At 35.4% G+C, this 54,686-nt stretch overlaps 2 protein-coding genes, 1 long non-coding RNA gene and 1 pseudogene across 3 annotated transcripts; all 4 read right to left on the reverse strand.

The window, feature by feature from the left end:
* Positions 1-20,995: 20,995 nt before the first annotated feature.
* On the reverse strand, positions 20,996-22,348 carry LOC145114191 (uncharacterized; annotated as a pseudogene).
* Positions 22,349-22,718: 370 nt separating this feature from the next.
* LOC145113534 (uncharacterized) lies at positions 22,719-26,815 on the reverse strand. The gene is made up of 3 exons (XR_013710797.1): positions 26,728-26,815; positions 25,841-25,926; positions 22,719-23,209 (listed from the first exon to the last, which is right to left on the reverse strand). It is a non-coding gene; the product is annotated as an uncharacterized LOC145113534 (long non-coding RNA).
* A 1,452-nt stretch (positions 26,816-28,267) lies between these two features.
* LOC145113533 (uncharacterized) lies at positions 28,268-33,820 on the reverse strand. Its single transcript, XM_079049604.1, has 18 exons — positions 33,487-33,820; positions 33,083-33,243; positions 31,923-32,373; positions 31,525-31,837; positions 31,258-31,404; positions 31,092-31,180; positions 30,920-31,012; positions 30,647-30,776; positions 30,412-30,476; positions 30,119-30,293; positions 29,817-30,005; positions 29,681-29,728; positions 29,401-29,553; positions 29,173-29,255; positions 28,977-29,092; positions 28,601-28,720; positions 28,480-28,522; positions 28,268-28,380 (listed from the first exon to the last, which is right to left on the reverse strand). Exons 3-16 carry the CDS (start codon positions 32,354-32,356, stop codon positions 28,659-28,661), a joined length of 2,097 nt encoding a protein of 698 aa, XP_078905730.1. The 5' UTR covers positions 32,357-32,373; positions 33,083-33,243; positions 33,487-33,820; the 3' UTR covers positions 28,268-28,380; positions 28,480-28,522; positions 28,601-28,658.
* Positions 33,821-39,244: 5,424 nt separating this feature from the next.
* On the reverse strand, positions 39,245-40,858 carry LOC145114192 (uncharacterized). The gene is made up of 3 exons (XM_079050184.1): positions 40,823-40,858; positions 39,955-40,262; positions 39,245-39,865 (listed from the first exon to the last, which is right to left on the reverse strand). The coding sequence occupies exons 2-3, from the start codon at positions 40,258-40,260 to the stop codon at positions 39,245-39,247; spliced, it is 927 nt and encodes a 308-aa protein (XP_078906310.1). The 5' UTR covers positions 40,261-40,262; positions 40,823-40,858.
* Positions 40,859-54,686: the final 13,828 nt, after the last annotated feature.

The raw sequence follows: 54,686 nt of genomic DNA on the forward strand, positions 1-54,686 counted from the left end.
ACGTCATCACGTACGCCTTGAGGCAGTTGAAGCCTCACGAGGCGAATTACCTGACGCACGACCTGGAGTTGGGGGCGGTTGTTTTCGCCCTCAAGATTTGGCGACACTACCTCTATGGGGTCCGTTTTACCATTTACACTGATCATAAGAGCTTGAGGTACTTGATGGACCAGCCAAATTTAAACATGAGGAAGCGGCGGTGGTTAGACGTGGTGAAGGATTACGATTGCGAGATCCTCTACCACCCGGGGAAGGCCAATGTTGTGGCCGATGCACTTAGCCGCAAGGCATTCGCGGCCCCGATCAGAGACATCTGTCTGAGGATGACAGTGGTGACCCCGCTTTTGGAGCAAATTCGGGAGGCTCAGCAGGAGGCTATGAAGGAGGAACATCGGAAGAGTGAGCGTATTGTGGGTTAGATTTCCTCCTTCGACTATCACAACTGCGGGCTATCGAGACTCCATCGTAGAGTGTGGGTTCCATATCTTGGGGGTGTGCACCAGGTTCTGATGGAGGAGGTGCACAAATCCAGATTTTCTATCCATCCCGGGGCGACGAAGATGTATACGGATTGTAACATCCCAAAAATACAGGCCAAAAATTTCATTTTGATTAAGTTATAATATAAAACCATCAGTAATAAAACAATCATATTCATGTCTCATGTCAAACCAAAGTGTCAATAATCAAAACATGTTATCATAAAACCATATCAGAGTGTAATCCCAAAGATCTCATGTGCGAAAAACATAGTGTGATGCGCTGCGATCATGCCGGATCCTTTCCTTTGAAAACGAGTACCTGAAACCAAAACTGTAAATCGTAAGCACGAAGCTTAGTGAGTTCCCCCATAATACCACATACCACATAATATCATCGGTATCTTTCAACCGGTAACTGCCATCGGTATCTTTCAACCAGTATCTGCCATCGGTATCTTTCAACCGGTAACCGGGGACTATTTCACCCCTACCACCATCACATAATAATATATATCATAAACATACTGATCACATACTAACATCATAACATACTGATCACATACTAAGATCATAACATAATGATCACATACCAACATATCATAAACAAACAGATAAGCATTGCATGGGTTCTGTATACCCCTTCGGTATCTTTCAACCGGTAACTGCTATCGGTATCTTTCAACCGGTACCCGACATCGGTATCTTTCAACCGGTAACTGTCATCGGTATCTTTCAACCGGTATCCACCATCGGTATCTTTCAACCGGTAATCGGGGACTATTTCACCCCTATCAACAAGTCATAAACATATTGGTTCCATGATAACATAACATAAACATACCGAATCACATAATGGCATATCATAACCATACTAGTCACATAATATCATATCATAAACATACTGCTACGCATGCATGGGTTCTGCCCACCCCTTCGGTATCTTTCAACCGGTAACCATCTTCGGTATCTTTCAACCGGTAACTGGGTACTATTGCACCCCTACTACTACTACTAGCACATATCTCATAGCATCCCAGCACAATAAGCATATCAAATAATGGCAACCAGATAATTATCACAAAGACAATCATCTCGAACATAATCACCTACTGGTGGGTCGGCATTGGTGCCTTAGACCCACCCCTACTGGAAGGTAACTCACCTCATACTGCTGAAGTCCCGAAGACTCAACCCCACATTGCTGAAGTCCCGCAGACTCAGCCCCAGCTGCTGGATGACAGATTCCCGAATTGTCAACACCAAAATAACACCCAATTAATAATTGGGTCCCACTACATAACCATAATTACATTCTTTAGGTAATTACCACATTACCCCTAGCTTGGCTTATTCAAGCCCAAGGCCTAATCCATAGGCCCAAAGTCAATTAGGAATCAAAGCCCAACACATGGCCCAATTTTCCAAATTGGGCCTAGGCCTATACATGGTCTCATTCTAAGGCCCAACATCATATAATCATTAAGGCCCAAACTATGGCCCATCTATGGCCCAATTTTCCAAATTAGGCCCAACTCCTCATATGGGCCTTACCACAAAGTCCATTAATTATTCTAGTCCATTTGCTCGATCTTGGATGGCCCATTAATAGTTCAATCATCAAGGCCCAATAAAGGCCCAACAATAAACCCAAGTGAAATTAGGGTTTTCACATAAAATGACGATTAGGGTTAAGTGTTTCTCACTTAACCCATTAAGGGCTTAATCCATTAAGGACTTAATCCATTAAGTCCATAATTCTTCTAAATAAGTCATATGGTGTGATTGGGCTTAATGACACAATTCCATTCCAATGGCCCAAAAGTGGGTCCCAATAAGTCCAAGCCCATAAATCCAATATTAGGGTTTTCTAAACCCTAATTAGGGTTTCCAATCCCATCTTAGCCCAATAGGCCCAAAACCAAGTCCTTAAGCCCATTAGGGTTCATTAAGCCCATTAAGCCTCATTGGGCCCATTAGGGTTTCTTAGTCCCTTGTCCAAACATCCAAACGAGTCAAACACAACAAGCACACCGCCACCCGAAACGGCGGCCGGTGGCGGCAGCCACCACCCTAAGGTGGTGGTTTCCAAGTTCTTTCATTATTCTGACACTATTACAGATTACAATACAAATCCCGAAACACGCACACACTCACTAACATACACATACACACGCACAACCACCCAATGGTGGCCGGCGGTGGTGCAAGGCGGCAGCCTTGCGATTTCCGGCTAGCCAAATAACCCACAGTACATATGAACGCCAAATAATTGACTGAAGTTAAGTCACACATGAAATACGCGCACCATGCATCACCTAACAGTGGTGGTTGGCGGCAGCAAGGTCGGCGGCCACAACAACGACGACTTGTAGTGGCGGCAGTGACGACAGTCTGAACAAACCCCGAGGGGGAGCAATTGGAACCGGTACATCTCGTCGGAATACCCTCGCAGCAGCAGCATAGAACCGAGGTCGCTCGCCGGCAGCTTAATCTTCAACGGCTGCAGTGAAGCGGCGGCAGCAACCCCGTCGATCACCTCCCACGCATCAACGTTTCCCACTCCGCCTATAGCCACCAGTGGGTTCCCGGACATCACGATGGCGAAGCACAACGCGTTCGGCGGTCTGGGTTCTCAACTACGGTGGTCGCACCTCCACCAGAACGACCACAGCGACCATAACTCCCGGTATACCCAACAGTCTTCGACATCTCCGGACATGGCAGGCTTCATTGGCGGTCTCCGGCGATTGGCGAACTCATCGGAGGTTGTGCGGCGCCGGAAGTCCAAAGGGTGGATGGAGGCGGCTGATGATACTTTCTAGGGTTAGGGTTACGGGTGATCCATATATACCCCGTCCTCATGGAAGCCTCCTCCCATGTTGACACTATTAGCCCCTCAAATTCAGATTTTCTTCAACATTAGTCCAAAACTTACCAAATAGACCCTGCCCTCAGAAATCTTTTCATAATAAGTCCATATTTTACCAAATATACCCTGATTCCTGAAATCCTTTTCAAATTCAACCCATAAATTACTAAACAGCCCTCAACATTAAAATTCATTGCAATTTAGGTACAATATTTTCCAATTACACCTCTGCCTTCATAAACATTTACAAAGTCAACCTGTAACTTACACTTTTAACCCCCAACTTCTAAAATTATAACATTTAGCTCCCAAAATCAACATCTCACTGAATAATATGGATTTTAGGGCTACTACTCTTTCATAAATTTTATCTGCTTATTTATTAAATAAACAGGGTGTTACAACTCTCCCCCACTTATATTAGATTTCGTCCTCGAAATCATTCCTTACCATTCCTTACACACCCAATCATTCTAGTAACATGGTCACCATCCTGGGCACACCCTAGCCTTCCCAGGGTAGCCATGACCAATCCTCGTAAAGCCCAAAAATCCGCAGATGAACGAATTCCTTGCAACAGGATCACATGTACTTCGTATGAATCTACTATCTCGAGATGGTCTGATTCCCTGACAGACCACTCATACTGAATCCTCATCGACGAGTCCAGTCTGTTTATCCCACAACTGACTACTCAACTTGTAATAGCTCGAGGTTCTCACTATAAAACAGGATCACAAGCCTATTTATTCCTGCAGATGACTTATACTGGGTCAAGGCCAAGCTGATCCCGCTGTGGGCGACTTGTCACTCCCCAATAAACCTGTTATTCCGTGCGCATAGGCAACATAAGACACACATACTAACACCGCCCAAATGCTGAAACTGCTCGAACACTGATCTGCCTGAAGCGGTATGCTGCTACATGACTGCTTTCCAAAATCTACCGAGACCTTCGTGGTCTCAATTCATTTGTCAGTCATATGAATTTACCGGGTTCTAGCCCGGCTGCGGAGCCAAAGGGTTCCCACTTAGTCGTCTCACACGACTTCCGAACGACATCCTTCTCTGGAACTAGTTGCCACTAGTTATCATGCCACTGCATCTCTACTACTTTCTGATCTAACCGATCGGGTCCATGCGTCGTATCCTGTCATCATCCAATCCGAGACTGAAAGTGATTGCTACCTAACCAATGGTAGCCTTAAATCACAAACGCCCTTAAGATGTCCATTACTTCCCTGATCCCATAACTGTAGTGGCGTTCCTACAGTCTTATCACTGGCTCAACCAGAGCTAATCCATCTGGGTAATACCGAAATCCAATATGTGGATTTCCATATCCTCACTGCTGCACCTGAACTGGTAGGTACTACTGTTCCTTCCGCGTTCTAACAACACGCCCATGTCATCTACCAACCTGGTGAATGCTACGGCTATACCCGCAGACTTACAACACCCTATCACTATCTAGCTGCTAGTTAATGCTACGGCTACACCCGCAGACTTACAACACTCTAACACTATCTGCCAACCCGGTGAATGCCACGGCTACACCCGCAGACTTATAACACCCCTCACACTATCTGCTGCTAGTGAATGCTACGGCTACACCCGCAGACTTACAACACTCTAACACTATCTGATCGCTAGTGAATGCTACGGCTACACCCATAGTCTTACAACACTTCCCATGCTAACTGACTGCTAGTGAATGCTACGACTACCCCCGTAGTCTTACAACACTTTCCATACTTACCGACGACTAGTGAATGCTACGGCTACCCCCGTAGTCTTACAACACTTTCCATACTATCTGACCACTAGTGAATGCTACGGCTACCCCCGTAGTCTTACAACACTTCCCAAACCGGGTCGAACACGCACTCGACCTAACCCTCAACTGAAATCGAGTCCTAACCGGAACTCTAACCTGTTTATTAAACAAACAGGGTGTTACACGGATCTTCGTCCTGACTACTGGTGAACCTGCATGAAGCGCGATGTAGCCTGGTACGTTGAGAGATGCTTGACTTGCAGGAAAGTCAAGGCAGAGCACCAGAGACCGCACGGTAGAATGCAGCCATTGGATATCCATGTGTGGAAGTGGGAGGAGATCACTATGGACTTCATTACGAAGTTACCTCAGATGGCACGCGAAGTGTATGCGATATGGGTCATCGTGGATCGATTAACCAAGAGTGCCCACTTCATACCGATTCAGGAGAGTATTTCGGCCGAGAAGTTGGCAGACATCTACATCAGGGAGGTGGTGGCTCGGCATGGGGTGCCGGTTTCTGTGATTTCTGACAGAGATGTGCGATTCACTTCCAGATTCTGGAAGAAATTTCATGGCGAGTTGGGGACTCGTCTGCACTTCAGCACGACTTTCCACCCGCAGACAGATCGTCAGAGCGAGCGGACCGTCCAAACCTTGGTGGATATGCTGCGAGCGTGCGTTTTAGACTTTGGTGGTAGCTGGGATACCTACCTTCCCTTGACAGAGTTTTCCTATAATAATAGCTACCACACCAGTATCGACCGTCCTCCATTCGAGATTCTTTACGGGAGGAAGTGCAGGACCCCAATATGTTGGGGTGAGGTGGGCAGAGAGTCATGAGGAGTACCTAGGTGGTACTCAAGACGATGGAGAAAATCCAGCAGGTCCGGAGTAGACTCCAGATGGCCCAGAGTCGGCGGAAGAACTACGCCGACAGACGCCGATCAGACTTGGAATATGGTCCTTCTGAAGGTGTCACCTTGGAAAGGTGTCATCCGTTTCAGAAAACGGGGCAAGCTGGGCCCCATGTATATCAGACCTGTCAGGGTGGTAGCCCGGGTGGGCAAGGTAGCATATCGGTTGGACCTTCTGGAGGAGCGTAGACAGATCCACAACACTTTCCATGTCTCGCAGCTGCGGAAGTGCATAGCCAATGATTCCGCAGTGGTTCCTTTGGAGGACATTCAGGTGGACGACAGCCTGAACTACATCGAGAGTCTAGTAGCCATTCTCGACAGGAAGACAAAGGATCTGAGGAACAAGAGGGTAGAGGTGGTGAATGTGCAGTGGTAGCACCGCAAGGGCTTAGAATGGACGTGGGAGCCAGAGGACGAGATGAGGGAACATTACCCCCCGATTTATTCCCAGCAGCGGCAGCAGACTTCGAGGACGAAGTCTTATTCAAGTGGGGGAGATTTGTAACGCCCGAGGATTTATCAGGTATTGTATTGCTTTTATTCAAGTTTAATTATTAAGTATTGGGATTTTTGGAGCAAAGCGTACGCTAGGCGTACAGGGCGTACGCACGGCGTACGCATATGAGGCGCGAATCGGGGGACTCCCATGTATACGTTGGGCGTACCCAAGCGTACGCTGGGCGTAGGGTGGCTAGATGCAAACCCTAAATTTTATGGTTTGCACCCTATTTAAACAACTTATAATATTCAAAGTCCTTATCCTCTCAGCCTCCATTTCCCTCTCAATGCCCAACTCGAACCTTAATCCTCTTGTTTGTAACTTTGGTGATTTTGAAGAAGAAGGAGTTTGAAGAAGGAGCAAGAGCTTGGAAAGGGCTTGTAGATCCAAAAGTTTGGCATCATTTCTGACCTATTGGAGGTATAAAGCTTTTTACTTGGCTAATGCATGCTTAGATTTGGTTTTGGGGTGTTTTATGTCACTTTTGGACTCCACTGTTGAGGTTTCTTGAGTCTTGGTAGTTCTAGACCATAAAAGCTGTCCTTTTGAGCTCTTGGAAGCATTTAGAGTCATAAAAATTGGACCTTGATGGTTAAGCCACAACCATGCAAGTGTTTGATGGTCACAAAGTTTGTTTGAGGACTTAAATCTAGTTTTAACCCCCATCTATGCATGCAAAGACGTAAAGTTTGTAACTTTATCGATTAGGACGTCTTAAAGGACCTGGATCTATGTTTTGGACATAAGGACTTAATGGATTAAGTCACAAAAGGATTCTTTAGGAAGCTGGCCAGTACGTTGGGCGTACACCCTGGTACGCTGCGCGTATTGAGTCAACTTCCAGCTTCTGGTCAAGGCCAGCGTACGCTGGGCGTACGTGCCAGGTACGCCGCGCGTACGCATACAGAGTGATGAACAAGAGTTTTTGGGGCCTTAGAAGTTTGGGCCTGGATTGTTGGACCTCATAGCCCATTATAGAATCAGGTCTCTGGGCCTAGAACTATGATTTATGGTATTGGGCCTTTGGGCCATAATGGGCCCTCAGAAAAATTTATTTTGGGCCGAGAGTATGTTGGGCTTAAGATAAGGCCCATTTGAGGGGTTGGGCCCAATTTAAAAAATTAGGGCATTGGTGGGCCACTAGCGGGCTTGGGAAGACTATTTGGATTTGGGCCTTCATGTTATGGTATTGGGCCTTAGGCATTAGCCAAATTAGACCAGGGGTAAAATGGTCATTTTACCCTAAGAAGGATTATTAGTTTTTGACCAAGTGTTATTGTGGTAATGATAGCTCGGGGAGTCGTCGGAGCAGCTGTTAGAGATTTCTTGTCGTGAGATTTTGCATTCAGCCTTGCGAGGTGAGTTACCTTCCTAGTAGCAGTGGGTCGAAGGCACCAAGGCCTACCCACTAGTAGGAGTTTGTAGTTAGATGATTGTCTCTGTGATAATTATCTTGTATGCCACTATCTTTAATGATTTATGTGCTGGTATGCTATGGTATTATGTGATAGTAGTAGGAGGGTGAAATAGACTCCATATCCGGTCAATAAGACCGAAGGGGTAGGTCGGGAACCCATATATGCTTGGTAGTATGATCATGTATGCTATTATGTGGTAGTGGTAGGGGTGAAATAGTCCCCGTAACCGGTTGAAATAAACCGGAGGGTAGGTCGGGCACCCAGGTATGCCTGACAGGGGTAGGTTGGACACCCCGGTATGTCTGACATGGATTGGTTGAGCACCCAGGTATGCTCAGCAGGGTAAGTCGGGCACCCAGATATGCCTACAGTATGTTTATTGTATGGTGTGTGGTATGATGGGGGAACTCACTAAGCTTCGTGCTTACGGTTTTCAGTATTTGTTTCAGGTACTTCTAGCTCGAATGGGAAAGGGTCGGCTTGATCGTATCGCATCACACCATGGATTTTCCGCACTAGTGATTTTGGGATTATGAATCTGATGATGATCTTATATGTATCATGGATTGCACAACTAAACTATTTTATGTTTTCATGGTTTTGGGAAAAAATGAAATGGTTTGTTTTATGATTGTTAAACTTAAAAATAAAATTTTTGGGTTGTAATTTAAGGGTGTTACATTTACCCTTCTAGAGGCTATCTTAGTTAAGATCTAAGTTATGAAGCTTTTAGTTTCGTTAAGGACGGCTTAATGGATTAAATTGTTGAATTTCTGGTGAACTCGACGAGTTTATGGAGGAACTCGATGAGTTGGATCGATTTTTCCCGACTTTACAAACTGATGGATGAACTCGGCGAGTTCCTGGATGAACTCGGCGAATTGAGTCAACTCGAATTGTTGATTTTGACTTTGACTTTAGTCTTTGACCAAGTGTGACCTTTATGGGGCTTTTGGGCATTTTGTGCTGAACTTAAGGAAACTTTTATGTTTAGGGGTCGAGTTGAGTCGATATTCGGAGTCGGGATCCGTTCAGCTACCTTTTTGTATACGAGGTGAGTTTCCTTATCGGGTTTAACTGGTCGAAGTCACCAATGCCGACCTATGTTTATGTTATGATGATAGAATGCTAGCTGTCTTTGTTACTCTTGCATGTACCTATGTTTATATGCGTTTGGACTAAGGTCCGATGCCAGGCGGAGCCCGATGACTATTTGTATGTTGTATATATTGCATGTGTATGTGTTTCTATACTTTCCGAGCTCAGCTCGATGATCGGGCTGGGCCCGATGACTGGGTGGGACCCACTATATGTTTTTGTATGTATAGTATGTGGTATTTTGGGGGAACTCACTAAGCTTTGTATTTACGATTTCTAGTTTATGTTTCAGGTACTTCCGGTTGTAATGGGAAGAGCTCGGGATGACTGCAGCGCACACACCGTTGAGATTCCGCTTATGATGTTTACTCTGATTTTATGACAAAATGATACATTGAGTTTATTTAAATGTTTAATTGTTATTGGAAAATACTCTTTTATCTATTATTAAAAACAAAATTTTTGGGACCATATTTTTGGATGTTACAAGGACCCTGCTCCTTTAGGACTAGTTACGAGAGACGAGGGATGAGGCTCGGTTCCATCGTCAGGTGTTGGAGGAGGTGATCCATCGCACATACAGATTGTAGCTCCAGGCGGAGAGAGGACAGAGTCACGAGTTTCTTTCTCTAATTTGGGATTGATTATGTGTATAGATAGTTGGTTCAGTTGATAGCTCTCTTGATAGTGTATTGTGGATACTAGTTTTCTTTTATGTACCCTAGCACGATGGCTAGGAGGGATACTGATATTTTTGGGTTAGAGTACTAGAAAAGCTCATACATAATTTTTTAGTAACCTCAAAGCTTTTTTTTACTCTAACCACCCCTTGTTTTGATAGTTTTCCTATATGATATATGATGCATAGTATGCTTACGTGTTTGCATGAAATCCGTGTTGTAATACTTCTATCTCCATTACACTAACACTAACACACCTTGACATAACCATGAGGGTACAAACTTACTAATTCCGACCAAATTAACTCACATATCGACACTAACTCTAGGAATTAGAAATGGCACCCCCCAAGAATTACCAATTCTAGCCAAGGTCTTTAAGTCGAGCAAGATGCCCAGTCTGCTCAAAGTAACCCACCCCTAGACCACACTGCTATTGAGACAATGGTCAAGCAAAGGATAGATGACTCTGTAGCCACACTTGCAAGCAATCGCCATATGAACTATGGCATAGGAGAGGGAGGAGAAAGTTCCCCAAGTAAACCATCAAGGTGCTCCAAGGACATGCACCTACAAGGACTTCGAAAATTTCAAGCCTAGAATGTTCTATGAGAATGAATGTGTCATAGGCCTCACGAGATGGATTGAGAAGACTGATTTTGTCTTCGAAATCAGTTATTGCACAGAAGAAAGCAAGGTTAAGTTCGCCGCATGCACTTTCGTGGATGCAACCATGTCTTAGTGGAATAGCCACATCAAGACCATGGGTCTCACGAATGATAATGCCATAACCTAGAAGCAACTGAATAAAATGCTCATCGAGGAGTATTGTCCTCGAGAGGAGATGCAACAATTAAAGCAGGGACTATGGAACCTGACGATGAGAAATGCCGACATCTCGACCTACACCAACATGTTCAACGATCTCGCGACCCTTTCTCCAAACCTCGTGAATCCCGAGTACAAAGGTGGAAAGATACATATGGGGATTGGTTCAACCCATACAAGGGTTGGTCACAACGTCTCGACCAACAACATACGATAATGCCAAGAGGTTAGCTTACAGCATAACCAAACAGGAGATAAGGCGAGGCACTTTGGTCCAGAAAGCTGACATCCCGAAGTCAGGGGAAAACAAACGCAAATCCAGAAGCATATTCAAGGGTACCTCCTAGTAAGCTCCCAACAAGAGACATAAAATTGTTAGGACATACAACATCATCCCAATCCAACACCGACTGCAATCCCCACATCTCAAGCACAGTACGCGGGTAAACACCTGAAATGCAACTCGTGTCACTTCCACCACTCTGCCAACTGCATACATTATATCAGGTGCAATCGCAGAGGGCATACCATAGAATATTGCCGACAACCCATGGTTGCTTATGCTGTCACAGCCAACCCAGGGGTGGTTGCCCTGCCATACAATCGAGCCTGTTTTGAGTGTGGGGTTACATGCCATATCAACAGAAACTTGGTTTTAGTGATGGAACTATTCCTAAACCTATTAATAATCCCATTAAATAGTAAATGGGAACGTGATAATGCTATCACTTGTTCTCGGATTCTTGGATCTATTTCTGAAAATTTGTATGCTAATCATGCCTACTCAGAAAGTGCACATGATTTATGCAATGAATTGTCTGAAACTTATCATAAAACAGATGGTTCTGTTATTTTCAATGTTCATCAAAAGATTAATTCTCTCACTCAGGGTAGTTTGTCCTTGTCTGATTATTTTAGCAAACTTGATTCTTATTGGAAAGAGTTTGATGGGTTAAATAATCTTACTGAGTGTACTTGTGAAGCTGCTAATAGTTTTAAAAATCATTCAAAGCTTATGAAATAAATGCAGTTTTTGAGTGGGTTAGATGAGTCTTATAATCAAGTTAAAAGTCATATTTTATTAATGGAACCTCTTCCCTCTATTAAAATTGCTTTCTCTTTAGTATCTCGTGAGGAATCTAACAAAAGACATAGTTGTAATTCCTTGAATTCAAGTTCTAAAACCTCGACTTCCGCCTTTGTGTCTAAATTTGTTGATCATAGAAAATCTAAATCTAAAGGTCAAATACCATAGTGTAAAAACTGTGGTCTTAAGGGTCGCTCTATTGACAAATATTTCAAAATAATAGGGTATCCAATGGACTATAAACCAAGGTCTGAAGTTAATAATCAAACGAAAAGTTTTTCTAGTAATTCAACTTCTGTTTTTCATACTGAATCCCCTGGGTCTAGAACTAGTGATAACTGTAATGATTGTCGTTTTTTAACTAATGAGCAATATGCTAAGTTTCTCAGTCTTATTGGTGAAAATAAGCAAGGGTTGGATGAGACATATGTCAATGCCAATATGGCAGGTATTTCATGTAACTCTTTACTTAATAATAGTTGTTATAAATGGGTTGTTGACTCTGGAGCTAGTTAACATATGATTAGTTCTGAGTCACATCTTCAAGATTCAGTTGATGTTTCTAGGTTAAACCTAAGGGCTAGTCATCCAAATGGGTCTTCTGCAAAAAATAAATAAAACTAGGAACATGCAATTATCAAATTCTCTTACTCTGTTTGATGTCTTTGATGTTCCTAATTTCAATGTTAATTTATTATATGTTCATAAGTTGTGGAAAGACAGCAAATGTGAAGTTGTTTTTAATGAACATAACTTTCATATCCAGGATTCACAGTCCAAGGGGACGGTGGAGACTGGTAATCAATCTGGGGGACTTTATTATCTTGATCCTTATATTTCAGGTAGTAAATCCTTAATTTCAAAAAATGTTTGTTGTGTATCTAAGTTTACTTGGCATAGTAGACTTGGTCATCATGCTGTCCATGCTTTAAACATTCTAAAAAAAACTTAATTTTAGTAAGGTTTCTTTACCTCCTTGTGAGGTTTGTCATAAATCTAAGCAGACTAGGGATGTTTTTCATAACAGTCTTCATGTTACTAAGTTTCTTGGTGAGCTTATTCATCTAGGCGTGTGGGGACCATATCAGATTGAGTGTGTAGGAGGTTTTAGGTTCTTCTTGACTATTGTAGATGATTTTACTAGGGCTACGTGGGTTTTTCTTCTTAAGTCTAAGGAAGAAGTTTTCCAAGATTATTTTACATTCTTTAATATATTAAAAAATCAATTTCAAGTTGTTATTAAAACCATAAGAACTGATAATGGAACTGAATTTATAAATTCTCGTTTTAAAACTTTTAATGATAATAATGGGATTATTCATCAGACTTCTTGTGTTTACACTCCACCACAGAATGGAGTTGTGGAGAGGAAATACAGACATATTCTCAATGTTGCAAGATCTCAGGAGTTCCATTAAAATATTGGGGTGCGCTATTCTTACATCAGTATTTCTAATTAATAGAACTCTTTTTTGTTCTGAAAGGATCACCTCCTTATGAGTTGGTTTATAAAAAGTCTCCTAATTTTGATAATCTTTGTGTATTTGGTTGTTTGTGTTTCTCTACTAATTTAAATACTAATGATAAATTTTCTGCTCGTTCTGAAAGTGTGTTTTTATGGGTTACTCTTTAGAAAAGAAAGGATACAAAGTTTTAAGTCTTGATTCAAATTCTATGTTTGTTTCCAGGGATGTTAAATTCTATGAGTCTGTGTTCCCGTTCAGAATGAAAAATCCTGTTTTTAGTAGGTCTAGTGATGGTTCTAGTGGGGTTGATCCATTTTCCTATGATGATCCTTTATATTCTAATTTTTTTTTAATGATGATGCTTCTAATAGAACTCAGAGACTAGATCATCAGTTAGATGGTGCTAGTTCTCCTTTGAATCTTGATAAAATAGGTCCTACAGAAGGAGATACAGATACTGGTTTAAGGTTTGAAGGGTCCAATGTGCCTTTATCTGATGGGTCTGGTCCTAGTTCTGTTCATCCTCCTAACTCTCCTGTCAGGGCTGAGGAAAGTAGTCATTTTGCTTCTGAATCGCCTGATACTCAGTCTATTGGTATCACACGTACTAGGAGAGAAACACGTGTTCCATCTAGGTTTAGTGATTATGTTATAGAAGGTAAATATAAATATGGCATTGAAAAAACTCTTAATTACTCCAATTTAACTTTTGATAATAAATGTTTTGTTTCCAACCTTGACAAAACTGTTGAACCTTAGTCTTATTATGAGGCTTCCCTTAATCCTAAATGGATTAAGGCTATGAATCAAGAAATGGAAGCACTATACAGAAATAATACCTGGTTAATAACTGATTTACCTAAGAATAGAAAGCCTATTGGATGTCGCTGGATTTATAAAATTAAATACAAGGCAAGTGGTGAAATAGAAAGGTATAAAGCTCGTCGTGTAGCTAAAGGGTATAATCAAAGGGCATACATTGACTATGAGGAGACTTTTGCTCCTGTAGCCAAAATTGTTACTATTCATGTGATTATTACCTTAGTTGTTAACTATGGTTGGGATTTGTATCGATTTGACATTAACAATGCATTTTTATATGGCTCTCTTGAAGAGGATGTCTATATAACTTTACCTCCTGGATATCACAGTAAAAATGACAACAGAGTTTGTAAGTTGTTAAAGTCTTTGTATGGTTTAAAGCAGGCTCCACGTAAGTGGAATGAAAAGTTGAGTAATTCGTTAGTTAGTTTTGGTTTTAAATAAAGTTATAATGATTACTCTATGTTTGTTAAAGTTTCTGGAAAATTGGTTTTCATATTGTTGGTATATGTAGATATTATTTTTACTGGAAATTGTGAGGCTGAAATAACCAAAGTAAAATATTTTTTGAAATCACACTTTCTTATAAAGGATTTGGGAAAATTAAAATATTTTTTGGGTATTGAAGTTGTCAATGTTCCAAATGGTATTTGTTTGTCTCAAAGGAAATATTGTTTGGAGCTTCTTCATGATTTTGGTATGTTAGGTTGCAAACCTATTAAGACACCACTTGAGTCAAATATTGTGTTAGATAATAACAATGATGTTTTATCGGAGAATGTTACTGATTTTCAGAAACTTATTGGAAAACTTATTAACCTTACTATTACTATACCAGATATTGCATATGTTGTTCATGTTTTAAGCCAGTTTATGCATAAACCTACTAGAGCTCATCTTCAAGTAGCAATGAGGTTGCTAAGGTATCTTAAACTCAGTCCTGGTAAATGTGTTAGTTACTTGAAGTCTCAATCTGATTCTCTTTTGTTAAAAGGATATTCAGATGCTGATTGGGCTAAGATACTTTTCTTTAGAAAGTATGTTACTGGTTATATAGTATTTTTTTGGCAATTCTCCTATTTCTTGGAGAAGCAAGAAGCAGTCCAATATATCTCGTTCATCCACAGAGTCTGAATATAGGGATTTGAGTTCATTATCATGTGAATTAATTTGGGTTTTGAAAATTTTATATAATATTGGATTTAAGATTTCTGTACTTGTAAATATATTTTGCGACAATGATTCAACCATTAACTTGGTTATGAATCCTGTTTTTCATGATAAAACTAAACATTTTGAGATTGATGTTCATTTCATAAGGGAAAAAATTATAAAAGGAATGGTTAAATTGATTAAGAGTAGTTCTTCTGATCATATTGTACATATATTCACTAAGTCTCTTATGTCTTCACAACATGAGATTATTAGTGATAAACTGTGTTTGTTTGATCATTTTTGTTCTAAATAATTGTTTTCAAAATATTCAAATAAAGAATATTTTCAAAATGGTTAGTTTAAGGGGGCTGTTAAAATAAAGAATATTTTATAATATTCAAACTAACATTTTGTTATTTAAAATTAGGATATATTTTGTAGTGTTTGTATTAAAAGGTCTTCTAGGTTCATACATGAAATGTTGAGGGGGTCGAGTGTATATTTCACAAGATCATCCTGGTTTACATGCGGATCTTCGGGTCAGGTGTGACCCAGGTACTTAAGGTCCGAACAACTGGGATGGGTCATTTATTCACTTGATCAAGAGTTCTCTTCTCCCATTCTCTCATTCTCTCAATTTGTGTATACGTCTTAGGGTTTGTTCTATAGTCTGTAACAATCATTAATATGTTCTTGTAGATGTTTTAGATTAGGTTGAGGGATTTATTTTGAGTGTAGAGTATGATTTATGTAGTGAGGTTTTCTCTTTAAGTTCTTAAAAATCACCTGTCTGTTAATCCTCAATTGATATAATAGATGGTGATGTTGGGAAATTGTATTTTTACAAGTTTTTACAGTTAGTTACGTTGCTACCATTTGGTTTTGCTTCAACAACCTAAAAAAATCTCTATTGTTATCAACAGACTTGAAATTCTTGATTACAATAATAGATTAAAAAGAAAGAAATAAGTTCAAAGAGAGTAAATTTGGTGGAAAAATAAGAAATCAATGTATAAAAGCATGAATAATATATGGGGCAGATAAGCCATCTAACGAAGGATTAAAGCATAAGAGATATCTCAATGAATAGTATGATAGTTGAAATAAACTGCACCACAAATGATACTACATGACTCAAAAAATATAGAAGAGAAAGAGCCCCGAAATTCAACAACATACAACAAAATAGAAAAAATTATAAGGAAACTCCCCCAAAAGTTAATGGTCAGAAAAACCCGTACAACTTCATTTTCACATAAAAAGAAGTTCAGACAAATAAAATGAAAATATCTTTATGATTTGTTATGTATCTTCGTAGTTCTAAACAATTCACCAAGAAAATCGATCAATGAAAAAGAAGAGACTCAAAAATTCTAATTTTCATGTAGGAAAAATTATATAAAGAACATTTCCCTTTAAAAGATGAAAACCGTAATTTACATGTTTGTTCCCCCTAAATTCTACCATTTGAAACAAACAGAATATAGCAAATGTTCACAAAAAGCAGAGAAACTAAGAAGACACCTTAAGACACCATATAAGTGGCATCGATATCCCTTTATTTTGAAAACCACAACAAAATACATTAAAACTTCATCCAACAAAAAAAAAAGACAACTTCTAGCTCAAAATTTAAAATGCATAACAAGAAACAAAAGTTAGAATAGTTTAAGAAGGATCATATTTATGTATAACTCATGTACATAAAACAAAGGACAGAAAAGAAATTCTGGATCACATCAATCCATAGGTCTTACTCTTACCCATTCCTCTTTAAACTCAAATAGGCATTGTCATTTAAAAGAAAATAAGTATGTATTAATGCATTTGATGCTAACATAGAAACAACATTATAAAGATGAAAGTACTAATGCATTTAATACTCTACCTATGAATACTAGTAGTTAATTAAAAGACAAAGTGGAAATATAAAACACATAATGACCGATAATTAGTTTCCATAAAACTTCGACATTAGAAAGTGTTTCATGTTTTCTTCTTCAAGCGATAAATGCTCCTTTTGTAGCAGTGTGTTCAAATGCACAAGTTGCATCTTGACGAGTTCCCTTTCATCTGTTTTTTGCTCCCTTTCCTTGTCTAAGTCGATTCTTTGTTGCTGCATTTCTTTATCCAAGTCGATTCTTTTTTTCATGACTTCAAGTTCACTTTCTCTAGCAAGCCTCATTGCACGAAGTTCTGTAACAATTTCATTAGAAGCCTTACCTTTCCCTTTTTTTTTGCTGCATCTCTGCCTGTTGGACGTTTAACTATTGAACAATCACTAGTTGGCGTTTCTGGGTTGGAATGGACACAATACTCCCCTTCTTCAGTAGTCTTTGATCTTTTCGAGCTACCACCACTTTCTTCATTACCCACTTCACATTCAGGACGGGAACGTGTTGTGTCACGATCTAACTCTAAAGCCCACTTCTCATGTTTACACATAACTTCATTAAAAACAATAATGTCGTTGAACTTATTCCCACTCGCCTCATAAAGTTTATGAGCTTCGTTTTCAATATCTTTTTGACTCATTCCACTTCTTCTTCGACGCCATGCTTCCCGGTACACACCAACCCACTTTTGTGCATTTTCACTAAGCCGTTTAAAACGACCTCTCATTTGATCTTCGTTCCTGCTATTTAGCTTTTCTGGATTTTCAACCCGAGCGGCATCATACAGTTGCTTTATTTGTGCCCACAATGATGCTTTTTTTTGGTTTTTTCCACGCTCCTTATCTTCACTAGCAAAACACCATGCTGACATTAAAGCGACATCTTCTGCAGCATCCAATTTATTTCCTCGTGGTTGTTTTTCAGTATTTTGTGATGTTTGAAGATCATTTGCGACAGGATTTTGGTTAGGATTTGAAAAAAAACGGAGAATTTTCAAAATACTAAGCATTAGAACGATTTTGAGAGTCTCCAAAATTTATATAAAAATTTGGAAACTCACTATCCATATTTAGAAAATACAAATAAAAAGGGATTAAAATACAAAATGAGGATTGGATATGAAGATATATGATATCATACTCTTTTTATAGGTAAAAAAAATTACGATTTTCAGTATTTTTTTTTTATTTTTCTGAAGTGGATAATGATAAATTTTATTAAATATATGATTTTATCCTAAAAAATCTAATGGTTAATTTAAAGGAGGGCACGTGGATTAAAAGAAAAGAAAAGTAATACCAACTTTGTGGTTGATGTGCCCACTCCGTCGGTGGCTTTTGTCCCCAATTCTCATTTATTTAATATTATTCTTGCAACCGACTTTACTTTTAGTCATGAATGGGCATAGTCTTAGTAAGAAAACTTTTTTTTGAAACTTACAATGATTTTAAAAAAGGTAATGTGCTTATAATAAGAAATCTGATATTACAATTAAAAGTACAAAGCTATATTAGGTAGATTCTTCAAAGTAGAAAAAATTTGAAATTTACAATGTTGTAAGAAAAAGCTTGAATCTCGCAATGTTGTAACAAAAAGAAAACCAAAAAGCACAATGCTATAAATGGTGGGTTGATTTTCCAAAGTTAAATGTGTTTATAATAAGAAAATTGAAAGTACATTGCAATAATTGATATTTTTTTCTAAGTAAAATGCCTTGATAGGATAAAATTTGATGAATTTTTTTAAAAAAAAAAAGCCTTGATGAGAAAAAACTCAAAAGTTACAATGTTGCAACAGAAATAAACGAAGATACTTCTGAATTCTAATAAAAAAACACAGAGAACATAACATTTGTTCACATAGTACATGAAATAAGCAAAGGCATCATGATCAAAAGGAATAGAAGATAAAAACAAACTTAAACTACCACATAAAGACCATTATAGAAATGAAGATACTTCAAAATCACCATCATTACTTTGATAAATCTACCTAATTATAACAAGAGAAACTAAATATCTTCCTACTAATCTTCCTACCCATGTGAAATGGTGACAAGCGTCACATTTTGATAAAATTAATAATATTTTAAGATACTTGTCATGGGTAGGAAGATAAGTAGGAGGATATTTAAATTTTTCAAAGTTTAATGTGGTAGCTAATAAGGAAAAAAAAATTAAAAGTACAAAGTTGTAAGTAGAAAAACAAAGAAAGTAGGCACAGTAGTAACAGAGGAAAACACAGAAGTTTCAACTTCCAACCACAATAAACACATTTTTACATAGCATTATTTATTTCATATAATCATCATACTATGTTTATCAATCATATTTATGTTAATTTTCTATTATCATGTACAATAGAGAATCTTGTTACACAGTTAATAGCAACAATGAGCTAACATGTAAATGTAGGATGCTATGATAATAAATAAACAAGACCAAGTATTTATCACACGGCAAGAGTAATCACACTTCTAAACACTAATTTCTGCAAGTTTTTTTTTATTATTATAAAAGGTCATCTAATTCTGATTATTCCAAATTGCATAATCTATTTCAAAACCCAATGCAAACACCCCCTAAATTAAACGTTTCTTACCCTCAAAGATTCATCTTGGATCATGAAATCCAAGCATGGTGTTTGTTGCTTCTTTTTAACAAATAAACTGACAAGTATATTTTTGAAGTATTTTGATGCTAGCCATAGGTTTAGCCTAATATTGTTCTCTTAAGCATTTCATCGAACAGGTGGTAGACCAAACAAAATCCCAAGTTAGCCACATCAATCAACATCTCAAATCCCGACACAAATTATGAGATGAGAGATGTTAATATTCACAAGCAAAAAGACGAGCAAATAAAAGCTTATAGAGAGACCCGAAAAAAATGGTATTTCACATATAAACATATTTGAAACTTCAAAAACGTTTAAAAGAAAATAAAAAATGGTATTTCACATATAAACATATTTTTTCCCATTCCTCTTTAAACTCAAATAGGCATTATCATTTAAAAGAAAATAAGTATGTATTAATGCATTTGATGCTAACATAGAAACAACATTATAAAGATGAAAGTACTAATGCATTTAATACTCTACATTTCACTGCTATGAATACTAAGTAGCTGAACCCTTTATGTCATTATGTATAGAGTAAGGGAAAAAATATTTATTTACATAGTTGTTCAGATTGAGTAAAAAAAACATTTGCCATACATAGTTGTACAGATTATGTGCTTAACCCATTTAGTAATTGTAGAAAAAAAAAACAAGATGATATGAAGATTAATAACAAAAAAGTTATATACACTGCTATCTTTTGGTTTTATTTCAACAACTAACTACACAACCTAAAAAAGCTCCAATGTCACCAAGAAATTGTAATCAACAGAGTTGAAATTGTTGATTACAATAATAGACTAAAAAGAAAGACAAATGTTCCAAGAAAGTAGATTAGGTGAATAGAGAAGAAAACCTAACTTTTATCTTCAAATAAAAAGGAAAAGTATAAAAGCATGAACAAAGTACATCAAAATTCAATGAACAAAGTGCAACAATGCTATAATTGGGTTGATTTTTCAAAGGGAAACGCGCTTATAATAAGAAAACTGATAGTACAATTTGTCAACATTAGATGCCTTAGACTACTCCCATTCACAACTAAAACCAACCAAACTATCCATTAATTAAATAGTTTCTCTCTCTTCCACATACCCAACCCAACTAAACCCAACTTCTTACACCCATTAGCAAACCAATTCAAACCATTTTTTATTATATAAATATTAAATTTTAAGATTATTTTTTATTCTACTAATATTTATTAGAAAAATTAAAAAATATTTAATTTAGTTCTATTAATAAATTATTTATTTTAAATATAAAACTAAAAAAAATATTTTATATTTATAAAACAAACTTAATAAAATAGATAAACAAAGTTACAATTAAAACATGAAATACAAGATTACAGATACGAAGATGCAAACTACATAATTATCCATCAATGCCAAATTTTTGCCATATATGCTCAATCAAATTGTTTTTCAGAATGTTATGAGCTTCTCTGTTGCGAAGTTGTACCCTATTGGTCATATAGTTGGATAGGTCTGCAATTCGTTGAGTGGAATATTCTAAATTTTGATCGTCATCTTCAATATAGGTTCTTCGTTTCCGGTTTGTAGGCCTGTCATTTAGAAATTCGGATGGATCATAATAGTGAAGGTATGTGCAATGTTCATCCTCCACAATCATATTATGAATGATAATACATGCAATCATAATTTTCCCCATCATATCCTTGTCCCACAAAAGATATGGGTGTCGAAGAAATGCAAAACGAGCTTGTAGAACTCCAAATGCTCGTTCAACATCTTTTCTAGCGGCCTCTTGATGTTCAGCAAACAACTTGTGTTTTCGAAGTTGATGGGAAGTTATTGACTTGACAAAAGCAGCCCATGAGGGATATATGCCATCAGTGAGATAATATGCCATATTATTTTCCTGACCATTCACGACATAACTCACATTTGGTGCCCGGTCTGCTAAGACATCATCAAAAATTGGAGACCGATGTAGGACGTTAATGTCATTGCACGTACCTGGTGTTCCAAAGAATGCATGCTATATCCATAAGTCATACGACGTAACGGCTTCCAAAATGATTGTTGGTTTACCGCTTCTACCTGCATATTGTCCGGCCCAAGCAGTGGGACAATTTTTCCATGTCCAGTGCATACAATCAATGCTTCCTATCATACCTGGAAATCCACGTTCCTCCCCTACATGAAGTAGTCTTGCCAAATCAACTTCATTTGGCCTTACGAGATACTTTTCACCGAAACATGTAATGACACCTTCTACGAACTTTATTACAGCATTCCTTGTTACAGTTTCACTCATTCTCATATATTCATCTTGTGCATCTGCTGATGTCCCATACGCCAAGACCCGCATAGCTGCCGTACATTTCTGCAATGGTGAAAGACCTTGTCTACCTGTGGCATCACGCCTTTGTTGAAAATATAGGTCATTGGCTGTAACAGCTGTCACTATACGGAGAAATAGTGGTCTTTGCATACGAAATCTACGACGAAAGGTTGCTTGATCATACATTGGGTTGTCAACAAAGTAGTCTTCCATTAAACGTGCCTCACCCTGCTCACGTTCTCGATCGCAATACCTCCTTCTTGCTCTGGGATGATGATCTTGTATGAGTAATTCAGTGATGATTTCATCGAGTTGTCGATTATTTTGAACAACCCGTGTTTCCCATTCTGAATATTCATTCGAACTTGATGAGTTTTCATTATGAGACATTTTTCAAAGAGATAAGAAATGAAGAGTTAGTGTTGGATATCAAAGTATGCCAGTGATATACCTAGTGATATACCTATTTATACTAAAAAGATAATGATAAAAAATAAAGATAATGTTCTATTAGTTTATCTAAATAAAATCTAAGCATCCAATACAAAAGTGACACATGGAAATAAAGATAATATTCGATTTGGTAGATGACAAAGTGTGCTACTGGCCTACTGACAACTCCATGTGCAAAACAGATTTATAAACAACATTACTTAATAAAATATATTACAAATACGTGAAATACAAAAGTACAATATCTTACAAATACATAACACACAAAACTACATAATAAAATATTTTACAAGTTAATTAAAAGACAAACTGGAAATATAAAACACATAATGACCGATAATTAGTTTCCATAAAACTTCGACATTAGAAAGTGTTTCATGTTTTCTTCTTCAAGCGATAAATGCTCCTTTTGTAGCAGTGTGTTCAAATGCACAAGTTGCATCTTGACGAGTTCCCTTTCATCTGTTTTTTGCTCCCTTTCCTTGTCTAAGTCGATTCTTTGTTGCTGCATTTCTTTATCCAAGTCGATTCTTTTTTTCATGACTTCAAGTTCACTTTCTCTAGCAAGCCTCATTGCACGAAGTTCTGTAACAATTTCGTTAGAAGCCTTACCTTTCCCTTTTTTTTTGCTGCATCTCTGCCTGTTGGACGTTTAACTGTTGAACAATCACTAGTTGGCGTTTCTGGGTTGGAATGGACACAATACTCCCCTTCTTCAGTAGTCTTTGATCTTTTCGAGCTACCACCACTTTCTTCATTACCCACTTCACATTCAGGACGGGAACGTGTTGTGTCACGATCTAACTCTAAAGTCCACTTCTGACTCTTCTAAATAAATGAAACCAAAATAAGATTTTAAGATTATCTCTGCATAAAATGAACATGACGAAAAAAATAAATTGATAACCAAGAAAGCTCAAAACCTCAGATCTGACTCTTCTAAATGACTTAATGTATAAAGCTTCCAACTTTATAACTTAATGTATATAAGGAACCTCTGCCATTCAAAAATCAAAACCCTTTGAAAAAATCCATTCAAGAAGAATCAAGAACAAGACAATGGACAGATGATAAAACAAAATATAAAAAACACAGATATGGTTGAAGAGGCATTTCTTGGACTTGCTTCTTAATAAACAAATCCAATAAATTATTAAGCAAATGAATATATATATATATATATATATATATATATATATATATATATGTGTGTGTGTGTGTGTGTGTGTGATAGATAAGCCATTTACAGAAGATTAACTTTGTCAAAAAGAAAATGTAAAAGCTATAAAATAGAAAGGATGCACATGAATTAGAACAAAGGAGGAAAATAAGAATGGAATTTACCACCAAGCATCGGTTGACAAGAACTGACTTTCAAATAAACTAGATGTTATTAAAATTCATAATGAATCGGTTGATAATGGAAAACTGTAGACAAAGACTGAATCTTTGGATGCATATATGCAGAAACTGTAGACAAAGAATGAGATGATCTTTCAAACCACAACAAAATAACTTAGCTAACAAAATAAAGATAAACAATAACCAAAAATGGTACCAAAACACATGAAAATGGAAGTCTGGACTCTGGATGTTCATTACAGTGAGTTCTTTTACAGACTTAATTAGATAAACCACACCACTCTCCACTTGCAATGAGGAAGACAAATGGTGAAAAAAATTGAACAACTTTTTGATCTTGATAAACATATATTCCCTCAAACCAAACACTACCTAATTAATGATGCCTGACCTTTTTTAGACTTTAGTAAAGCAGGATCTTGACTGAATATACAACCAAAATATACACAAAATATACAAAAACCTAAAAAGAATTTGAAGAGATTTTCAAACTGACTACACACTCACATGAAGGTCCACAATCCTATCATCTTGTAGAAACAATAGAAACTCAAAACTTACACACCACATGATTCATATGATAACATAGATATTTGCAAGTTGAAATTAATTAGGTTAATGAGTTAAGCACTTAATAAAGAGCATGATCAATCAACGTGCCATTACTGATATTCAACAAACATTTATGAAAAAACAAAGAATTGACATAAGACACCCAAAAAAAGGAAACACCTATTAATGAACTAGGCTTAAACCTGTGGAAACCACGATTGAGCAAGAAAAACACTATGCACAATGAGTAATCAAATATTTGCAAAAAAAATTAATAATTTACACAGATAGAAGTTTTTTCAGTAAGTTTTAATTTTGTTTTAAAATAAATACATACACCGTTATGAATATCCAATTTATGTTTTGTAAGTTCAGATATTTAATAAAAATATAAGTTTATATGATGCAATACACATTTGAGTATAATAAAAAACAATAAATCATAGAAATGACATTGATATACGTGCACAACACAGTTGATATATTAAAATGATTTTTTTTGTATACAATATTGGATAATATAGCATCATATTTTGGCTTTATTTCTTGATTACAAAAATACTAATTAAGGAGTAAACATTAATTTAGGGGTTAATACAATAAATAGCAATGTACTACCATTTATTTGTGTATATAAAAAATATAAAGGTATTATGCTATTATATTAGAAAACAAAAAATAAAGTTCATTGTTGTTTCACCAAAAACAAATGCAATAGACTTCAAACAAAATAACAAATGCAATGGACTTAAAATAAATAAAAATGCAACAGAAAAAAAAATGAAGTCCAATAAATAACAATGTACTGCTATTTTTTATTTGAGTATTTTCACCTTGCATGAATCACCAAAAAGAAAACAAAACTCTTAGCATATAATATACTTCATCCCTTTCCATTTTAACATGTCTATATTCAAAGAGAAGACTTTAAACCTCTTAAAATAAACAAAGCTTTGAAAATAGAAATTGCAACATACTTTGTAAATGCAGAAAATATGATAGATACTACCCTTTAAATGCACAAAATATCAGAAATTACGCTTTAAATGAGGAAAGTTTAAGAAATTATCCTTTAAATGCAAAAACCCTTTTTAATGAATATAAATTACACAAACTAGACATTAAAGGCAAAAAATGAAAAAATTACCCATTTAACGCAGAAAATAACGGACATTACAATTTAAATGTAGAAAATTATAAAAAGTTGCCTTTTTAATACAGAAACATACATAAATTACACTTTGAATGAAGAAAATGATAGAAATTACAATTTAAATGCAGAAGTTGATAGAAATTACCCTTTTAAAGCAGAAAATGACAAAATTTACTATTTAAATGCATAAAATTACAAAATTACCCTTTTAATGCATAAAATGATAGAAAATTACAAATGCAGATTTATTATAGTAGGTGATAAATCCAAAATTTTATCAAACAGATGAAATTATGTTAATATGGGATAAGATAACCCATTTAAAGAAGATTAATTTTGCATATAAATGTAAAAGCTATGAAATAGAAAGGGGTGAATAAGAATGCACAAACCAGATAAACTGCAGATTAACACCAAGCATCTGTTGACAAGAACAGAATTTCAGTAAACATATGTGTATTTTCCACTATTATAGCAACTGTAGTAAAAACGAATGATATTAAGATTCATACAAGAAAGTTAATAAAGAAAAAAATTCATTACACTGCTATCTTTTGTTTTTTGCTTCAACAACCTAAAAAAAGCTCTAATGTCACCAAAAGATTGTTATCAACAGAGTTGAAATTCTTGATTACAATAACAGATTGAAAAAAGAAAGAAATAAGTTCCAAGAAAGTAAATTATGTGAACAGATAAGAAAACAGAACTTTAATATCCAAATAAGAAGACCATGAGGCCTTATTGCATAAAATGTAGAAAATGTTATAGGGATAACCCAAAAAAATTTAACAACATAAGAAGGAATAACTCAGAAAAACCCGTAACAGCTTCATTATCACAGGAAAGGAACATAAAAAAGAAGTTTAAAAGAATAAAATCAAAAGATCACTATCATTCGCTCTGTATCTTCTTAGTTCAAAATAGTTCAACAAGATTGTCGAGCAATAAACTTAAGCAGGATCAAGAACGTGATCAATGGACTTAGCCAAAATAACGGCAATTTGATAAAACCAAAAGATTCGAAGATTATCTCTGTTCTAAACGAAGAACAGGATGAAAAACAAGAAACTTATAATCAAGAATTCGAAAACCCTAATTTTCAAGTAGGAAACTTTTGTACAAGGAACCGTTGCCTTTCAAAACTGAAAACCAAGAAACTCGAAAACCCTAATTCTAAAGTAGAAAAAATTGAAAACCCTTCGAAAAGATCTATCAAAGAAGAATCAAGAAGAAGACAACTGACAAACGAAAAACCAAATTAAGTATGCAAAACACAGACGTGGGTCGAAGAGACGTTTCATGTGGTAGCTTGTTGTTGGAGAAGAAGGAAGGGAGTGCAGAATGATGTGGTGGTCGTGATATTTGTAGGTTTCTGAGGGCGGTTTACGTGGCAACGCAACGGTAACATATTTTATTTCCTTATTCCGTCTATACATTCTTTTCTTTTTTTTAAACGTTTTTTAAGCTTTTACAAGGTGCTTTTTATATTTTAAGACTGATAAAATAAAATAAAAAAATAACATCGTTATTTTTTGGTTTAATCGTTTAAGTTTAAATTGTATTAAAAAGCTATTTATTTGTTAATAAAAGTTTTATCTGGATCTGTAAATTCAAGTCAAATATGTTAATTTTAAAAACTGAGTTAAACCAAATTATTGTCAAAATATAGTATTTTTGTTCAAATTAAAAAAATGTTGTTAAAGGTACCATTTTTGTTGATTTTTTTTTTTTGAATGGCTTATTTGCTCTCACAATGTTTTTTTTAATTTGACTGTTTTGATAGGGTGAGTTTTTACGAATGATTTATAGTTTTTGAAAAACTAAAGTTTTACGTTTTACGGGTGGATTTGTTTTATTGGAAAAAACCTGACAGAAAACGGAACCAAACTGATCCCTATTTTTTAGACTAAATTATCAAAATGATCCATGTATAAACGTTGCATTCCCAAATAAAATAGTTGGGTTTTTCAACACAAACAAAAAATGAAATTGAATAGTTTTGAAACCAAATAAACTAAAACTAAACCATAAAAACCAAAACCGAATGGTTTAGCAACCCAAAAAAACTTAAAGTAAATCATAAAAATTGAAATCAAATGATTATTCAACCCAAAAAATAATAAACTTTTTGGTTTGGCATCAACATATATGGATATACTATTTATAAATTTCAAAAGATTATAAATGTTGGGACGGACATGATTTCAAGCGAAAATATTCACAAAAATATTTAATCCAATCAAATGGAAATGATAGATGAAAAGCTATAAGTGTTTATTAAATTATTATTTGAACTCATAAGTTAACTTAGTTGGCATTAGCACCATTAGCTCATATTATTTCTCCATATGAGGATTATGGGAGAATTTTGAACGAACATTCTAGACAGTTAAAACCATTGTAAATGGTCAAATGACATCCATGATTTCCTCAAGTTCTTGTAAAAAAATAAAGACATGAAAAAGTCTAAAAAATTATTCAGGATTTACTAATGAAATCAGCTCTATTTTGCTTCAACTAAGCACATTATGGTTTATGATTCCTTAATATTTGATGTATTTCATTCATTCAAAAAACATTCTACAAAACAAACATCTCTTAATGTTCTTGTAGTCAATAAAGCACCACAAAATGAAACCCAAAATTCTAATACCAGCAAACTTACAGATAAAGAAGCATGAAGAAGGTTTGTAAGAATTAGGAGAGTATCTAAATGAGGCTGTAAGGATTTTGCATTTCTTCTACTACCAGTAACACAACACATTCTCTTTGGTGTGCAAAAATTTAAAAATAAATAAATAAATAATTGTTATTGATGTAAAAAAAAAAAAAAAAAAAAGGTATACCCCATTCATAGGCGATCCCATCATGAATCAATCCCAGGGTGAACATGATGTCCCTTGAGCAAAAAAGGTGTCCAGGCTTCATAACTCTGTTATTGACATATGATCCAACAGAAGCAACAAAATTTTCAGTGCCTAGAGAAAGTGAGTGTCATTAATTAAGAGCATAGGTAGATAGACTTTCAGACCTCAAAGCCTATGCCACTCAGCTCAGCAAGCTAGCCTCACAATCTGGCTAAAAAAAAAGGTATTGGAAGTCATACATGTACTAGTTAGTTACAAGCAAAATCAAACAAAAGAATACAATACCATTATTCATCTCATCTCATCTCATATGTGGTTGTTGAGAGAATTGAATTGAGATCAATCAGTCAGCATCTTCTGCCCGACTGCCCAATTTCACTATGTCTTCAACAAGAATCTTCCCCTCTGTCATTCACATACACATACACATACAAGTTAAGTTAAGTTAAGTTGCTGGGCATGAAAACAAAGTTATTAGGGTGTGGTGTGGTTGGTGGATTCTCAAGGAACTGGAATTCGAGATTCCATTCCATGGGGTGCTGTTTGGTTGCCAAATGGATGGAATTCTATTCCATTAACAATTTGTAAGTGAGGGTGGAAGGAAATCAATTGGAGTAAATTGTTACGAGTTGTAAAGTAAGATGGGGATGGGAAGGGTGACCTTTATCTTTGGAAAGGTTGGTGATAAGCTCCTGAACCCCTTCCTTGCCTAAAGTATCTTTCAAGTATATGGCTGCAAATGCCACTTCTTCAGGAGTCACTTTTCCATCATAATCTCTAAAGTAGTAAACCAATGTATTAAATATGATGTTACAAATTAAGGAAAGTCCACCCCAAATTAAATGTGAACAGCATACCTGTCAAGCACTCGCCAACGATCACCAATCTTTGCATCCACGTCATCAATTTCTTTCTCAAGATTTTGGAGCATGGCATCAACCTAATAATAATAATAATAATAATAATAATAATAATAATAATAATAATAATAATAAAGCAGCAAGCGTGTGTCATGACTAATGACTCATGAGTTAAATAGAGTTAAGAGGGGAAACTAATAGATAAATGTCTTGTTAGTTACGTACCCTGTTTATGAGGGCTGAAGAGACCTCATCAGCTACAGGTTGTTCATCAGTAGTTGAATCTTCAGTTTCCATGCGTGCAGCTCTATATGCCTCCATCGCCTCTTTTCCGCTATCAATTCCCTCTTTCTCCATCATACTATGATAAAAATTTATCTGCAACCACCACACCAACTAATTAATAACTCTATTCTATACTTCACTAACACCGTCTCCAGCCATAATTAATTGTATTATTAATATACAACAAGTAAAGTACAGGATATATAACATATAAACCAACCTCTTTGTTGACAAGCATCAGAAACTCTTCTCTCTCCCTACTCACAGACTGCACAAATTAACACCACAAAGGTAATTAATTAATTAAACACCACACACAAATTAATCAATTTGTTTCTCCTTTATATTATCCTTACAGATGCAGAAGCTAATACACCCAAAGCTTCACTGACTTTACAGAGCTGCTCTTGTTTTTCTAATGCTCTTGCTCTTGCCTCTTCCTGTGCTTCTGAGGCTGTTATGCTAATCAGCTCCTCTTTTAATGATGCCACATCAACAGATTCCTTCTTCTTCGCTTGCTCCTCTTCCTCTTTCTCTTCTTCTTCCTATAATATCAATTACATGTTATGATTCTTTGTTGGATTACATACATACATTCCTTTAGCAAAGTCAAAATATGGGTATTTCCATTTCATTCCAGAAGAGATTGGATTGTAACCTTGATGAGTTCCTCTTGCATTTCAAGGAACTCCAGCTTTCTCTTTCTTTCTGAAACAGAGTCCTCAGATGGCAATGATGTAACACCAACAGTGTCCACAACTTCATCAGGTAATGAAGACAATGCAGCTCGGACAACTTCCTCAGGCTTTAACTTTCCAGATACAGTGAAAGATCTGCAAAAAAAAACATAAATCATACAAATCCCTATTAGCATCCTTCCACTACAATAATTATATTCTTCTTTTCATGATGGAATCTCGGTTCTACTACTTTTTTATTATTATTATTAACCTGGAAAGGATCAGGAGTGAAGATGGAACAGAGTGATTAAGAGATAAATCCAACCAATCACGCAGCTGCAAAACATTCATAAAACAAAATTTCTCAATGGATTGATTACAACACTCATTAACCTATTCCATAAAAAGAAATTGCTTAATGTTCTTGTGGTGTTGATTTTTTTTCCATGCAAATGATAATTTAATTTGAACTCTGCCTACAAAAATATATTTTCAAACATGAAAACCTGGTAACGCATTTCCTCCACAGTGAGTAATCCAACCATGCCTCTCTCTCTACAATCTTCACGAACCTCATCATCAGTGAGAGCATCAACACCACCCTCTGCTTCAATCATCTTATCATCACTCTTTATCCTACAAACCAAACTCTCATTGTAATTGCAATGCAAGGACACTACAATTATTCAGTTTACCAAATTTGTAACAAACTCATAAAATGGTAAAAAACAGTGTAACTTTACTACAAATTTATATATCAAATAAGAAAGAAATCTCACCATCTCAATCTTTTGCGAAGCATGTATCGCAAGTAAGCATCTGTCCCATAGGGTTGGATTCCCATATACTTGCACATATTCACTAAACGAGGCCTAATCAACAACACATCAGGGTTAAAAAAGGAAACATTGATATATTATAATTATATACAAGAAAGGTTGAAAGCTCAACCTGCTGATATTATCAAGTGTAAGTTCATCATTGAATAACTTTGCAAATCCCAATATTTCCTCATTGGAAACAACAGCACCTGTTCTGGCCTGTATCATCACATTGCAAATTTGTAAACAAAGAAGCATACTTTGGAAGTGGTGATTAGTGATTACTACACTCTTGCCTTGCTAAGAAATTCATCAAGATCCTCTGCTGTTTTCTTAACTTCTCCACTCCTGCTGTTTTGGATCTCTTTTGCCATCTCTTTAACTGTATCCTGAAGAAACTTTGCGTATTCTATTCTTGCATTTAGCTTTCTTTTCAATGCTTCCTACAACAAAAACCAAACATCACACTTGTCCACACAACTCGATAAAAATTCCTCCATAAAAAGAAAAGCTTTGAAGAGTTTTAGAAGACTAGGTCTAGGTAGTTGAAGCAATTAAGATACCTGTTCTTTCATCTTATCCTGAAAAGTAGAAGGTAACATATTGGGGAATACTTTCAAGAATACTGGAAGCAAAAACTCCATGAAAGGTACGATGATAAAAACAGCAACAGGAACAAGTCTAAAGATATCTGCAGTGGTTCGTGTGAGTTGCTGTCTCTCTCTCCTTGAGAGACTCTTTCCATTGGCAAGCTTTAGAAGCATTCTGGAACTGATCCTCACATCAGCACCAAGGAGCTTAATCCCCAACCAATAATGCTTCATGCTTGATACAAATTCATTTTTCCAGTGACTCACTTTCTTACCCCAATCTTCCCTTCTCAATACAAAGTTATAGAACAAATGAGACTTACACAAACACTAACACTAACACTTGTTGGAATTTTAACAGAAAAAGTTACCTGCTCATGGAAGCCACAGCTCTTAGAGCTGGACGAATACCCGATAACACACCACAAGTCCTGTGGAAAATGGATTTTGCATCCTTCACCTTTTTGGTTTTTGCTTTAGCCTTGGCACTGCTTAAGCCCTCAACAGCTTGATCGCATTCTTCAGGGGATGCTTCTTTTTTTCTCTTTTTCTTATTATTATCATCTGTTGCACTTGTGGTGGTAGTAGTAGTAGTATAATGTATAGATTGCCATACCCTCATATGTCCAACTTTTTCATTCCATGCAGCATCTTGCTTCTTTTTGTTGTCCAACACCAAGGCTTTAAGAGGATCATAACCCACCCCTGAGTACTTGGTGGAGAATGAACTAACAGAGACATGATAGAGGTAATTGGGAAGAAGAAGGTGTCTCTGCCTTAAAATTGCTCTAGAGGCCATTATCATCACATACCAAAAACTCCCTGTAACAACCACATCAGAATTCAGACATCATTAAGACCACCCCTGATTCCTCATATACATAGGTCTTTATACACGTGAAGCTTATACTTGTTAACCAATCCAACATTAGATTTGTAAGTCATACCCTTAAAGACCCCGTTATGTTTTGTTTTGTACTGTTTTTTGTCCTTCCATGAAATAGTTTTGTTAGGTTTTTCCATCACTAACACTTTTCATATCAAGTTGGTTGCCCATTTTCTATATTACCGTTGATGGCAACGTCAAGGCTGTGTTATGTACATTTCTTCTCCCCGTTTTGTTTCCTATTCGGTATCATTTTTTTTCAACATACAACAATAACAGTTTTTGTAGTTTGTAATACATGTGTTGGAAGAAATACTCGGTTTTTACCTTTTGATTAATTTCGTACATTAAGGATTGTGTTTGTTGTTGGCGAAACGTGTTCCATTTCCTTGTGATTTTAAAATCTTGTTCCTCTTTTTTTTTTAATTTAAAAACTTTGTTGTTTATGGCATTCACTACTTCTAATGAGTGGTTCAGTTTGGTCTTAAATGCCAGTTCTTGTTCAATATTCACTGTGGATTCCTTTGGTATTATTGATGTGTGATGTGCTAAAGAGAAACTTACAAACTCTGTATGATTGGATTTTCAATGCTATGAGTTAAAAAAATATTAGCAAATAGATCTATATGCAAAATAGAAACTTACAAATTCTGTAGGATTGGATTATCGTTTATACAGAGAGCTCTAAGTTGTTTGAACTTCACGATTTCCTTGGTAATTGCCTCGGGGACCTTAAGTTTGTTGTTGCACAGACTAAATGCTATTAAGTCCAACAGAATTTGAGCAGCAAAACGCAAAACTGTTGCCTGAAAATCAGAGGAGAGAACTACGTCATCATCAATGTCAAGATCCCCGAGTTACAACCACACTACTGCCCCTCGGGCCTCCATTTTCACCTTCTCGACTTCTCTTTTCATAATTTCTGCAACATTTTCTTTGATATATTCCCATTTGCAAGCTAAATTATATGCATCTTCATTGTCTAAATTTAGATCAATATCCATGCACATCAATGAAGGATCCGCTACAACCTATAGATAGAAGCATACCTGAAAGGGCACCTCAAAGGCTCCAATCGAACCTGCTACAGCCCGGAGATAAATCTAGAGATCAAAAATCTATAGAAGAAGGCATCAGAAAATCGATCGTTTGGAGGCGTCATAAAACCAATCGGAGAAGGCGTAACGGTGATCGTCAAAGGATCACAACGTAATGAATCTCGAAATTCTCCTTCTCGATGATTAAAGAACCACTCGATGAAGGAAGGGAGATTAATTCCAGATCTGGACGGCGGTGGTGGTGTTGGTTTTGGGGGAGACCGGCGGAGTCGATGAGTGAATCATCGGCGGAGCAGTGGCGGGAAAAGTGGTACTTTGCTGCGTGTTTCTCTTTTCTCGCCATACAAAAATTCAGGCGCCGTTTTAATTGCGTCACCATGAACTCACTCTCATGACTCATCAAGTGATGTAGGCCCAACTGGGCCATGGGCTAAGATTTCATGACATTTAATACTTTTCTTTTTATAAGTAAAAAGCACAAGGGCCACAACTGGTTTGTTGGAGTTCCCATTGCCTAGTCGTCAAAAGAGAATTTTAGTCATGGATTCAGGATTGGAGCCATAAATTTATATATATATATATATATATATATATATATATATATATATATATATATATATATATATATATATATATTTAGGTAAAGGAAAAACACATCTGATGCTTTGTTATATATATATATATATATATATATATATATATATATATATATATATATATAAAACAAAGCATCAAATGTGTTTTTCCTTTACCTAAAAATAAAAATAAGCAAGGCATCAAATGTCTTTTTCCTATGATATATATATATATATATCATAGGAAACTAACACATGAAGTTATTAACATGAAAAAAATCGATAACTTACAGTAAATTTATGAGATAAATATGTCCAATTAAAAAAGTTAAGAAGGGGTAATGATAGGTACTGATTGGGTCGGTTGCCTTATCTTTACTCATTACTTTATCAAGTCAAAACTCAATTACTCTGTTACTCTATCTCCTAGTTATGCATAGGTAAAGAAACATTGAATAGAAAAATACGTGATAGAGACATACAATACAACGAATCCACATCATTGAGCGAGAGCTGAGAGGGAAAGCCATAGAGGCGACCGACGACCAGTTTTAGTTGACATTGTGTTTGATAAGTGGAGACACAGAGTTATAACAGCCATTAATGCACTTTAACGAAGGTCAATAGGTGGAGAAGAAGGTGAGATCGGAGACGGGAGGGGCAGAGAGCTTGAAGAAGCACACAATATCCCTATGAATGTGGTTTAAATAATTTTTTCAAAGATTTTAAACTTCTTTTTATTTGAGGAATAAGGAGTGAGTGTTTTTTTTTTTTGAAAGTATATTAAAACTTTCCAAAAATTTGGAAGTTTGTTAGAACTTCCGATTTGCATTCTTATCTCTCTCAAATCATTTTCTTTTTTAAAATATATAGATATTTGTAATTAAAAATAGAGTTAAGGATACAGAGGTTATTGATATGTCTACATATGTGTTTAGTTTGAAAGAATTATAAATTATTTAACAGTCAAAGAATATGCAATGTTTGGTTTGAATAACATACATATATAAGAATATTTTACATGTAAACAAGTTTGGGGGGGGAGCACCTGCATGCCCCCCTACTAGCTTCGCCACTGTATGGATTTATTAAAAACTAGATTATAACCCGTCTTTTGTAAATCTGTAATGAATGAGAAAGAAACAACAATTATGAACTTAAAGGTATACAAAACCAAAATAAAACCAGATTAAAAAAATAAGGAAACCATAATAGCAATATACTTATTCTAATTTATATAGCAATGCACTTTCAATATATCGAGTACTTTTACAACAATATACTATTAACGTAGTGGACAAAAAAGATATAAAATGGTTTTTGGTTTCATGTATACCAAACCATTATGTGCAATACATGCGTTTGATGAAATGCATCTTACATATGTGGTTGCTTGTTATCGGGTATGTATATTAAGAATTGAAGTGTGTTTGTGAGATGTATAAGATGTTACATGTATACCACTTTTAAAGGGGATGACTGTTTGATCTTCAGGTAACCCCGATATACCAACACCACTCAATTCAGGTTAGTTTATTCAGTAATGAAGGTTTGCCTTTAGTTATTTACATAAGATAACTCAAAATAGCATTGTACTAAAAATATACATTGTTATATTAGATAGTAATGGTCCTATTACTATTTTCTTGAAAAATAGTTTGAAAATCTTATTAAAATGTCATATTTTGCATTTTAATACAAAATAACAATGTACTTCGAAAATAGCAATGCACTTTGAAAGTACATTGCTATGGTTAAAAAAATATTAAGTAATCAGTAATAAATATTAATAAATTATAAAACGATATATTCACATAAGACATGATTGAAATGACGAATAATTAAGTACTTTAAGTAATAAAACAATGATAATGGAAATAAAAAGTCAAAATGTTGAATTAACATAAATTTCTTATTTGTTATAACCGAACAAAAAGTTTGAATAAAACTAAATGACCATTTTAACCTTCCAAATATTCAATATATTTTATGTCTTCAACAAATTTATACAATATAGTTAGAATCAAACATGGTATAAATCATTTATATGATGTGGTGAGATAAAATTTATTAAACACAAATTGATACAAAATCATAGCCTTACACATCTAAAAATCACCATCATTACGTTCCTATCAAATATATAAACCAAAACATTAAATAGTTCAATTGAAATGCTTACAGAAACAATGCCACCACCATAAGTGAGGGTGTAGATCCAAACGATATCAGTTTTGGAACAACATACTTGCAAAATCAAACTCTAAAATTTTCATGAAGTCCCAAAATGCAGAATAATCTAGTACTCAATTGTTATGGGTTTTAATAAGTGGTATAATGAAATAAATGTTGTGATATAATGAAAAGTTATCAGCTTGTTGATGATATAAGTAGCCAAAAATGATGAGTTCACTGTTATACTTAGTAGTGAAGTGATAACCTACAAATAAAAATTAAATGGGCTAAGAACGACTTAAAAAATAACATTGTAGTTTCAAATATTTAGAGGAAAAAAATAAAAATAAATAATGAGAATTGAAAATCCCCACAATTTTTAGCTTTGTATAATTTTAACACAGTATTGTAGTTTTTAGAGTGAGACCCCATAATGGTAATCCATAAGCTTCTTGACAGCAAGTCACTATAATTAGGATAAATAAATGATGAGTATATATCTATTATGGGTAAAAAAAGATATAGCACATTATTTATATGTATTATAAAAAAACAATAAATTATGTTTCCATTAAACAAAATAAATAAATAAATAAACGCTAGTTTCAAAATATTCTTCATGCATAGATCATGAATGCTGAAATTAGTAACAGGCCATTGTATCTCATATTTATATGCATTTAAAACATAATTATTTGACCGACCAGTAGTTTATATAGCAGGAAGAGCAACACCGGTGGACCTACAAAAATAATATTTGTTTCATCATGCAATAAATTTAAATAACTGAATGGAATATTGTACTTTGAAAGACTTACCCAATTGCAACATTTTACTTTCTTTTGTTTCTTATGAAGACATTATACTTTGAAATTCTAAAGTAACTATTGTTTCCGTACATCATGAAAACTAATGACCATTTTATCCTTCTTCAAATGAACATTTTACAAATTTAATGTTAACTTAAAAAAAAAAAAAAAAAAAAAAACAACAACAACAACAACGTACTTTATGGCAATGAAAATTGTATTCCATATGTAAAAAATACAATGTTGTAATAAGAAAAAACGAAAGTTGAATAGAAAGTTACTAAAAAAAGGTTATAGCTTTAATACCTCAAATATTGTCAAGTATGTTGAATGTTGATATGGGATTATCTGGATTTTTCAACTTTTTTTCTTGGTCCTGAATATAAGTTTCACAAATTTAAGGTGCTGTTTGTTTTTCCGAAGTGAAACTGTCTGAAGTCTGCGGACCACCTCTGCAGCCCTCTGCAGCAGAAGAGGTGGACCAAAGTGTTGCAGACTGTAATGAGAAGCATGTTTGTTTTTTTAACGGCTGCAGACTGCTGCAGATATTAAAAAATTTAAAATAAAATAATTTAATAAACCGAAAATAGTTTTTTAATACCAAAAATTTAATAATTGTAGTCTTAAAACATTGAAATAAAATTCAAACAACCAAATTAGTCTTACAATAACATTTTTAAATAAAATTCATACAATCAAACTTTAATAATTTTCATTCCATATTTTGCATCAATTGTTCGGCAATTTCATCTCTTAACTGGGTCATATATTCACGGTCCGCTGCAGTACCATGTGTTGGAATCTCATCTTCATCATTATCAACGACTGCATTGTTATTCCGAACCGAGACATTTGGTTCGTCATATCGTGCAAAAAACTCATCACGTAGTCCCTCTCTTCTTATAAAGTTATGAAGCGCAAAGCATGCTAGGGTAATGTTTCGTTGTGTAACCAATGAGAATGGTGTCATCCTCTTCAATATAGGGAATCGTGCTTTCAAGACACCAAAAGCACGCTCAATGACATTCCGAAGTTTTGCGTGTGCATGGTTAAATTTTTCTTTATTCGTTAATGCACGTCTTCGACGGAAATCTCCAAGCCAATACCTCACATTACGGTACGGTGCCATAAAACCTCGAATGTTTGCATAAGCGGCATCACAAAGATAATATTTATCTGTAAAAAAATCAAAAAAAAAAAGTCATTTATTTTTTCAAGCTAAGATAAAACTATTTAAATAACAATAAATTTACCTGGTGGTGGAAGCGGGAATGGTGCATGTGGATTTGCTAATGCTTCTGATAAAATTCTAGAATCGTGTGCTATCCCTTCCCAACCGGCCACAACAAACGTAAACATCATGTTGAAGTCACATATTGCCAATACGTTTTGGTAACAATCGCCTTTTCCCCTACTTCTATATAAATCCCGTTTGTTTGCAGGGACAACAGCATGTATCAAAGTGCCATCAAGTGCACCAACTGCTCCCTTGAACACCCGTCGTAGCCTCCTATTATGTCCCGGAATGTTTGGATTCGGATTAAAAGAAGTTGGCACTATAATGTCATGTGCGAAAAGCAGCATTTTGTCCAACACTTCATGAAAAAACTTATGAATTGTTTGCTTTGAGTGTAGAAATCTCCGCTTGATAATCACATAACGTTGGTTATGACCGACATATGTTTGCTATCCTTTAACGCGTAGTTTACTCTAAAATGAGCACATAGCCGGACAAATGATTCACGGGACATGCGTAACACTTCAACACATTGTAGAGGATTACGGTGAAGTAATTCTAACGTAAATTCATGTCCCGTCATTTCCGAATCGTTGTCCCGCACTCGTTTTACACCCCTTTTCCAAAAGTAGCGGACGTACAAGTACATTAGAATTATGAGTAGTATCTTTTTGTCGTGATCCATTAGGAACCTATTAATCAACACAAGTTACCAAATATAAAACTCAAGTACCAAATAACATAACCAAATAACCAAAATACATAATCACATAGTTCAAGTTCCAAATACTACAAATAACATTCAAGTACCAAATAACCACATACTACAAATAACATTCAAGTACCAAATAACCACATACTACAAATAACATCCAAGTACCAAATAACCAAAAAACATAACCACATAGTTTTAACACATGCAATTAAAACCTAAACAATTCAAATATGTAAACTTAATGGACAATCTTTCCATCCTTCAATACTCCTAAACTTGTAGTTGTCATCTCGATCCATCCTCTTAATATTTGTGGATCATTAGGCAAATTTACCCACATCTCTCTCATATTCATGGTCCCTCCAAAAATATGATAAGCAACAAATCGTAGAGGGTCTACCGGGCCTAACTCGAGTAACTCTAGCTTCTCTAAACATTGGGGAATTGTTGGCCCTTGAGTCAAATGTCGTAGAGCTTTCTGCATCTCCAATGCTAAATCATCAGCAGTAATAGAAGCTTTAGGGGAGGCACTAGAAGGTGGCTCAGGTGAGGCACTAGCAGCTCGAGGTCTAGGAGTTGAGGGTTTAGCTCTTTTGTTGGGGTTACCAGAAGGTGAAGCAGCAGAAGATGGTGGCTGAGTGGTATGATTGGAAAAGATATCATCCTCATCTATGTTAACAGAAGGGGTGTCCATAAGTTGTAGTGGTGCGACATGGAAAGAAGATGATCCATGTCCCGATGGTGTTTGGGATGTGGCATAGCTGAGATTACCAGAGGCACTATTTCCATCAAAGAGTTCTGCACAAAGCTCTGGAAACAACAATGGGACAGTTTTCAAAGAAGCGGCTTTCGGATGTCCCTAAACCCAATCAATGTAACAAAAGTAGTATAAGAATAAATGACAACTATATAAACAAAATACATATTAATGTATATATATATATATACCTTTTTAAAGTCCTCCCACTCCTCATTTGTTAAGTTAAAAGTGTTTGTTTGAGGATTGTAAAGGTTGCCAGTTTTGTTTTTCAAGTATAACCATCCCGTGTATTTGGCTTTAAGGTTGTCATAGGCGTTTTTCAATTGTCTTTGACTCAAATCCACACCAAACTTTTCCTTAATGGCTGTTCCTAATTTGTTCCATGAATGTTTGTGCAAACTCAAACCTTTTCTACCCACATTTTGTACTTCTTCAATGCAAGTGTTCAATAAGAATTTTGTTTGCTCATTGTTCCATGTATGTTTATCTGCCATTGCTAATAAAAAAAACCATATGGAATACATACTTTAGCACACATAACCATATACCAACAACTTTCAGCATAATTACAACTTGTAATGATGAAAATAATCAATTTCAACAAAGATTATTCATATTTCAGCAACAATTATGATACTTCAGCAACATTTTATGACATTTGAACAATATTTCATGACGTTTCAGCAACAATTTGTGACATTTCAGCAACAATTTGTGACAATTCAGCAACAATTTGTGACATTTCAGCAATAATTAGTGACAATTCAGCAATATTTCATTACAATTAAGCAACAACATATGACATTTTAAGCACAAATTGAAGAAATTGGGGCAAGAACAAAGATTCAAGAACAACTATTTGATATAAGGCATGAACTATTTGATAAGATTAGCACCAACAAGCAAATTCAAAGATTCAACAACAAAAATCAAACAATTAGTATGAAGCATGAACAATGAAGTAAAACACCAACAAAATCGAATTGTTGAAATATTCAAGACAATCGCTGCCTTCAGCAGCCAAAAACGAAAAAAAAAAAGAACAAGAAAACAAACCTGGAAGGACGACCGACGGAAGGGGAGAGGCCGGTGGGGGTTACGCCGGAGGTGGCTGCGCCGGTGGTCGCTGCGCCGGTGGTCGCTGGTCTGAGAGGACGCGAGGTCGAGAGAAGGTAGGAGAGCTCCGCTCACGATCGACTTGCTGGAAGAATGGAGGTGGCCGCTTTTTTTTTTAGAGTTTAGTTTTGAAGAGGTTAGAAGCAATTTTCAAGTGCTGTCCCAAGCAGAGGACGGGAAGAGGTTTTTAATTTCGAAGGCTGCGAAAAAACAAACAGCTGCGGGAAAGAAAGTGTTGTGCGTGTGCTGCGCCGCGCAGCACGAAGAGGTTTGAAGAGGTTTTTAATAAAAAACAAACAGCACCTAAGTGTTCTTGAATTTAAATATTCAGTACAACCTATACATATGACCAACCTATCCCCGTCTCCAAATCTATGTAAACACAAAATCACTAAGACGTTTAAAACAATGATATTTGACATAATTTTCCCTAAAATTACACAGAGTCTAGTTTTTCAAACCTTGTGAACATTTAATTACATAAACATTGGTAAAAGATGTTTACCCGACCGAATTTGAGTAAACTATGGCTCTATAGACTATAACTAATATTTTTTAAAACTTAATCATTCTTGAAGATTAAGGGGTATTTGCTAATTTGATAGAAATGTTACCTAGAAGACAATCAAATACTCCGTATTAACATATGCTTCAAAAGCTTATAATCGGAAACAATGACAACTACTGAGACTTACATAATTCGAAAATGCATAATTAACTATCCATATTATTAAAATAGAGCAAAGAATAATAGTATAAGCAATAACACTCATAACCGATCTTTTACCCCGACACCCCCTCCCGAACATCTACTTTATATCCATGTGTGATAACTCCACAACAAACAACTTTTGAGCAATTATAGAAGAAAATTGATATTTTTCCACTTTGCAAATAAAACTCCTAAGAGACTTTCAATTTCTAGTGGGTATCTTTGGTCTTCCATGATAATGAAGAAGTTGTACACAATAAGCTTTCATGATGAATAATAATCTTTAAAAGTAAGAGTAAATTTTTTTTTCTGTCAAACCCCCCAAATTATTCTGGATACCAAAAATCCTCAAAGGAGAATATAAGAGATGAAGAAGGAATTGCCATGAAAAGTGTTACATCTTCATCTTCGTTATCAACATCAACACTTCCACCCAATTTTGCCCAATTATTTGCAAACCACTAAAACCCCTAGAAGAAAAGAGGAGAAGGAGACGAAAAAAGAAAAGAGATAACAGATGGATGGAGCGATGGAGCGATGGTGGAAGAAGAAGAGGAGAGACAGAGTCGTTCATAAGGAGAGTTCAGAGGTTGAACCCTAAATCGAGATTTTATATAGGTTGAATCACAACAACAAAGCAACCATTCAATTTTGTTCCTCAAATATTGGGATCTTCACAAATATTTCGAGATTACATAACTAATTTTTTGGAATTTTTTTAGAAACGCTTATCAGTTTAAATCTTGTGCAGTAGATAAATAGTTTTAGGAAAAACTTTTGAGCAGGAAAAACAAACCAGGGAGCATAATATAACGCCACTTGGCAAATTTAAAATGAAAAGGCAATACAATGACACATGACATAATATTAATATTAATGGAGAGTTATATTAGAGTAACACATCGCAAAAAGAGAATAAAGTTATTCTTTTATTATTATAGGGAGATCACTAAACAAAAAAACCGTCGCTTGGATTTGTATTTTTTAATAGTTCTTTAGAAGTATAAGATTTAATATATTGTTTAAGTTGAGTAACTTAGGATGTCAAGGTTTGATAAGTGGGATGTTTGATTAGATTATACAATATTGATTTTTTTAATAATTTTATATGATAAGTATTTGAATAATGAGCAACATATATATACATAAAAAAAAAGTAGATGAAAAAACAATTTAGATCTTTGAGAATTTATATTCAAAAGATCTATAAATAAATAGCTTCAATCTTCCTTAAGTTTATAGATCTAAACACATACCTTATGATGATTTAAACAAATATGCTTCAACTTTTATAAATTTTTTCAAGTTCTACTTCTTTTAATTTTGTGTTATAAAGGAATTAGGTATATCACCCATAGAAATATCAAGCAAGCCTTAAACATATCCATATTGCTTACTTATTAACAAGTCCATAGTCAGCCCTTTTCATCAAGTGATCGAATAAATTTTGTTGAGATCGAACAAATTCAACAGAAATGATTCTCTAAGATATAAGTTCATGTACTATATTGTGTCTAACACCTAAATGTCATGACTTTACATTATACAAGTTACTACGGTCTTTTTCCAAAGTGACAACACTATCACAATGTATAGAAATTGGTGAAATTGGTTTTAGCTACAATGGAACTTTATAGATCAAATTCCTAAGCCATTTTACTTCCTAGCTAGTAGCTACAAGTTGGGGTGTGATAAAAAACTAAAACAATATAATTGAACTAAACCAAATGATGTTTTGTTTATTTGGTCTGTGTTATTCGGTTTTTGGTTAAATTGGTTTGGTTAACCGAATAATGATATCTTATTTTGTTTGGTTTTTGGTTAAATTTTCATTATTTTGTTAAACCAAAACACCCGAATAAGCTTTTTAATTAGTTTTTATCTATAAGTTACAAAAATTTATATAAATTTATATATTAGTTACAGAAAAATATGTTCATAAATTATTATTTAATTATTAACTATTATAAATTTATAATTGTTTTATATTTTATATTAAAAGGGAACGGCCATTTAGCCAAATGTAATTAACCTTCAGTCCTTTCGTTCCTCTTCATATACAACTAAAGATATATCATACTACCTCTACAACTTGTGTGACTAAATTGATATTTCAAGATAATACATCGTGAAAGACCAAATATAATATGTTATGTATTAGTGTATTTTTTCCATTTAGTAAAAGTTTAGTAAGTTTTTTTTTTCTTTAAGTTCAATATTGATCTTTACATGATAAGTTTTATTTGGTTTAACCGTAAACCGAACCGAATAAACCGTAACTGAATAAACCAAAACAAATTAAAACGAACCTTATTTTGGTTAGATTATGGTTAGTTTTAAGATATAAAAAACCGATTAAACCGAAAAATGAAAACACAGGCAAATAACACCCTAACTACAAAGGGCTACAAGTTCATATTCCATAGTTGAACTTGTGATTCAAGTTTGCTTCTTAGAGGCCTAAGTGATTGCACCTCCTCCAAGAAGAAAAACAGAAACCGCTTGTAGACAGGGGCGGAGCCAGGATTTTTGTATAAAGGGGGCTATATATATATATATATATATATATATATATATATATATATATATATATATATATATATATATATATATATATATATATATAACATTATAGAAGATTAAATAGTTTTTATACGAAATAATAAAAAATAGTTTGAACGAACAAATCATAATATAATTAAAAGTTTAAATAATAATAAGTTTTTTTTTATTGAAGATGAATATCATAAGGATTAGATTTTCCTTATGAGTTCTTTTTGTATGTGGTGGTTTTGTTTTTGTGTCTCGTGTTTTTTTGTTTATAAAGTACATGTTTTTTCACTGTTTTTGTTAATCATTTTACTGTTTCAAGCACTAGCATCTATACTTTCTTTTACACACTAACATAGGCCATATGCATAAAAGAAAAGTCTTTTTTATGTTTCCAAAGCACTTTAATTGTAAAAGGCTTTAAATGTAAGAGGGTACACTATTTCGTATACTACTCTGCAGGGTACACTATTTTATATACTACTCTATATATTAAATAACTCACATGGAAAGATGAGAGAGGGACTAAAGATTTGAGAGTTAGAGAATACAGTTACATACATTGATTTCAGAAGGGGAAAACATAAAGACTTTGAAGGGCTTATCTCAATCAAATGAGCACAGTCAAATGAGCACAGAGACGATCAAGAGGGATGCTTTCCTTCAAACCAGAGTTGCGATTTCCATTGAAGGTGTGACTGGGTAACCTTTTGGAGATGAAGGTCGGCTGTTAGGGTTTCTTAACTTTGAGATTAGTTTTTTTAATCTTTTATGGATTTTGTACAAATTTTAATGTTCCAAACTAGTCGGGATTTGCATCTTTAAAAGATTTCAAAATTTTGATACTTTTCCTTTCTTGATTTGGTTTATTGGTTAAGTTTTAATTTTAATTTCATGATCTTGTTTTGAAAATTTGAAATAACAAATTATCTTGTTATTTATGTGAATAGAAAGGTTAAAAACCAAGGCTTCAACCAAAGCCAGAAGTAAGGGGGGTTCGGCTCAAATTGCTTTAGAAACCCTGAAAAGAAAAGCAAGAGCAACAAAAAATATATGAGACTAATATACTATTAGAATTAGACATGTTAACAGGGCTCAACACCCGACAGCCCCCCTACTGTCTCCGCCACTGCTTGTAGATGAGTGGTCCTCGATTTTTGTGATCTAACAAGCATTAGCAAACCCTTATATGACAGAAGGAAGTCCTATTAGGTTATGGGGATCAAAAAGGCCACAAAGGCGCAACGAAAGCATATATTAAAACATAAACAAATAACTCTTAAACCCAATAGTCGAATCCATGTTCAACCAAATCTAATGCAACAAAAAAATAAAGAATACTTAAGAATACATAGCCTTGTAGTCATTTGAAAAAGTTTCAAGCTCTTGATGGAGAGAGGATTGTTAAGAATCAAAATCAAAACTCCTATTTCGTAGTTGCGCCCAATAATAGATCTAACAATGATCGACATCTTTTTACAGCTTGCGAACACCTTGAACTCAAGCATTAAACCCTATTGACGGTGGGATGTGTCGCGTACAACATACTGATATGTCGCGTATACGAATAAATAGAAGAGACGGGAGAGAAAATAGCTTGACGGATTTTGGGGTTTTTCATCATCATCAAAGGTCAGCTAAGCACCTCTATTTATAGGGGTGGGATTAGGGTTTCCTATTGCTTTGTCATTAAGCAACTATCTTTCACTTTAAACCCGTAAGCATTTACATGTTTATGTTAATTTATTAATCTCTAATAAATTAACAAACTAAATCCCCTTTATTTATCTTTTATCAAATATTGCTTAAAAATCTTTCTTGTATGTAACGCAAAATGACCTTACTATTAATAGTAATATTACTGACTATTGTGATTGTGGACACTATTTCCAAAAGTCCTACATAAGTTTGATTCTTATTCCAAGAATCACTTCTACATCCCCCATATCCTTCATAGAGAACTGAGATGATAAAAATATTTGGTTATATCAACTTGACTTTTATCTATACCAAATATTAACATACCATCCTAATATAGGCATATAATTACTCCTTTACCATATATATCAAACTTACTATATATGCACTTATATGATCCATCTAGCTTAAAACCATTAGTCAAGACTATTGGGGTTTTTAGGTTACAATTCAATTGTACATGCGGAATTTTGCTTAACTCTTAAGGGTATGGGGGAGGTAGAAGTGATTCTTGGAATAAGAATCAGACTTATGTAGGATTTTTTGGAAATAGTGTCCACAATCACAACAGTTGGTAATATTACCCAAAAAGGACTTTACTTCAATTCATCAACATTATACCAATTTAGCTAGGACCTTAGACACTTTAATCCAACAAAGACAACATCATCAAAATTTTGATGTCATTATTTAGGTGTTTGCTTCAACCCATGCAATGACTTAACCAACTTTCACATTTTATGCTTGTTTCATGGCATAACGAAACTCTCTATTATTTCATATACACCTCTTCTTCCAAGTCAATATTCAAGAATGTTGTTTTGAGATCCATTTGGTAAATAACTAGATGGCGAACTTCAGCTACGGCAAATAACAATATATATTATAAATATGAGCTATGAGTGCATATGTATTATAGTAGTCAATTCCATAGTATTTTTTAAACATTGAATAACCAGATGGGCCTTAAATTTGTCTATTATTCTATCCAACTTCATATTCCACTTGAAAATCCATTTGCAGCCTAATGGTTTGCAACGTGCAGCATTAGGTATAAATTAAACTTCCTTATTGGTTCCTTTAGAAATATGAGTCATATCCGTTGGTCTTAGTATGGATGAAAACCAAGTTTCATCAAATATTGCACCTCATGATTATATAACAACAATAATTAAACATAATTATTCGGTTCTAAAACAAAGAACCCATAAGTATTGAAATGCTCAGCATAATCAATGAAGGTACAATTTATACCTCTTTCACCCAAAATTTTCATTTTGGGTTCTATTAGTCTCAAAATTGCTCGACATCCCAAAACGTTAAGATAGCATAAGTTTGGTTTATTTTTGTAGCATAGATCATAGGGAGTTGTTTTGTTCCTTTTGTTTGGAATTTTATTCAATAGATTAAAAGTTTATAACATAACTTCTTCCTACAATATGATATGTTAGAACAACATGCTAGTAATAGGATATGGATCTTCAGGAATTGCATGATAGAATTGTCTGATATATGATGCCTTATCTCTTGTAGAGTACTTGAGTGATTGTTGTACGACTCTTTCGTGTGTGATCTAGTTATTGAGTGAATACGTTAAGTCACATGCTACATGGTTTAAATGATCTTAGGATAAGGGATTTGGTCCTGTTGCGCAGCTCCTGTCTAAGTCCAACCGTTGCAGGATTAAATCTTTTAGTATAAGATTGTTTAAGCTATGTGACATGTGATTGTATTCATTCGATAGTTATCTGGAACCAATGGAGGGTCGTGTGGCAGTTAGTGGTAGGATGAGTTGTGTGGGGTCAGTCGACCAGTCTTGAGATGTGTAGTCTTCCTCTAGGATGTGAGGATTTCGTATGTGCGTATGCTAGTATGTATTGTTAGGGTTGTTGTGATGATCCTTGAGACAAATACAGGTAATTATGGAAGGTAGTATGGGCCCGTACTACTGAAAGCACATGACCCGTAGGTGTAACAAGGAAGTCACAACCCTTAGGGTTTTGTTGGGAGTTGCTTCCCTTGTTAATATGTGTGTGTTATCCGATATCTCCCTGGTATATTTTCAGTATGGTGACGATGAGATGATTTGAGGTTGGATCCGGGTCTGGATCGGGAGCTGGCAGTCAGGGTGGGCCAACTGTGTCCGAGGACAAGATTAGGGAGATTCTCCATGAGGAGGTTGTGGTCATTGTCAGGGGGCAGATATCAGAGCTGTTTAGGTCTATCAAGACCGCGATGATGGAGTTCTTTGATGACAAATATGCTGCTTTATCTGCGGTTGCTGCTGTTGTGGCCACCGCAGTCGTCGCGACTGCAGGGATTTGTACTGGGCGGGTTTTTCAGTATCAGGACTTCGACAATATGAATACCCCGAATTTTGATGGATTTTAGGACCGATCATGGCCATGAGGTGGCTATCTAATGTTGAGGGATGTTTTTTCACCTGCTCTTGCCCAGCTGACCAGAAGGTCAGGTGCGCTCTGAACCTTCTGAGGTCTGGAGCGAAAGATTGGTGGAGGCTTGTTACGGGATCGTATTTTGCTAAGCAGAGAGTTGTTGTGCCTTGGGGGCAGTTCTCAGAGATGTTTAGTGCTAGATATGTGTCGCGGGTGGAGCGCGAGAGATTGGCCCATGAGTTTTGGATCTGAGGCAGGGGAAAGATTCTGTAACGAAGATCACTAGGATATTCAGAGAGAGGGCCATGTTTTGTCCTGACTTTGCTTCTGAGCAAGCTCAGATGACCCATTACTTGAGCATGCTCAAGACATATATCAGGCAGTTTGTTTCCACCTAGCGCTATGATACCTTGTTGGAGTTGCAGGAGGCCGCCAGGCGGCGTGAGATTGAGATAGAGCTTCGGTTGAGGGAGTAGAGGTCGGCCCCGGCGCAGTCGCAGCCAGCGCCGAAGCGATTCAAGGTCGTTAATTCTAGATCGGGAGGGCAGTGGGGCCACACTTGTGGCAAAGTGCGACAAGGTTCATGAGGGGGCTTGTCTCCCAGCCAGTGAATTCCACAAATGTGGCAATGAGGGGCACTATGCAAAGGATTGCCGCCAACCGGTTCTAGCTCCGAGTTCCAGGATTTGCTATCATTGTGATCTGGTTGGCCATATGAAGGTCAATTGTCCATTGCCCACCGGCAAGCCGCGCACAGGCCCCAGCGCCAGCTACTTTGAGGATCACCAATGTCGCCATGGGAAGGTAGAGCCCCCGAGGGCTCGAGGTCGCGCTTTTTAGTTCACTGTCGAGGAGGCCAGAGCAGCTCCATATGTTGTGACTGGTATGTATCTACTCATTATTTTGTTGATTATGTTTTGTGTTATGATTATATTGATGGGTTTTATACACAAGAACATCCTATGCGCTCATACAAACCCTAATGCTTGGATCTAGGTTTCTCTATTATACACGCAATTCATCCAAGACTCAAGAACCTTAATCTAGCATTTAAATTTCGAAATTAACATATAAGAATAGATCTAGATGATTACCTCTTCAAGAATGGCTTAAATCTTCTTGTCTTGGAGCTTAGAGTCACAAGTGTCACTCCTCTAATGGCTTACAAACACCACAAGCAAGAGGATGAACAAAGAGAAAAGGGAGGAGACACCACAAAATGTTCTAGGGTTCTTCCAAAAGATTTCACCACGTTTTTGGGGCCATAGGGGTCTTTATATAGTGAGGCTATTAGGGTTTTCAACTAGGAAACCCTAATTTGACTGCTTAGGCCCTAAGCAGCCCATGAACTCCCTTTAGAACACCCCTTGGACGAATTCCTTAGGGGATTCCCATAGAATTCGTCCAACCTATGTTCCAAGGTGATCCATAGCCCAATTGCAATTATCTTATAATTACAATTCCATTCCCCTAAGTTTAATTAATGTCTTTTAGTCACAAAACTAAATCTTAATTAATTCTTGACTAATATTAACTAATCAATATGATTTCTCCTTTAATATATTATTCATATAATATATTAATAAACCATAATTAATCCTCTTACTCTATAAATCATCCTATCAATTTGCTTTGGTGAAGGCAACCCAAAAGGACCATGCACAACCGGGTCAAGTACATACCAAATATAGTTACGGGCTTAGACACTAATCCAACAGTCTCCCACTTGGATAAGTCTAGTAACTATAATGTAAGTACAATCCGATTAGCAATCGTAGCTCTTAAAGACGCTGTCGAACTCTAATCTTATCAGTAACCCGTCCTTTAGATAAGGGATCATATATTCCTCCATTCTAGATATCGTATGAACTGAGACATGGATTTTAATCATACTCTCTGTTCACGTGTTGTTTCCTGATTTCCGATTTATGACGACTGACAACAGATTACAGTTAAACACATCAACTTAGTCCCGGCTTGGCCAAGCGCTTAGGGGTGTCATCACTAAATCATCGAGGGGCCCACAAATATCGCTTTTATCCCACTTTAGGTAAAAGGAACGGATAAAATTCGACTCAATGCTCGCTTGTACCTACTCATCAAATCACACACAACAATATGTTTTATAACACCAAGTTACTGGTGCGTTTACATATTATCAATGTGCAACCGAATTGTAAATTACAACTCACACGTCTCGGTTTCAAGAATATAAGATATTATTGTCTCACTAATCACCCGTGATAAAATCCATGAAGTGATTCAAGTGAGCGTAGGTTTAATCCAATACTCTAATCTTATAGGAGCACTCATGAACCCTGCAGCAAACTTTTGTAATGTCTAAAACACTTTAAACAATCTACAGTCAGATTCATGACAGTCTTCTTTCATACCTACTTCCAAAGTATGAGCGAATGTGGAACGTTCAAATAATCTTATTATTCGGGAAGTCAAAACATGCAAAGTGAAACACAAGAGTAATCGAATCCAATATGGACCCAAACTTTTGAGTATAAATAAAACTCCTTTTATCTAGTCACCATATTGATTACACATTATTCATTGTTTCGGGTAATCAACTTATTACTTGAATTATAACAATAGTTGTCCCATGCTCCAAGCATGCACACTATGTTTACCGATGGTCCATACTTTGCGAAATAGATCATTTGAAAACATTTCCAATGATACTCATTTCACAATTCCCAATCCTTATCATTAGTGTAAGAATACCAAGTTCTTGCCACTATTAGAATATGTTAGATTCTAACATTTTATGCAATTATCCTTTTTGTAATCTTATTGCACAAAAGTCACCAAGACTTTGTCAATGAAATTACAAAGTTCTCTATTAGAGATTCCTACAAGGCAATTCCATATATATGAAGTCTCACATTCAAAGTACAGTCCTTTGAACATCCTTCTTGCATAAAAGTTTTTAATCTAGACATGGATTCTCAATATCCAACTCCCAATATGGAAACATTTCCATATTTGCCATATGACAACTCATTATAAATAGAGTCTTATCTATTCATAATAACGTCAATATGTTCCATTCAATACTTTACTTCCAACTACGTACAAACGATGAATCCTTAGCGAAGCTCAGATTGTCCTTGAAAGTTGTTTAATCAATTTAGTCAAATCCAGTTCTGATCCTTTTCCCTCTTAATGCCTTAAGCATTTGGAAAATGAGAACAACCGGATATTATAGCATATGCAAACGATCCTATACCCAAAGCGTATGGGAAGCGATTCATAATGTCTTACATAAAGATGTGATACTTTACCAGTCTCCTGCTATAATATTTCTATTTGCCGTATTCTCATAATTTTGATTATGAAGAGGGATGCCGTAATCATAACCAAATTTTGAGAACGCAATTATCCTATCCATATATATAATTTCCTTACGTTGAACCATTTCAACATAACATTCATATATATATATATATATATATATATATATATATATATATATATATATATATATGTGTGTGTGTGTGTGTGTGTGTGTGACTAAATTAGACTAAAATTTCTCGATCCAAGCTTTTAGATTTTAAAACGAAGTATAATATTCTCTCCCTTAATTATAGCAAAACAAATTTTCAACCCCTGCAACTTTGCAAAGTGAAACTTTGTTTTCTATAATTAATATTGCTACATTGCAATACTTGACATAATGATCATGCACCCACTAACATGATGATTATCTTCTTACCAGCATAACACTTATGCTCCCACTAGCTTTGACATGTATTCAGAAATCTGCTAAACTTCTAGAAAACAATACTTATTGATTTCCAAAGATCATATTTCTAATACGATACGCTTCGACAATCTTTTATCTAAGCTTCTAGAAAACAACTCATACACCTTTCCTTAGATAGCTCACATGTGTGTCTAAACAATTCTAGAACTTATAGCAATAAGTCTCGAATGTTCAAACTAGTTGCCAAATCTCACAATTCGAACTAGAAAGAGGGATGCCGTAGTCATAATCGAATTTGAGAATGCAATTTACATAATCGCTATCTCATTAAAATATTCCTAGTGAAAGCGTTTCCTCACAATCATTTTCATGAAGGAGAGAAACCTTATGACACTTAGATTTTATGGTGTATGTGTTCCTATCCATGTGAATCTGTCATAACCATAATCATAAGATAATGTTTGTGACAAATCCAAACTCTTATGGACAGAACTTGTTCATTCTTTATTTCTTGCCATCAAAGGTCCCACCATTGCTTCTAAGTCTTTGAGTAGCTCACCCCTATCTATCAATGTACTTTCCATTGATCAGGGTGCTTTTCCTCTATGTAATCAATTGAGAACTCACATAACTCATATGCATAGTTGACTTAAAACTGGAATGACGCAGAAATAAAATTATGTCAACACGATAGGTTACAAACCTCAAGTCGTGTGCTAGTGTTTAACAATAGGTTTACCCTTGATTAGTTCTTGAAACTTTTCAAGATCATTTAGACTCCCACTGACCTCTTGACATATAAGATTCTCTTGTCAGGAAACATTCCTTGACAAACAAATATTCAAGAGTTAGTTTGGTTTCTTATCAAGACAAACACTAAACACATTGGTCTTAGTTGGTCTTTGTCTTATCCAAGACATCACAACTTACCAATTTCAAACGTGCAAGATTAAGAAAAACATTTTCTTCTACTCCACATTTGATGAGTACTTTAAAACTTCTTAAGATGTGTCACTCAAGTCACAACCTTGGAGTATAACTCTAAGACTTGATTTCTGAACGAAGTATGATTCACCTTTTGATTTAACCATTTCAACAATTTCTAATTCCTCTTCTTAGCCATACTAGTGTACTAAGGTTTCCTTAGAGCATCAATTGTGATACGGTTATATAATCACTAAGTTAATCATAAAACAGATATTTAAGTACTCTCCCATCTTTTCAGATTGGAGAAACTTTTATCTTTCTGCTTAATTGATTCTTCTTATTCGTTCTGCTATTCATTGAAACTTTTCCAATGATTCAGAATCATACTTAATCTTTTTAAGTATAACCACATTTACTATTCTTTTAGCAAATCATGACGAATATTTTATTGTTCTTTGTGGTGGACTCGACCAATGCACAACATTGTGTACCAGATCTCCTAGTCCTTCACTTGACTCACATACTTATGTGAACAAGGAATTAGTCTCAATTTCCCAAATACGAAGGTTCTCATTCATCACATAATACCAGTTGCATGATTCCAAGTTTCTGTCCAATTGAAACTTGGGCGATGAGAATCTTTCCTTATTTGGTAAATTTCTGACATTACCACAAATAACATAACTAAGAATCAAATCCATTCACAATATTGCTAACAATAGAAACATTCAAACACCAATTTTCATAAAATCCATCGCAAGGAAACATAAATAATATAAAATCAAATTTTATTTTATTACGGAAAAATCTTGTCCTTACAATGCGATTACAAATGAAAACTATGTAAGTATTATTTAGCAATCTGTCCTAACTCCAAAGTAGCAGCTAAAAATCCGATCTTTGAATCATGCGATCGAAATCCATTTATTCATGACCAGATTCAGCTCACTTCTTTCTTTTAAGCTTCCTTTTTCTTCGATCCTACAAAACACCAAATGCAATCTTATCACATCATGTATTAAGAATCTAAAAAGGAACTTAATAGAGTTAGATAGTGGATTTTACCTGAACTAGAGTCATACATCTTGGCTCTCCCATGTCTTAGATCTCTCAGGCAGTCAGGGCAGCTTCGTAACCAATTCCCCTTCTCTTGGCAGTAGAAACACACAGATTCTTTGGGAATGACACAAGGGACTATCTCAGACTTAGCCTTTCTCTTGCGTAGAGAAAACTTTTCTGGACTTCCAATGTTGCCATTGTCCATAGAAGGTTGAGACCTTGATTTACCAGACAAATTTGCTTGACCAGTTTGCCAGATCATTTTTGATTTAGCAACAACAAGCAAATAAGTCAAATCAATGAGGGTCATGTCGTGGTCCATCATATAGTACTCTATAATGAACTCACTATATGAGTCAGGAAGTGATTGAAGAACCAAGTCAACAGCCAGCTTCCTAGAGACTTTGACACCCAACATTCCTAATTTGTCAATATGCAACTTCATATCCAAGACATGAGCACATACATACTTTCCATCTTTGTGTTTTCCTGCCAATAGGGCTTGAGTGACCTTGAACTTTTCAAGTCTTTGAACACGTGGGTCAGGGAGAATTATTGGAGGAGGTGGAGGAAGCGAAGCATGATTTCCATTTCCACAATCCAATCGTGGAACATCATCTTCATGTTGAAAACTTTTTCCAATGGATTCAGGAAGACAATAGTTGTCATACTTTAACATCTACAAAACGGGAGAAAATTCAAGTTAGTTGATTGAGTCCTTAATAAAACACCCAAATGAGATATTAA

The sequence above is a fragment of the Lactuca virosa genome, chromosome 5, assembly GCF_052849685.1.
Source record: "Lactuca virosa cultivar CGN04683 chromosome 5, Lactuca_virosa_CGN04683_v6, whole genome shotgun sequence".
Lineage (NCBI taxonomy): Eukaryota > Viridiplantae > Streptophyta > Magnoliopsida > Asterales > Asteraceae > Lactuca > Lactuca virosa.

Coding starts and splice junctions, on each gene's coding strand:
- LOC145113533 (XM_079049604.1), bottom strand. CDS start 32,356: ATGATAATGGCCTCTAGAGCAATTTTAAGGCAGAGACACCTTCTTCTT. Junction 30,777..30,919: donor CTTCGCAAAAGATTGAGATG/GTGAGATTTCTT, acceptor TTTGGTTTGTAG/GATAAAGAGTGATGATAAGA. Junction 30,294..30,411: donor TCACTCCTGATCCTTTCCAG/GTTAATAATAAT, acceptor TTTTTTTTGCAG/ATCTTTCACTGTATCTGGAA.
- LOC145114192 (XM_079050184.1), bottom strand. CDS start 40,260: ATGGCAGATAAACATACATGGAACAATGAGCAAACAAAATTCTTATTG. Junction 39,866..39,954: donor AGTGGGAGGACTTTAAAAAG/GTATATATATAT, acceptor GATTGGGTTTAG/GGACATCCGAAAGCCGCTTC.